Consider the following 72,089-nt stretch of genomic DNA (forward strand, 5'->3'; position numbering starts at 1 on the left):
AGGGACACTTTCTGAGGTATTGTGGTGGCATATCTGAGGTATTTGAGGAAGCACTATTTGTGTTATTGTGGGAGCACTTTATGAGGTACTGAGAGCAATTTCTGAGGAATTGAGGAAGCACTATCTGATGTACTGAGGAAGCACTTTCTGAGGTATTGAGGGAGCACTTTCTGAGGTATTGAGGAAGCACTATCTGATGTACTGAGGAAGCACTTTCTGAGTTACTGAGGCAGCACATTCTGAAGTATTGAGGGAACACTTTTTGAGGTATTGAGGGAAGGACTATCTGAGGTATTGAGGGAGCACTTTATGAGGTATAGAGGGTGCACTATCTGACGTACTGAGGAAGCACTACCTGAGGTACTGAGGGAGTAATTTCTGACATATAGAGTGTGCACTTTCTAAGATATTGAGGGAGCACTTTCTGAGGTATTGAGGGAGCACTTTTTGGGTATTGAGGGAGCACGTTTTGAGGTATTGAGGGAAGGACTATCTGAGGTATTGAGGGAGCACTTTCTGAGGTCTCTCTTGTCATCCCCGGTGTCTCTCGCCCCTGGTCTCTCCTCAAACCCGGTCTCTCTCTCTCTCCCCCGTGCTCTCTAGTCCCCGGTCTCTCACCCCCGCTCTCTCGCCCCCCTCCGGTCTCTCTCACCCCCGCTCTCTCTCTCTTCCCCCGGTCTCTCTTGCCCCTGTTCTCTCATTGCCCCCGGTCTCTCTCTCGCTCCCGGTATCACTTGCCCCCGGCTTCTCCCGTTGCCCCTGGTCTCTCTCCTAGCTCCCGGTCTCTCTCTCTCGCCCCCGGTCTCTCTTATCTCTCCCGGTCTCTCTTTCCCCCAGTCTCTCTTGCCCCTGGCCTCTCTCACCCCCCAGTCTCTCTCGTCGCCGTCACTCTCCACCCCGGTCTCTCTCTCCCCCGGTCTCTCTTGTTGCCCCGGTCTCTCTCGTCAACCCCCTCTCTCTCATCAGGCCCAGTCTCTCGTTGCCCCCGATCTCTTGCCCCCGGTCTCTCTTGTACCCGATCTCTCGCAACCTCCCTGGTCTCGCCCCCGGTCTCTCTCCCCCACCCCCGTCTCTCTCGCCCCGCTCTCTCTCTTCGCCCCTGGTCTCTCTTGCCACTGTTTTCTCTTCGCCCCCGGTCTCTCTTGCCCCTGTTTTCTCTCCCCCCCGGTCTCTCACCCCCCTGGTCTCTTTTGCCCCCAGTCTCTCGTGCACCCAGTCTCTCTCGTCAAGCCCTCTCTCTCATCCCCAGTCTCTCTCGCTCCCGGTCTCTCTCTCTCTCCCCCATTCTCTCTCACCCCCGGTCTCTCTCTCTCTCCCCCGGTCTTTCTCACCCCCCCTCTCTCTCACCCCCGGTCTCTCTCTCTCACCCCCGGTCTCTCTCACCCCCGGTCTCTCTCTCTCACCCCCGGTCTCTCTCACCCCCGGTCTCTCTCTCTCATCCCCGGTCTCTCTCTCTCTCCCCCGGTCTCTCTCACGCCCCCGGTCTCTCTCACCCCCGGTCTCTCACACCCCCGGTCTCTCTCTCTCTCTCCCCCGGTCTGTCTCTCCCCCGGTCTCTCTCACCCCCGGTCTCTCTCTCACCCCCGGTCTCTCTCTCTCTCCCCTGGTCTCTCTCACCCCCGGTCTCTCTCTCTCACCCCCGGTCTCTCTCTCTCTCCCCCGGTCTCTCTCACCCCCGGTCTCTCTCTCTCTCACCCCCGGTCTCTCTCTCTCTCTCCCCCGGTCTCTCTCACCCCCGGTCTCTCTCTCTCTCCCCTGGTCTCTCTCACCCCCCCTCTCTCTCACCCCCGATCTCTCTCTCTCATCCCCCCTCTCTCTCACCCCCGGTCTCTCCCTCTCTCCCCCGGTCTCTCACCCCCCCTCTCTCTCACCTCCGGTCTCTCTCGCTCCCAGTCTCTCTCACCCCCGGTCTCTCTCTCACCCCCGGTCTCTCTCTCTCACCCCCGGTCTCTCTCACCCCCTGTCACTCTCGCACCCCCCCCCCCGGGCTCTCTCGCCCCTGGTCTCTCTCATCATCCCCTCCCTCTTGACCCCAGTCTCTCTCTCACCCCCTTTCCCTCTCGCCCACCCCCGGTCTCTCTTGTCGCCCCCAGTGTCTCTCGCCCCTGGTCTCTCTCGCCCCACCAGGTCTTTCTCGACCCCAGACTCTCTTGTCCCGGTCTCTCTCGTTGCCCCTGGTCTCGTGTCCCCCCGGTCTCTCTCGCCCACCCCGTCTCTCTCTTGCTCCTGGTCTCTCTATCGCCCCCGGTCTGTCTCATCACCCCCAGTCGCTCTTGCCCGTAGTCTCTCTTGTCACCCCTGGCCTCTCGTCGTCCCCGGTCTCTCTCTCGACCCTGGTCTCTCTCTCGCCCCGGTCGCTCTTGCCCGCAGTCTCTCTTGTCACCCCTGGTCTCTCATCGCCCCCGGGCTCTCTCGCCCCTCCCTCTCTCTCATCGTCCCCGGTCTCTCATTGCCCCTGGCCTCTCGTCGTCCCCGGTCTCTCTCTCGTCCCCGGTCTCTCTCTCGCCCCCGGTCTCTCTCATCGCCCCTGGTCTCTCTCTCGCCCCCGGTCTCTCTCATCGCCCCTGGTCTCTCTCTCACCCCCGGTTACGCTCACCCCCGGTCTCTCTCATCGCCCCTGGTCTCTCTCTCACCCCCGGTCTCTCTCATCGCCCCTGGTCTCTCTCTCACCCCCGGTCTCTCTCATCGCCCCTGGTCTCTATCTCGCCCCCGGTCTCTCTCATCACCCCCGGTCTCTCTCATCGCCCCTGGTCTCTCTCTCACCCCCGGTCTCTCTCATCGCCCCTGGTCTCTCTCTCACCCCCGGTCTCTCTCATCGCCCCTGGTCTCTATCTCGCCCCCGGTCTCTCTCATCACCCCTGGTCTCTCTCTCGCCCCCGGTTATGCTCACCCCCGGTCTCTCTCTCCTAGCTCCCAGTCTCTCGTGCCCTCTATCTCTCTCGCCCCTCGCTCTCTCTGGTCCTCCGGTCTCCCTCTCACCTGGTCTCTCTCGCCTCCCCCGGTTGCTGGTCACCCACTCTCTCTCTCGCCCCTGGTTTCTCTTGCCCCAGTATCTCTTTTCACCCCAGTCTCTCTCTCACACCCGGACTCTCTCCCACCCCCGGCCTCTGATGTCGCCCCCGATCTCTCTTATCTCTCCCAGTCTCTCTTGCCCCCGGTCACTCTCGTCGCCGGTCACTCTTGCCTCCCCAGCCCCCCCACCCCCACCCCCCCCCCGGTCTCCCTCGTCTCCCCCGGTCACTCTCGCCCCCGGTCTCCCTCGTCACCCCGGTCTCCCTTGTTGCCCCGACTCTCTCATCCCCAGTCTCTCTCGTTGCCCCCGGTCTGTCTCATCCCTGGTCTGTCTCTCCCCCGGTCACCCTCGTCACCCCTTCTCTCTTGCCCCCGGTCTCTCTCACCTCCGGTCTCTCTCGCCCCTGGTTTCTCTCGTCGTCCCCAGTCTGTCTCACCCCCGGTCTCCATCATCACCCCCGGTCTCTCTCACCTCCGGTCTCTCTCAACCCCCTGTCTCTCTCGCCCCCCCCCGGTCTCTCTCTCTCGTCCCCCCCACCCTGGTCTGTCTCACCCCCATTCTCTCTCGCTGCCCCTGGTGTCTCTCGCTGCCGGTCTTTTGTCGCCCCCGGTCTCTCTCTCGCCCCCAGACTCTCTCGTCGATCTTGGTCTCTCTCGACCACCCTGTCTCTTGTCACCCCCAGTCTCTCTCACCCTCGGTCTCTCATCACCCCAGTCTCTCTCACCCGCGGTCTCTCTTGCCCCCCGATCTCTCATTTGCGCCCAGTCTCTCTCACCCTCCGGTCTCTCTCGCCCCCGGACTCTGTCATCGCCCCCAGCCTCTCTCGCCCCCGATCTCTCTCGCCCCCTCCCTGGTCTCTCTCACTCCCAATCTCTCTTGCCTCCGGTGTCTTTCAGCCCTCCCCGGTCTCTTTTGCTCTCCCCCCCCCCACCCACGATCTCTCTCGCCCCCGGTCTCTCTCAGCCCCTGGTCTCTCTCACCCACAGTCTCTCTTGCCCCCGGTCTGTCTCGTCGCTTCCTGTCTCTCTCGCACCCGACTTCTCTCGCTTATCGGCCTCTCTCGTCCCCGGTCACTCTCACCCCCGGTCACTCTCACCCCCGGTCTTTCTCGCCCACAGTCTCTCTCGTCCCCGGTCTCTCTCACCCCCTGGTCTCTCTCTAGCCCCTGGTCTCTTTCGCTGCCCCCGGTCTCTCTCGCCCCCTGTCTCTCTTTGCCCCCGGTCTCTCTCACCCCCCCGGTCTTTCTTGTCACCCCCTCTCTCTCGCCCCAGGACTGTCTCTCGCCCCCAGTCTCTCTCGCCTCCTGTCTCTCTCTCTCTCTCTCTTGCCCACGGTCTCTCTGACCCCTGGTCTCTCTTGCCCCCGGTCTGTCTCATCGCTCACTGTCTCTCTCGCATCCGGCCTCTCTCGCCCCCTGTCTCTCTCTGTCCCCTCTCTCTCTCTCTCTCTCTTGCCCCCATTCTCTCTAGCCCCCCAGTCTCTCTCTAAACCCGTCTCTTGCTCCCCAGTTTCTCTCTCACCCCCTGGTTACTCTCACCCCCCGCTCTTTCTCACTCCCGGTCTCTCATCACCCCCGGAGTCTCGCCCCTGGTCTCTCTCACCCCCAGTCTCTCTCGCCCCCCAGTCAGTCTCTAGCTCCCGGTCTCTCTCGCCCTCGTCTCTCTTTGCCCCCAGTCTCTCTCTCTTGTCCACGGTTTCTCTCACCCCGAGTCTCTCTCACCCCCCGGTCTCTCTCGTTACCCCCTCTCTCATCCCCGGTCTCTCTCGTTACCCCCTCTCTCACCCCCGGTCTCTCTCGTTACCCCCTCTCTCATCCCCGGTCTCTCTCGTTACCCCCTCTCTCACCCCCGGTCTCTCTCGTTACCCCCTCTCTCACCCCAGGACTCTCTCTCACCCCTGGTCCCTCCCACACTCGGTCTCTCTCGCCCACAGTCTCTCTCGCCCCCGGCCTCTCTCGCCCCCGGCCTCTCTCGCACCCGGCCTCTCTCGCACCCGGCCTCTCTCGCACCCGGCCTCTCTCGATCCCGGGCCTCTCTCGCACCCGGCCTCTCTCGATCCCCGGCCTCTCTCGCACCCGGCCTCTCTCGATCCCCGGCCTCTCTCGCACCCGGCCTCTCTCGATCCCCGGCCTCTCTCGCACCCGGCCTCTCTCACACCCGGCCTCTCTCGCACCCAGCCTCTCTCGCCCCCGGTCTCTCTCGCCCCCGGCCTCTCTCGCCCCCGGCCTCTCTCGCCCCCGGTCTCTCTTGGCCCCGGACTCTCTCTCGCCCCTGGTGTCTCTCACTCCCGGTCTCTCTCTCGCCCCTGTTCTCTCTCACCCCCGGTGTCTCTCGCCCCCGGTCTCTCTCAAGCCCGGTCTCTCTCGCCCCCGGTCTCTCTTGGCCCCGGACTCTCTCTCGTCCCCGGTCTCACTTCACCCCTGATCTCTCTTTCTCGCCCCCGGTGTCTTTCTCGCCCCCGGTCTCACTCTCGTCCCCTGTCTCTCTCACCCCCGATCTCTTTCTCGCCCCCGGTGTCTCTCTCGCCCCCGGTCTCACTCTCGTCCCCTGTCTCTCTCACCCCCGGTCTCTCTTGTCAACCCCTCTCTCTCGCCCCCGGTCTCACTTCACCCCCGATCTCTCTTTCTCGCCCCCGGTGTCTTTCTCGCCCCCGGTCTCACTCTCGTCCCCTGTCTCTCTCGCCCCCGGTCTCCCTTGTTGCCCCCCAGTCTCTCTCGCCCACAGTCTCTCTCACCCCCCGTCTGTCTCATTGCTCCCTGCCTCTCTCGCTCCCCGGTCTCTCTCGCCCCCGGTCTCTCTCTCTCGCTCCTGGTCTCTCTCTCACCCCTGTTCTCTCTCACCCCCGGTGTCTCTCGCCCCTGTTCTCTCTCACCCCCGGTCTCTCTCTCGCCCCTGTTCTCTCTCACCCCCGGTGTCTCTCGTCCCCGTTCTCTCTCACTCCTGGTCTCTCTCTCGCCCCTGTTCCCTCTCACCCCCGGTCTCTGTCGCTCCCGGTCTCTGTCGTCACCCCGTCTCTCTTGGCCCCGGACTCTCTCTCACCCCCGGTCTCTCTCGCCCCTGTTCTCTCTCACCCCCGGTGTCTCTCGCTCCCGGTTTCTCTCACCCCCGGTCTCTCTCACCCCCGGTCTCTCTTGGCCCCGGACTCTCTCTCGCCCCCGGTCTCTCTCGCCCCTGTTCTCTCTCACCCCCGGTGTCTCTCGCTCCCGGTCTCTCTCACCCACGGTCTCTCTCGCCCCCGGTCTCTCTTGGCCCCGGACTCTCTCTCGCCCCCGGTCTCTCTCGCCCCTGTTCTCTCTCTCCCCCGGTGTCTCTCACTCCCGGTCTCTCTCACCCCCGGTCTCTCTCGCCCCTGGTCTCTCTTGGCCCCGGACTCTCTCTCGCCCCCGGTCTCACTTCACCCCTGATCTCTCTTTCTCGCCCCCGGTCTCACTCTCGTCCCCTGTCTCTCTCGCCCCCGGTCTCTCTCGTTGTCCCTGGTCTCTCGTCACCCCCGGGTCTCTCTCCACCCCAATCTCTCTTGCCCCCAGTATCTTTTACCCCCCCCACCCCCGGTCTCTCTCGCCTCCCCTGGTCTCTCTTGCCTGCCCCAGTCTCTCGCCCCTGGTCTCTCTCTCCCGCCCCCGGTTTCTCTCTCTCGCCCCCGGTCTCTCTCACCCCCGGTCTCTTGTCACCCCCGGGTCTCTCTCACCCCCCAGTCTCTCTCGCCCCCGGTCTCTCTCGCTTCCCCGGTCTCGCTCGCCCCCCCCCAGTCTCTCTCACCCCCCCTGGTCTCTCTTGTCGCCCCCCGGTCTCTCGTCACCCACAGTGTCTTGCCCCCGGTCTCTCTAGCCCACAGTCTCTCTCGCCCCCGGTCTGTCTTGTCTCTCACTGTCTCTCTCACACCTGGCCTCTCTCTCTCCCCGGCCTCTCTCGCTCCCGGTCTCTCTCTCGCCCTTGGTCTCTCTTGACCCCACTTTCTCTCGCCCCCGGTCTCTACTGTCGCCCCCAGTCTCTCGTTGCCCCCGATCGCTCGTCATCCCCGGTCTCTCACCCCGGTCACCATCTCGCCACGGTCTCACTCACGCTCCCAGTCTGTCTCGTCGCCCCAGTCTCTCTTGTCAACCCCTCTCTTTCGCCCCCTCGGTTTCTCGTCATTGCCGGTCTCACGCCCGCGGTCTCTCTCGCCCCCGGTCTCTCATCACCCCCGTTCTCTTGCGCCCCGGTTGCTCTCAGCACCCCCTTGTCTCTCGTCACTCCTGGTCTATCTCGCCTCCGGTCTCTCACACCCCCGCTCTCTCAGGCACCCCCCTGTCTCTCTCGTCCCCAGTTTCTCTCACACCCCCGGTCTCCGTTATCACTCCCAGCCTCTCTCATCGCCCTCGGACTCTCTCGCCCCCATTCTCTCACACCCTCCGGTCTCTCACACCCCCGCTCTCTCAGGCACCCCCCTGTCTCTCTCGTCCCCAGTTTCTCTCACACCCCCGGTCTCCCTTATCACTCCCAGCCTCTCTCATCGCCCTCGGACTCTCTCGCCCCCATTCTCTCTACCCCCCGGACTCTCATCGCCCCTGATCTCTCGTCAACCCCGGTCTCTCACTCCTGATCTTTCTCGCGCCCGTTCTCTCTCACCGCCCCCGGTGTCTCTCTCGCCCCCGTCTCTCTTTCGCCACGGTCTCTCTCGTCGCCCCCGGTCTCTCTCGTCGCCCCCGGTCTCTCTCGTCGCCCCCGATCTGTCTCGTCGCCCCCCGTCTCTCTCTTCACCCCCTGTCTCTCTCTTCACCCCATGTCTCTCTCGCTCCCAGTCTCTCTCTCTCTCTCGCCCCCGGTCGCTCTCATTGCTCCCGGTCTCTCTCGTCCCTGATTTCTCTCGCTCCCTGGACTCTCACATCACCCCTGGTCTCTGTCTCTCTCTCTCTCGCACCCCCGGTCTCTCTCGCCCCAAGTCTCTCTCGTCACCCCCGGGTCTTTCGTCACCTCCAGTCTCTCGTCAGCCCCGGTCTCTCTTGGCACCCCCGGGTCTCTTGTCACCCCTGGGCTCTCTCGCCTCTGGTCTCACTCACTCCTGGTCTCTCAGGCGGCCCCCGTCTCCCTCGTCCCCCGGTCTCTCTTGCCCCCGTCTCTTGTCAACCCCCCCGGTCTCTCTCACCCCCGGTCTCTCTCACCCCCGGTGTCATTTACCACCACCACCAACCCCCCCACCACCTGGTCTCTAAACGGCCCCGGTCTCTCATCATCCCCGGTCTCTTGCTCTGGGTCTCTCTCGACCCCGTTCTCTCTCATTGCCCCCGAACTCTTGTCATCCCCCGGTTTCTCTCCTCACTGGTCTCCCTCGTTGCCCCCGGTCTCTCTCGCCCCAGTTTTCTCTCTTTGCCTATGGTCTCTTGTCGCTCCGGTCTCTCTCACACCCCCATCCCCCTACCCCGGTCCCTCTTGCCCCCGGTCTCTCTCACTCCCGGTCTCTCTTGCCCCAAGTCTCTCTTTTTGCCCCCGGTCTCTTGTCACCCCCGATGTCTTGCCCCCTGTCTCCCTTCTCCCTTGATCTCTCTCGTCCCCCGCTCTCTGTCACTCTCTCTCTCGCCCCCGCTCTCTGTCCCCCTCAGTCTCTCTCACCGCCGGTCTCTCTCATCCTTGGTCTCTGTCACCTCTCACCCCCTGGTGTCTCATCGCCCTCAGTCTCTCATCGACCCGCTCTCTCGTCACACACAGTCTCTCAGCCCGGTCTTTCTTGCCCCCGGTCTCTCTCGCCGCCCCTGGTCTTTCTCTTACCCCCGGTCTCTCTCTTGCCCCTCTGTCTCTCTCTCGCATCTCTCCCCGTCTCTCTCTCTCGCCGCCACCCCCGTCTCTCTCTCTCGCCCCCCGTCTCTCTCGTCAAGCCCTCTCTCTCACCCCCAGTCTCTCTCTCGCCCCCTCGTCTCTCTCGCCCCCGGTCTCTTTAGTCCTGGTCTCTCTCGCCCCCGGTCTCTCTCGCCCCCGGTCTCTCTCGCCCCCCTGTCTCTCTCTCACCCCCGGTCTCTCTCGCCCCCGGTCTCTCTCGCCCCCCTGTCTCTCTCTCACCCCCGGTCTCTCACACCACCGGTCTCTCTCGCCCCCTGTCTCTCTCGTCCCCAGTCTCTCTCACCCCCGGTCTCTCTCACCCCCGGTCTCTCTCGCCCCCCTGTCTCTCTCTCACCCCCGGTCTCTCACACCACCGGTCTCTCTCGCCCCCTGTCTCTCTCGCCCCCAATGTCTCTCACCCCCAGTCTCTCGCCCCACGGCCTCTCGCCCCTCAGGTCCCTCTCCCCCCTGGTCTCTCTCGTCGCCCCAGGTTCTCTCGTCGCCGGTCTCTCTGCCCCACTGGTCTCTCGTTGGCCCCGGTCTCTCTCTGCCCCACTGGTCTCTCTCGCCCCCGGTCTCTCTCGCCCCCGGTCTCTCTCGCCCCCGGTCTCTCATCAGTCCTGGTCTCTCGCGCCCCAGTCTCTCTTGGCACCTCCGGGTCTTTCATCACCCCTGGGCTCTCTCGCCTCTGATCTCTCTCGTCCCTCGGTCTCTCTCGCCCCCTGGTCTCTCTCGCTCCAGTCTCTCTCTCAGGCGCCCCTGGTGTCTCTCGCCCCCGGTCTCTTGTCAACCCCCCCCCCCCACCCCGGTCTCTCTCACCCTAGCCTCTCTCCCCCCCCTACCCCGGTCTCTAATCGGCCCCGGTTTCTCATCATCCCCAGTCCCTTGCTCCGGGTCTCTCGCCCACGGTATCTCCCGTCACCCCCGTCTCTCGTCACCCCCGGTCTCTCTCGACCCCGTTCTCTCTCGTTGCCCCCGATCTCTTGTCACCCCCTGTTTCTCTCCTCACTGGTCTCCCTCGTCGCCCCCGGTCTCTCTCGCCCCAGTTCTCTCTCTTTGCCTATGGTCTCTTGTCGCTCCGGTCTGTCTCACACCCCCATCTCCCTACCCCGGTCCCTCTCGCCCCCGGTCCCTCTCGCCCCCGGTCTCTCTCACTCCCGGTCTCTCTTGCCCCAAGTCTCTCTTTTTGCCCCCGGTCTCTTGTCACCCCCGATGTCTTGCCTCCTGTCTCCCTTCTCCCTTGATCTCTCTCGTCCCCCGCTCTCTGTCACCCTCTCTCTCGCCCCCGCTCTCTGTCCCCCTCAGTCTCTCTCACCGCCGGTCTCTCTCATCCTTGGTCTCTGTCACCTCTCACCCCCTGGTGTCTCATCGCCCTCAGTCTCTCATCGACCCGCTCTCTCGTCACACACAGTCTCTCAACCCGGTCTTTCTTGCCCCCGGTCTCTCTCGCCGCCCCTGGTCTTTCTCTTACCCCCGGTCTCTCTCTTGCCCCTCTGTCTCTCTCTCGCACCTCTCCCCATCTCTCTCTCTCTCGCCGCCACCCCCGTCTCTCTCTCTCTCACCCCCAGTCTGTCTTGTCGTCCCGGTCTCTCTTGACAACCCCTCTCTCTCGCCCCCGGTCTCACTTCACCCCCGATCTCTCTTTCTCGCCCCCGGTGTCTTTCTCGCCCCCGGTCTCACTCTCGTCCCCTGTCTCTCTCGCCCCCGGTCTCTCTCGTTGTCCCTGGTCTCTCGTCACCCCCGGGTCTCTCTCCACCCCAATCTCTCTTGCCCCCAGTATCTTTTGCCCCCCCCCACCCCCGGTCTCTCTCGCCTCCCCTGGTCTCTCTTGCCTGCCCCAGTCTCTCGCCCCTGGTCTCTCTCTCTCGCCCCCGGTTTCTCTCTCTCGCCCCCAGTCTCTCTCACCCCCGGTCTCTTGTCACCCCCGGGTCTCTCTCACCCCCCCAGTCTCTCTCGCCCCCGGTCTCTCTCGCTTCCCCGGTCTCGCTCGGCCCCCCCCAGTCTCTCTCACCCCCCCAGTCTCTCTTGTCGCCCCCTGGTCTCTCGTCACCCCCGGTCTCTCTAATCTCCCCCGGTCCCTCTCTTGCTTCCCCTCCCCTTCTCTCTCTCTCTCTCTCGCCCCCCTGTCTCTCTCTCTCTCACCCCCCCCCCTCTGTCTCTCTCTCTCTCGTCCCCGGTCTCTCGCATCACCCCCGTCTCTCTTATCTGCCCCAGTCTCTCTCTCGCACCCCACCCCCCCCACCGCCGGTCTCTCTCTTGCCACTGGTCTCTATCGCCCCCCGGTCTCTCTCTCTCTCGCCACGGTCTCTCCCTTGTCCCCTGTCTGTCTTGTTGCCCCAGTCTCTCTTGTGGACCCCTCTCTCTCGCCCCCGCTCTCTCTCACCCGCGGTCTCTCTCTCGCCCCCCGGTCTGTCTCATCTCCGGTCTGTCTTGCCCCCGGTCTCTCTCGCTGCCCCCGGTCTTTCTTTGCCCTGTCTCTGTCTCTCGCCCCTGGTCTCTCTCGTCAACCCCCCTCTCTCTCGCCCCCAGTCTCTCTCATCATCCCCGGTTTCTCTTATCTCCCCGGGTCTCTCTCGTCCCTGATCTTGATCGTCCCTGGTCTCTCTCTTGCCTCCCCAGTCTCTCACTCCCGCACCCGGTCTGACTTGTCACCGCGGTCTCTCTTGTGAACCCCTCTCTCTCACCCGCGGTCCCCTTTGCCCCCGGTTTCTCTCTCACCCTCAGTCTCTTTCTCGCCCCCGGTCTCTATCGCCCCCAGTCTACCTCGCACTCCCTGTTCTCTCTCTCACGCCCTTGGTCTCTCTCTCACCCTCCTGGTCTCTCTCTCGCCCCCGGTTTCTCTCTGGCCCCCGGTCTCTCTTCGCCCCCAGTCTCTCTCATTAACCCCTCTCTCTCGACCCAGTCTCTCTCTTCATCCCTGGTCTCTCTTATCTCCCCCGGTCTCTGTCTCACCCCTGGTCTCTCTCACTCCCTGTCTCTCATTGCCACTGGTCTCTCAACCCCGTCTCTCATCGCTCTCGGTCTGTCATTGCACCCGGGCTCTGGTCACACCTGATCTCTCTCGCCCCGGTTCCTCTTGCCCCCGGTCTCTCTCTTGCCACGGGTCTCTATCGCCCCGAGTCTCTCTCTCTCTCTCGCTACGGTCTCTCTCTTGCCCCCGTTCTGTCTTGTTGCTCCAGTCTCTCTCGTGAACCCCTCTCTCTCGCCCTTGGTCTCTTCCCCCACCCCACCCCCCCCCCCCCCCCCCCCGGTCGCTCTCTCACCCCCGGTCTCTATCATTCCTGGTCTTTATCGCCCCGGTCTCTCTCTCTCTTGCCACAGTCTCTCTCTCGCACCCGGTTTATCTCATCGCCCCGGTCTCTCTTGTGAACCCCTCTCTCGCCCCAGTCACTCTCACCCCTTGACTCTCTCTCTCTCGTGCCCCCGGTCTCTCTCTCATCCCACCCCACCGGTCTCACTCTTGCCCCTGGTCTCTCTCGCACCCGGTCTCTCTTGCTGCCCTGGGACTCTCTCTTTCTCGCCCCTGGTCTCTCTCTCGTCCCCCAGTCTCTCTCTCGCTCCCTGTCTCTCATCGCCCCCGCTCTCTCATTTCCCCCGGTCTCTCTTGCCCCCCGGTCTTTTTTGTTGCCCCCGGTCTCTCATCGCCCCAGTCTCTCTTGCCCCTGATCTCTCTCGTTGCCCCCGGTCTCTCGTTGCCCCCAGTCTCTCTTCAACCCCAGTCTCTCTTGTACCCGGTCTGTCTTGTCACCCCCTCTCTCTCGCCCCCAGTCTCCTTCTCACCACGGTCTCACTCTCACTCTCGCTCCCGGTCTATCTTGTCACCAACAGTCTCTCTTGTCAACCCTTCTCTCATCACCCCTGGTCTCTCTCTTGTCCCCGGTCTCTCAGGCACCCAGATCTCGTCAACCCCGGTCTCTCTCCCCCGGTATCTCTCGACCCGGTCTTTCTCTCCACCCCCAGCCTCTCTCATCACCCCCAGTCTGTCTTGTCACCCCCAGTCTCTCCCACCCCCACTCTCTCTCATCCCCACCACACCGGTCTCTCACACCCCCGGTCTCTCACACCCCCGGTCTCTCACACCCCCGGTCTCTCTCGCCCCCGGTCTCTCACACCCCCGGTCTCTCACACCCCCGGTCTCTCTCGCCCCCGGTCTCTCTCGCCCCCGGTCTCTCACACCCCCGGTCTCTCACACCCCCGGTCTCTCACACCCCGGTCTCTCTCACCCCCGGTCTCTCTCACCCCCGGTCTCTCACACCCCCGGTCTCTCTCGCCCCCGGTCTCTCACACCCCCGGTCTCTCTCACCCACGGTCTCTCTCACCCCCGGTCTCTCACACCCCCTGTCTCTCACACCCCCTGTCTCTCACACCCCCGGTCTCTCACACCCCCTGTCTCTCACACCCCCGGTCTCTCTCGCCCCCGGTCTCTCACACCCCCTGTCTCTCTCACCCCCGGTCTCTCTCACCCCCTGTCTCTCACACCCCCAGTCTCTCACACCCCCGGTCTCTCACACCAACGGTCTCTCACACCCCCGGTCTCTCACGCCCCCGGTCTCTCACACCCCCTGTCTCTCACACACCCGGTCTCTCACACCCCCTGTCTCTCTCACCCCCGGTCTCTCTCACCCCCGGTATCTCTCACCCCCTGTCTCTCTCACCCCCGGTCTCTCTCACCCCCGGTATCTCTCACCCCCTGTCTCTCACACCCCCGGTCTCTCACACCCCCGGTCTCTCTCGCCCCCGGTCTCTCACGCCCCCGGTCTCTCACGCCCCCGGTCTCTCACACCCCCGGTCTCTCACACCACCGGTCTCTCTCGCCCCCTGTCTCTCACGCCCTTGGTCTCTCTCGCCCCCGGTCTCTCTCACCCCCGATCTCTCACACCCCCGGTCTCTCTCACACCCCCGGTCTCTCACACCCCCGGTCTCTCACGCCCCCGGTCTCTCACGCCCCCGGTCGCTCTCGCCCCCGGTCTCTCTCACCCCCGGTCTCTCACACCCCCGGTATCTCTCACCCCCTGTCTCTCACACCCCCGGTCTCTCACACCCCCGGTCTCTCTCGCCCCCGGTCTCTCTCGCCCCCGGTCTCTCTCGCCCCCGGTCTCTCACACCCCCGGTCTCTCACACCCCCGGTCTCTCACGCCCTTGGTCTCTCACGTCCCCGGTCTCTCACGCCCCCGGTCTCTCACGCCCCCGGTCTCTCACACCCCCGGTCTCTCACACCACCGGTCTCTCTCTCGCCCCCGGTCTCTCACACCCCCGGTCTCTCTCACCCCCCCTCTCTCACACCCCCGGTCTCTCACACCCCCGGTCTCTCACACCACCGGTCTCTCACACACCCGGTCTCTCACACCCCCGGTCTCTCACACCCCCGGTCTCTCTCTCGCCCCCAGTCTCTCACACCCCCGGTCTCTCACACCAACGGTCTCTCACACCCCCGGTCTCTCTCTCGCCCCCGGTCTCTCACACACCCGGTCTCTCACACCCCCGGTCTCTCACACCCCCGGTCTCTCTCTCGCCCCCGGTCTCTCACACCAACGGTCTCTCACGCCCCCGGTCTCTCTCACACCCCCGGTCTCTCACACCCCCGGTCTCTCACACCACCGGTCTCTCACGCCCCCGGTCTCTCTCACACCCCCGGTCTCTCACACCCCCGGTCTCTCACGCCCCCGGTCTCTCACGCCCCCTGTCTCTCACACCCCCGGTCTCTCACACCCTAGGTCTCTCACACCCCCTGTCTCTCACACCCCCGGTCTCTCACACCCTAGGTCTCTCACACCCCCGGTCTCTCTCTCACTCCCGGTCTCTCACACCCCCCGGTCTCTCACACCCCCTGTCTCTCACACCCCCGGTCTCTCACGCCCCCGGTCTCTCACACCCCCTGTCTCTAACTCTCCCCGGTCTCTCTCACCCCCCGGTCTCTGACTCTCCCCGGTCTCTCTCACCCCCTGGTCTCTAACTCTCCCCGGTCTCTCTCACCCCCGGTCTCTGACTCTCCCCGGTCTCTCTCACCCCCGGTCTCTGACTCTCCCCGGTCTCTCTCACCCCCTGGTCTCTGACTCTCCCCAGTCTCTCTCACCACCCCGTCTCTAACTCTCCCCGGTCTCTCTCGCCCCCAGTCTCTAACTCTCCACAGTCTCTCTCACCCCCTGGTCTCTGACTCTCCCCAGTCTCTCTCACCCCCTGGTCTCTAATTCTCCGCAGTCTCTCTCACCCCCTGGTCTCTAACTCTCCCCGGTCTCTCTCGCCCTCAGTCTCTGACTCTCCCCAGTCTCTCTCACCCCTTGGTCTCTAACTCTCCGCAGTCTCTCTCGCCCTCAGTCTCTGACTCTCCCCAGTCTCTCTCACCCCCTGGTCTCTAACTCTCCGCAGTCTCTCTCGCCCTCAGTCTCTAACTCTCCCCAGTCTCTCTCTCCCCTCCGGTCTCTAACTCTCCCCAGTCTCTCACACCACCCCGTCTCTAACTCTCCCCAGTCTCTCTCGCCCTCAGTCTCTAACTCTCCGCAGTCTCTCTCACCCCCCGGTCTCTAACTCTCCCCAATCTCTCTCACCCCTCGGTCTCTAACTCTCCGCAGTCTCTCTCACCCCCTGGTCTCTAACTCTCCCCGGTCTCTCTCACCCCCTGGTCTCTAACTCTCCCCGGTCTCTCTCTCACCCTCCGGTCTCTAACTCTCCCCGGTCTCTCTCACCCCCTGGTCTCTAACTCTCCCCGGTCTCTCTCGCCCCCCGTCTCTAATTCTCCCCGGTCTCTCTCGCCCTCAGTCTCTAACTCTCCCCGGTCTCTCTTGCCCCCGGTCTCTAACTCTCCCCAATCTCTCTCACCCCCCGGTCTCTAACTCTCCCCGGTCTCTCTCGCCCTCGGTCTCTAACTCTCCCCGGTCTCTCTCACCCCCCGGTCTCTAACTCTCCCCAATCTCTCTCACCCCCCGGTCTCTAACTCTCCCCAGTCTCTCTCACCCCCTGGTCTCTAACTCTCCCCGGTCTCTCTCACCCCCCGGTCTCTAACTCTCCCTGGTCTCTCTCACCCCCCGGTCTCTAACTCTCCCCAGTCTCTCTCACCCCCTGGTCTCTAACTCTTCCCGGTCTCTCTCACCCCCCGGTCTCTAACTCTCCCCGGTCTCTCTCGCCCCCCGTCTCTAATTCTCCCCGGTCTCTCTCGCCCTCAGTCTCTAACTCTCCCCGGTCTCTCTCGCCCCCGGTCTCTAACTCTCCCCAATCTCTCTCACCCCCCTGTCTCTAACTCTCCCCAGTCTCTCTCACCCCCGGTCTCTAACTCTCCCCAGTCTCTCTCGCCCCCGGTCTCTAACTCTCCCCGGTCTCTCTCACCCCCCGGTCTCTAACTCTCCCCAATCTCTCTCACCCCCCGGTCTCTAACTCTCCCCAATCTCTCTCACCCCTCGGTCTCTACCTCTCCCCAGTCTCTCTCACCCCCTGGTCTCTAACTCTCCCCGGTCTCTCTCACCCCCCGGTCTCTAACTCTCCCCGGTCTCTCTCACCCCCCGTTCTCTAACTCTCCCCAGTCTCTCTCACCCCCTGGTCTCTAACTCTCCCCGGTCTCTCTTGCCCCCGGTCTCTAACTCTCCCCAATCTCTCTCACCCCCTGGTCTCTAACTCTCCCCGGTCTCTCACACCCCCTGTCTCTAACTCTCCCCGGTCTTTCTCACCCCCCGGTCTCTAACTCTCCCCGGTCTCTCTCACCCCCTGGTCACTAACTCTCCCCAATCTCTCTCACCCCCTGGTCTCTAACTCTCCCCGGTCTCTGTCGCCCCCGGTCTCTAACTCTCCCCAATCTCTCTCACCCCCTGGTCTCTAACTCTCCCCAGTCTCTCTCACCCCCCGGTCTCTAACTCTCCCCAATCTCTCTCACCCCCTGGTCTCTAACTCTCCCCAATCTCTCTCGCCCCCTGGTCTCTAACTCTCCCCGGTCTCTGTCGCCCCCGGTCTCTAACTCTCCCCGGTCTCTCTCGCCCCCCGTCTCTAACTCTCCCCAGTCTCTCTCGCCCCTCGTCTCTAACTCTCCCCAGTCTCTCTCACCCCCCCGGTCTCTAACTCTCCCCGGTCTCTCTCGCCCCTCGTCTCTAACTCTCCCCAGTCTCTCTCGCCCCTCGTCTCTAACTCTCCCCGGTCTCTCTCGCCCCCTGGTCTCTATCTCTCCCCAGTCTCTCTCTCGCCCCCTGGTCTCTAACTCTCCCCGGTCTCTCATCACCCCGGTCTCTAACTCTCCCCAGTCTCTCTCTCGCCCCCGGTCTCTAACTCTCCCCGGTCTCTCTCGCCCCCGGTCTCTAACTCTCCCCAGTCTCTCTCGCCCCTCGTCTCTAACTCTCCCCAGTCTCTCTCACCCCCTGGTCTCTAACTCTCCCCGATCTCTCTCACCCCCTGGTCTCTAACTCTCCCCGATCTCTCTCACCCCCCGGTCTCTAACTCTCCCCAGTCTCTCTCACCCCCTGGTCTCTAACTCTCCCCGATCTCTCTCACCCCCTGGTCTCTAACTCTCCCCGATCTCTCTCACCCCCTGGTCTCTAACTCTCCCCAGTCTCTCATCGCCCCGGTCTCTCTCACATCTGGTTTCTCATCTCTCCGGATCTCTCTCTCCCCTCGATCTCTCTCACCCCCTGGGTCTCTCTTGTCCCTGTTCTCTCTCGACCCTGGTCTCTCTTGACCCCGGACTCTCTCACCCTCCCCCCTACCGTCTCTATCACCCCCCTCCACCCCGGTCTCTCTCGCCCCTGTTCTCTCTCGCCCCCGGACTCTCTCACCCTCCCCCCACCACCATCTCTCTCACCGCACCCCCCCACCCCCCACCCCCAGTCTCTCTTGCCTCTGTTCTCTCTTGCACCCGGTCTCTCTCTCACCCTTCGGTTCCTCTCGCCCCAGTCTCTCTCATTGCCCCGTGGTCTCTCTCGCCCCCCTGCGTCACTCACCCCTGATCTCTCTCACCCTCCCTGGCCTCTCGTTGCACCCCCCCCCCATCTCTCTCTTGCCTCTGTTCTCGCTCGCCCCCCCCTGGTCTCTCTCGACGCCCGGTCTCTCTCGCCCTCGGTCACTCATCCCCCCTCGTCTCTCTCTCCCCTCGGTCTATCGCCCCGGTCTCTCTCACCCCCCGGTCTCTCTCGCCCCCCTCAGTCTCTCTCACCCCCCGATCTCTCTCGTCAACCCCGGTATCCCTCATCACCCCCGGTCTCTCTCTCCACCAGTCTCTCGTCATTCCTGGTCTCATTCACGCCCAGTCTCACTTGCCTCCAGTCTCTCTTGCCCCCGGTCTCTCACGTCAACCCCTCTCTCTCGCCCTCCCCCGGTCTCTCTCTCACCCCCGGTCTCTCTCTCGCCCCCGGTCTCTCTCTCGCCCCCGGTCTCTCTCTCGCCCCTGGTCTCTCTTGCCCCCTGGTCTCTCTTGCCCCCTGGTCTCTCTTGCCCCCTGGTCTCTCTTGTTTCCCCCGGTCTCTCTCTCTCTGCCCCGTTCTCTCTCGTCGCGCCCAGTTTCTCGTTGCCCCAGGTTTCTCTCGTCCCCGGTCTCTCTCGCCCCGGTCTGTCTTGCCCCTGGTCTGTCTCGTCGGCTCCTGTCTCACTTGCCCCCGGTCTCTATCACACCCTGTCTCTCTCTCGCCCCCGGTCTCTCTCTCGCCCCCGTCTCTCTCACCTCCCCCCCCCCGCGTCTGTCTCACCCCACCCCCCTCGCGCTCTCGCCCCCCCCCCCCCCCCACTGCATCTCTCGCCAGCCCCGGTCTCTCTCACCCCCTTCTCTCTCTCATCACCCCTGGTCTCTCTCGTCACCTCCAGTCTCTCATCACCCCCTCCGTCTCACCCCTGGTTGCTCTCACCCCGCTAGTCTCTCATGTTCCTGGTTTCTCTCGTCACCCCCGGTCTGTCTCGCCCCCGGTCTCACATGTCCCCGGTTTCTCTCGTCGCCCCCAATCTCTCTCTCGTCCCCCTCTGTCTCGCCCCCCCTCACTCAGTCGGCCCCCTCTCTCTCTCGCACCCCCTAACTCTCTTGCCCCCCCTCCCGCGGCCCCTTTTCTTTCGCACCCCCCCTTGCCCCCCTCTCTCTCTCACCGCCTCTCTCTCTCTCACTGCCTCTCTCTCTCGTCACCCCCTCTCTCTCACCCTCGGTCTCTCTCGCCCCCACCCCCACCCCCGGTCTCTCACGGCCCTGGTTTCTCTTGTCGCCCCGGTCTCTCTCTTGTCCCCAGTCTCTTTCATCACCTCCAGTCTCTCATCGCCCCCCTCTCTCTCTCACCCCTCTGTCTCTCTCGCCCCCCTCTCTCTCGCCCCCTCTCTCTCGCCCCCCCTCCTCGAACCCCTGTCTCTCTTGCCTCCTCTCTCTCACCCCCCCCTCTCTCGGCCTCCCCTCTATCGGCTCTCCTCTCTCTCGCACCCCCCGTTTCTCCCACCCCTTTAGTCCGTCCCCCTCTCTCTCTCGCCCACCTCCTCTCTCTCTCTTGCCCCTCTCTCTCACCCCCCTGTCTCTCGTCCCCCCCACCCTGTGTCTCCCTGCTCTTTCACATTCTCTCGAATCACTGTCGCCTCATCTCCCTTTCTCTCCTCCCTCTCTCTCTCATTCTCGCCTCTGTCTCTCTCTCTTTCTCTTGCTGCCATCTCCCTCCCTGTCTTGCCCCCTCTGTTTGCCCCTCTCTCGTTCCCTCTCTTAACTCCATCCCTATCTCCTCTCTCTCTCTCTCTCTCTCTCAGGGAGGGAGAGAGGGAAGAGGGGAGGCAGGTGGAGAAACCGGGGTTGGGGGTGTGGTGTGATAGAGACGGGGGAATGAGTGAGAGTGAAAAGGAGAGCTGATGAGAAGGAAAGAGTATGCAGAGATAGAGAGGGAGAGCAATGAGGAGAAAGGGTAGGGGAGAGGAAATGGGGAGTCCAGGTTGGAGTGGGGGGACAGAGGGAGTTAAACCCAGCTCCTGGGCTCAGGGCGCGGTGCCCTCCCCTTCCCTGAGAACCAGGACTTGGGGCTGAGCCTGTCTCTCTCCAGCTCAGCTTCTCCAACACAAAGACACCCAACAACATCGGTCACTCTGCTGCTCGGCACGCTTTAATCAACATTTTTATTGGTTACAAATGGAAGTGATGGATACAGTCAGTGGGATGGTGCCTTTTCTCATGGCCCCTGAGTTGTGAGAAACATTGAAATGTTTCCCTGTAACCCCCCTGGGGGATAAGGATGGACAAACCAGCGCTACCCTCAGTCTGTTACCAAAGCGACAGGCTGCTCCATCGCTGAAACACTGAACTGAAATGAGAAAATCCCGGATGGATTGATTAATGAGGGAATTTGATGGATGGATGAATTTGGGTGACGGGATATTTCAGCACATTCTTCAGCTGGTGCCTGAACTTAGTCTGGGTCACGGCATAAATCGCGGTGTTTGTGCAGCAACTGAGGAGCTGCAGCATGAAGCCCAATTCCTGCACAAAGGGATGGAGATACACAGACCGATACCCAATATACCACATCCGGTTCCATATAGAATACAGCATGAACATTGACCATAACAGGATGAAATTGGCCGAGATCACAAACAGTAAAATGATGGATTTTTTTCGGTTTCTCATTTCAGTGTCAGACTGAGCGTCCCCATTGGTGTGAGCGCGGAGTCTCCTGCGGGCTCTGCTGGTCACTAAAATGTGTCTGACGGTGAGAACATTGAGCAGCAGAATCAGGAGAAATGGGACACACGGGGTTAGAATGTGGTGGATGAACTCGATTGTGACCCAGACACTGGAGGATCGAACAGCGACTGTTACATCACAAAACCAGGGGGCGTTCCCCAGCCAATACCGAGCCTTGAGCATAAAATACCAGGGAATGTTCTTTAAACAGCTCAGCACAGTCACTGCTCCCAGAACCACAGCCGCCGTTTTCTCACTGCAATATTTACTTTTCAGCTTCTGGCAACAAATGGCCACAAACCGATCAAAGGTGAAAGTGACGGTGAACCAGACAGAGCAGTCAGTGGCTGCATAAAGCAGGACGGCGTGGATATTACACACGGGGACGGAGTCCCTCAGGAAATAAAACTGTTCCCGATAAACAATGGGAATGTGTCTCAGGATCAGGTCGAGGATAATGACCAGGAGATCCGCCGCTGCCATTGCCCCCAGGTAACGTCTGACACATGGAGACAATCCACAATCTTTATAAAGCAGGACGTAGATGGTCACTACGTTAACTGTGAGGAAGGAAAACAAACCCATTATCCATCAGCCTGGAGGCAAAGGGACCCGTTTGATCGGGGACCCAGTGAGATTTTCAAATCTGTCCCTGTATTCAGGGATTTATTAAAATAATTGGAGCTGGAATAACGAATGGGAAGGTCGGAATTACTGACAAAAATGTGACATAAACCACAAGAAACCCTCCCTCCCCAAACACACAGAGACACATCCATAAGGACAGGTGGTTTCTAGAACATTCCCACACACTCGATCACTCGAGAGCAGACACAGGTCACTCCTTCCCAGTTCCTAATACGGAGAGTGGAAACGTTGCTGTCCTGAAGGATTCTCTCCCAGTTTCCTGAAGACAATCGGAGTTTGGGAATTCCTGTATTTCGGTCTAAATTGTGGTCGATCCTGCGTCGTGGAGAAATGTAAACGCAGGGAAAACGTATTCACCCCTTTAACTGCCTGAGGGGCCTTCGGAACAGTGTCTCCTTCTCCCTGGAACGGGATCTCTTCCCTCGGGATCTTATCGTTTGTTCAATTCACTGACGTCCGGCCGTTCACAAACAATGTCAGGGACAGAACGTTCCGGGGAATGTCAGTTATAGAATGTCAGGGACAGAACGTTCCGGGGAATGTCAGTTATAGAATGTCAGGGACAGAACGTTCCAGGGAATGTCAGTTATAGAATGTCAGGGACAGAACGTTCCGGGTAATGTCAGTTATAGAATGTTGGGGACAGGACGTTCCGGGGAATGTCAGTTATAGAATGTCAGGGACAGAACGTTCCGGGGAATGACAGTTGTAGAATGTCGGAGACAGAACGTTCCGGGGAATGTCAGTTATAGAATGTCAGGGACAGAACGTTCTGGAGAATGTCAGTTATAGAATGTCAGGGACAGAACGTTCCGGGTAATGTCAGTTATAGAATGTTGGGGACAGGACGTTCCGGGGAATGTCAGTTATAGAATGTCAGGGACAGAACGTTCCGGGGAATGACAGTTATAGAATGTCAGGGACAGAACGTTCCGGGGAATGTCAGTTATAGAGTGTCAGGGACAGAACGTTCCGGGGAATGTCAGTTATAGAATGTCAGGGACAGAACGTTCCGGGGAATGTCAGTTATAGAGTGTCAGGGACAGAACGTTCCGGGGAATGTCAGTTATAGAATGTCAGGGACAGAACGTTCCGGGGAATGACAGTTATAGAATGTCGGGGACAGACCATTCCGGGGAACCCCTTGACCTGTCCATAACCTTTCCCCCCTATCCACCCCACCAACATGATGTACTGTGCCTGGACACTATGTAACATTAATGGGGTGAGAGACGGAGGGTCCAATCACAGGAATGGGAACTAAAGGCATTGCCAGAAAAGCTGAGATATTTCGATATACCACATTCTCAATCCACCTCCCAGAACCAGCCCAGACACCATCAACCCCGGGGAGATATCTGTTCACCGTGGAACACTGTACAGACCAGGCCAGTTTACTGCTCAGTATAACACAGCAATCTGTCCAGATTCATCCATTGCACTGCTCAATACAATCCAGCAATATGGCCAGGGTGAAGCAATGTGCAGATTCAGCCATTACACTGGGACAATACAATCCAGCAATCTGTCCAGTGTGGGACACTGCACAGACCACAGTAGTGCATTGATCTATAAACCCAGACCATATATCTGTTCCGCACTGGGAGCTGTGCAGACCACAGCAATGCATTGATCTATAACCCCGGACTAGATATCTGTGCAGCACAGGGAGCTGTGCAGACCACAGCAGGGCACTAATGTGTGAACCTGAAACAAATATCCATCCAGCAGAAGGAGCTACCGAATCCATATAATTGCATTATCTATAAACCTCAACTAGATAGCGATCTGTGCAGTGATCACCCGGGAATTAATCTGTCACCCAGGAGCAGTTACCCTCCCAGCATGGAGGGCTGTGTAGCCCACCCCAGTGCATTGATCTGTAATTCAGGAGCAGTTACCCACCCAGCATGTCGGACTGTGTACACCACCCCAGTGCATCGATCTGTAAACCAGGAGCAGTTACCCTCCCAGCATGCAGGACTATGTACCCCACCCCAGTACATTGATCTGTAACCCAGGAGCAGTTACCCTCCCAGCATATAGGACTGTGTACCCCAACCCAGTGCATTGATCTGTAAACCAGGAGCAGTTACCCTCCCAGCATGTAGGACTGTGTACCCCACCCCAGTACATTCATCTGTAAACCAGAAGCAGTTACCCTCCCAGTATGTAGGACTGTGTAAACCACCCCAGTGCATCGATTTGTAACCCAGGAGCAGTTATCCTCCCAGCATATAGGACTGTGTACCCCACCCCAGTGCATTGATCTGTCAACCAGGAGCATTTACCCTCCCAGCATGTAGGACTGTGTACCCCACCCCAGTGCATTGATCTGTAACCCAGGAGCAGTTACCCTCCCAGCATGTAGGACTGTGTACACCACCCCAGTACATTGATCTGTAACCCAGGAGCAGTTACCCTCCCAGCATGTAGGACTGTGTACACCACCCAGGTCCATTGATCTGTAACCCAGGAGCAGTTACCCTCCCAGCATGTAGGTCTGTGTACACCACCCCAGTGCATTGATCTGTAACCCAGGAGCATTTACCTTCCCATTATGTAGGACTGTGTACCCCACCCCTGCGCGTTGCTCAGTAACACTGTGTTAGACCCCTGCCCAGTGTGGGGAAACTTGCAGCCCGGGATGGAAGTGACAGGATGTGCCGCTCCCACCCATTTACAGCTCCATAATCTCCTTTGTGCCGTGATAAGGGGTTGCTATGGGTGCGAACATCACTGCCAGAGAGAGATGGCGGGGGAATCAGTTTAAATATCACCACATGGGAGGGGTTTGGGGTATAGACAGAGAGGGGGAGACTGAGAGACAGTGTCATGGAAGGATGTGTTCCCAGGTTTCAGAATGCTGAAATGGAGACACTTCGATAGCATCCTGTAACAAGAGCCTGTCTTCCCAGGAAAGATGGGAAAAAGGGATATTGGTGTGAGGTGAAATGATGGAGAGTTTTGTATGAACATTTGTTCTACAGCTTTGTAAATGGGACTGGTTTCAACAGAGTCCAATATTCATTGGACAGATTCTGACAATAATTTCTCTCAGTGCCATTTTAATTGACTGGGACAGAGGGATCAACCGCAACAGACTGAGCTAGTTTTCTTATGCTATCTTATCATACTCACCTCATTAATTACCCACACCACCCCATAGTGTCCCTCTCATTCAATACCAGCCAGATGATCTCACCCATCATGACTGGAGGTGCACACCATCGTCCGGATGCCCCTGGATATTCCATGATCTCTGGCACTAGTGCCATGTTTAAAAGCCCAAATGGGCACACGGTTGAGCTTTCTCAGTTTGGAGCTGCCCTATACAGTTTACCCCGAGTATGGCAGATAAGTGATTTACACTAGGGTTTGTTGACAGGGGCACGGAGGGCCTGGTGCATGGGCTAGTACAGACGGGAACCATTTTCTTCCCAGAGGGGGCCACACCACCAGACCCACTGAGCATGTTCTGAGCTCCCCACCCAGCTCAGTGCAGTATCTGCGGTCTGAAGAAATGTCCAGCAATACAGGACAAGCATCAATAACCTTCCCCACTCTGTCAGGATAAGGGTCACTGTATTCTCTCTGCTCCCTCACATTCACTATATATCTGTTATAGCATCTTCCCCACTGCCGCGCGCTTTCTCTCTCTCCCTCTCTCCTGCTGTCTGTCTGTCTGTCTCTCTCTCTCTCTCTCTCTCCCTCTCTCCTGCTCTCTCTCTCTCTCTCCCTCTCCTTCTCCCTCTTCATCTCTCTCACTTCCTTCCTCCACTTTACCCCTCACGTTAATAACACTGCATGGGAACAACACTGTGGTCTGATTCTATCATACCCCTCCCCATGTCCCCCACCTATACCAGCACTAACAGCAGGGTCACATACTCCCACCCTCCCTCCCTTTCTCCCATTGCAGGAGAAACAGCCTGGAATAGGACAGAAAGGGCCAAGCCGGGTGGTGGAGTGTCCAATATCCGTTCCCTCCCCCCCTCCTCCCCCTGCCACATGGGGAGGACCCTGGTAGGAGTCGGAGAGGACCGGGACTCCTCGTGTGGAGATTCTGAAACATCCACGTCCCAGCGACCGAGTCAGGAGCAATGTTCAGTGAAGGGCAATTCTCACTTTAAACCCACTGGCAGCTCCGATTCCCCTCGGCACAACTTAGAAGCTGTGGCCCTGATGCCATCTCCCTTTTGTCTCGAGCTGGTACAAATGGAATCCCCTTGGTCTCGGTGGGCAGGAGGGTGGGCTCACAACACATCGTCACCACCTCCCAGGAAGGGAGCACGGAGACTCCCTCCTACACCTCCCCCTGGAAACAGCTCAGATACTGAAACTAATCTGTGATCGTTACTGCTCTCCCCACTTGTCCTGATATCTTCAACAATCTGTGCTCATATACACCCAGCGCCCTCTGCTCCTGCACCCCCTTTATAACGGTAAGGCCTGTTTTAAACTGTCTTTCATTGTCCTTCCTACCAAAGTGTATCACCTCAAACTGCTCTGCATTGATCCCCACCTGCCTTACACCTGAAAACTACACCAACGTGTCACTGTCATGTTAGAGTTCCACAATGACCTCCATAGACTTCAGAGTTCTTCCAGGTTCGGTGCCATCTACAAACATTGAGATTGTTATAGTGTCACAGTCCCCATGAAAAAACTGAAATCCTGCCCCACATACATGAGTCTGAGCAAGTGAAATACTGATATATTCCCACGGACAGAGTCGAAAAATGACATGCTGTCAATGGAACAACAACAGTCCTGACACACGCCAGACGGAGCGAATGAAATATTGACAAACCACAGAGCAAGAGAAATCCGGTTAGGTCCCACTTATCGATATTCATCAGGGTATAATGTGATGAAGTTGAAAGGGTGTACTATAACTGTAAGAGAGAGGGAATGCTGTTCTGAACTGAGAGCTTACAAGCACCTGTGATACGAGAGGATGGCAGACCCAGAAACAGTATATTGCTATAGAGCTGGAGTCGGGTAATAAGCAGTTTAGAGAAAGGGGGTCCCAGAGTTGTGAATAGTTGATGTCAAATGTTCACTTTCAGAGTGAAAAAATAAATTGATGTTTTTATTTAAACATTGGAATTTGGGAGTTCTCTGTCACTCATATTTTAACAGTTTACGAGGCGAATTGAGCATTTCTTTATGTTTCATTTAAGTTACCAGATGAGCTTCACGCCGTGCCCTAACCATCCCCGTGTGTGTATCTGTGTATATCTGTGTGGGGCAGGTCTGGCAGTCTCTGTGGTGCTTAAAGTGATGCAATGCCACCATCTGCTGGCCTCCCCACGCCACTGCACAGGCATTGGCAGAGGGTGAAAACCAACAGGGATTCACTCGGGGTGGGGGGAGACGGCAGCTGCTCACAGCACCATCCAAACTGATGTCTTATCCATGTACTGATCTAAATGTCCTTTAAACGTTGTAACTGTCCCTACTTTCACCACTTCCTCTGGAAGTTCATTCCACACACAAGCCAGAGTCTGTCTAACATAATTACCTCTCATGACTTTCGTAAATCTTTTTTCCTCACACCTTAAAAATCCCTCAGTTTTGAATCCCCAACGCTCGAGAAAAGACATCAGTCCTTCAGCTTCTCTGTACCCCTCATTATTTTATAAACCTCTTGTAAAGTTACTGCTTAATCTCATATTCTTCAGTGAAAAAAGTCCCAGCCGATCCAGCCTCTCCTTAGAGCTCACACCCTCCTTTCCCAGCAACATCCAGGTTAATCTCTTCTCAATCCTCTCCAGCATAATAATATCAATGTCAGTAATATCAAAGTGAATAGTCAAGGTATTTTCTAAGGGTACGGGGAGTCCAAAACTAGAGGACATAGGCTAAAGGTGAGACGGGAAACATTTATTAGTGACATAAGGGGCAGCTGTTTCACCCAGAGGGTGGTGTGCCTATGGAATGAGCAGGCAGGGTGACCAGACTGGACACAGTATTCCAGAAGAGGTCTCACAAATGTCCTGTACAATCACAACATGACAACCCAATTCCGATACTCAAAGGTCTGTCCTATGAAGACATGTGTGTTAAACACCTTCTTAACCACACTATCTATATGAGATGCAAATTTTAAAGAATTAAACCTGACGGCCTAGGTTTCTGTACTACAGCACTGCCAAAGGCTCTACTTTTAATTGTATAGGTCCTGCTGTTGTTTGATTGACCAAACCCAATACCTCGCATTAATCCAAACTAAACTCCATCCGCCACCCCCCAGCCCAGTGTGTGATATTACTGTCACCTCACCCTCCCCCTTCAATTTTAAAATGCCCATCCATCTCCAGGAGGCTGACACACTCTGACCTTGATTTTCACAAAGACCCTGAGCTTGGGTTGCCTTGTGTGGTTAGGGGGAGGTGGGACAGATTGCAGACACAGTCACTGGGGAGGAGAGGCTGGAGAGTAATCAGCGGCCTGGTGTCATTTCATGGTTTTAGGAAAAGGGGAGTCACACGTGAGAGTTGGGTAAGAGTGATCGGTGTTTTGGGGTCAGAAATTAAGCTCTCCCTTCGTCTCTGGTGATCAGTAATAAATATCTATTTGAGACCCTTCATTGGGCAGAGTGTGTCTGCAGGATTTCTTTCCTTAATATTGCAGACTACAGATAATAGCAATTAAAGATGCTCATAGTTAATTTCGATAGCGCAGCACGTACACTCAATATCCTACAGTTGAGACAAATATCTTGCATTTGTTTAACAATACAAAGTGTTTTGTGTAGTTCAGTAATGGCAACCTGATTATAATAAATCCACACTGAGCTAAAAGTGGGCACTAAAATATGACCCAAAATCTGGGTATGGTAGTGTGGTGGGTAGTGTCCCTGCCTCTGAGCCAGAGCTCTGGATTTGATTCCAATTCCTGAACTTGTGTGGTAGTGTTCCTAGCTCTGGGCTAGAAGGCCTGGACTCAAGTCCTGCCTGTTGCAGAGGTATGTCCCAGCATGTCAGGACAGTCTGATGAACAAACACACAGGAGAATAATGTTACAGCTTTATGGGTATTGCTGAGTGATGCTAGTGTCCCTGCCTCCGGGCACAAAGGTCTAGGTGTAAATCCCACAGAAGTGTTTCAGGATACATCTGAACAAACTGATTAAAATGGATTTAGAATTGTGACTTGATGGAGAAGGAAGAGGTGTCAGTATTGCATTTCAGAATTTAGTCCCAGGATGACTGAAAGTACAGCCATTCGTGTTGATTGGAGTCACATTTTGCAGCAAAGGTTTATAAAATCAAAATGGCCATGGATAGGGTGAGTCGTTAGGGGTTTTCCAGCAGGTTAGGGACATCCAAAACTAGAGGGCTTTGGTGAAAAGTGAGAGGGGAAAGGTTTTGAGGAGGCCTAAAGGGCACCATTTCACAAATATTGGTGGTTTGCGTATGGAATGAGCTGCCAGAGGAAGTGGTGGTGGCTGGTACAACTACAGCATCTGGGTACTGACAGACCTGGTGAGCTTTTCCAGCAATTTCTGTATTTCTTTTCAAAATGCATTCAGTTTAACGCAGGTATACTGAATAAATTTAACTTTTTTTTTTAAATGATGTAGGGACATGTAAACATATATCAAATTGACCGAGACCATTTTCTGCTCAGGTTATGGCTCTGTGTATGACAGCAGCAAAGATGCACCTACATGGAACAGGGAATGTGATGGATACATAGTTTGGACAATGTACAAGGAGACCTCACATGGTCCAGTTTGGGAGAGGATGACATTACTATGTGATTCAACTCAGAGAGGGAGAAAATGTAATCTGCCTAAGAAGGAGTGGCTTATTGCACTCTCTCTCCTTCATTGTTCCTCATCACAGCAATGTGTTCGAGCTAAAAAAAAACTCTACAGTCATCGTTGCCGTTCTTATTTTTATGGAATCCCTACAGTGTTGAAACAGGCCCTTCGACCCAACAAGTCCATACCAACCTTCCCAACCCATTTCCATATATTTACCCCTGACTATTGCACATAACCTAGAAATCCCTGAACACTACGGACAATTTAGCATGACCAATCCACCGAACCTACACAGTTTGTTGTAGGAAACTGGATCACCCATTAGGAGCTCACACAGACAAGGGGAGAATGTGCAAACTCCACACAGACAGTCACCCAAGGCTGGAATCGACCCCAAGTCCCTGGTGCTGTAAGGCAGCAGTGCTAACCACCGTGCTACCCTTTGGATGATCCCGAACCAGAATTCACTGGAATCTACTCACTGCATAAAGCAAAGGGAATTCAGTCAGATCCAAACTCTCCCAGGATGAAATCCCATTGCTAGCAGCTTGTGTGAGTACAATATCTTCAGAAGCAGAATAATGTTTTGGACAATCTCACAATTTTTCCTTTGTCATGAGTTCCAATAATATTTGGACAAAGTTCTTTCAAGTTAAAATTGCAGAGATTGTGTGTGTGTGTGTGTGTGTGTGTGTGTGTGTGTGTGTGTGTGTGTGTGTGTGTGTGTGTGTGTGTGTGTGTGTGTGTGTGTGTCGGTGCGTGTGTGTGTCAGTGTGTGTGTGTCTGTGTGTGTCTGTGTGTGTGTGTCTGTGTGTGTGTATATGTGTGTGTGTGTCAGTGTGTGTGTGTGTCAGTGTGTGTGTGTCAGTGTGTCAGTGTGTGTGTGTATGTGTGTGTGTGTCTGTGTGTGTGTGTGTGTGTGTGTTTTTAGAAAGGGAAATATTGATTATATTATTTCAATACTCAAACAGTTTGCCATTCATCTTTCCATCATAGTTTGAGTAACATTGCTCTGGATCATAAACGTGTTGTTTTAGCAGATTAAAGAAACTAGCCTAACTTGTTCCTAAAACTAACCCTGACTCAGTCTGAGACCGATATCATCGGCCATATCACCAACCTGGTCACATTTAACATTTGTTGTGAGCAGTGGAGGAGTGGGACTAGAAAAGGAAACAGTGACCCCAAAAAGCCGGGGATCGATAGACCAGTGAGCCTGATGTCAGTGGTGGGTAAGTTGTTGGGGGGATTCTGAGGAATACCATTTACATACATTTGGGAAGCCAAGGGCTGATCGGGGTCGACAACGTAGTTTTCTGCATGGGAAATCATGTCTCATTAATTTGGTTGAGTTTTTTGAAGAGATGACAAAGAAGATTGATGAAGGCAATTTGGTAGACATTGTCTAAATGGACTTCAGCAAGGTGTTCTTTTAAAGAACAAAGACCAAAGAAAATTTACAGCCCAGGAACAGGCCCTTCACCCTCCAAGCCTGAGCCGATCCAAATGTACTGTCTAAATCAGTCGTTCCATTCCTAAGCATCTGTCTTCCTCTGCTTCCCACCTCCTCATGCATCTGTCCAGTCGCATCTTAAATGAATCTACCGTGCCTGCCTCTACCACCTCTGCTCGCAACGCGTTCCAAATGCCCACTACCCGCTGTGTGAAGTACTTACCGCGTGTATCCCCCTTAAACTTTCCTCTTCTCACTTTGAAAGCACGACCTCTCGTTATTGAATCCTTCAACGTGGGAAAAAGGTTGTCTCTATTCACCCTGGCTACACCCTTCATGATTTTGCAAATCTTAATCAGGTCCCCCTTCAATCTCCTTTTATCTAGTGAAAATAAACCTAACCTACTCAGCCTGTCTTCATAGCTAGTATTTCATTCTGATTGGTAGACAGATTAGTAAATTTCAGTGACATAAGATACAGAAGGATCTAGTCACAAATGGCTTGAAGGAAGAGGGAAATTTTTCAGACTGGCAGCTTGTGAGCAGTAGTGTGCTGTAAGAATCAGGACTGAGTTCACTGTATTTTATCATTTATGTAAAGGATTTAGATGTGAATATAGGGGCAATAGTTAGTAAGTATACAGATGACATCAGAATGGTGATGTAGTAGATTATCTCAGAGTACAACAAGACCGCAATTAGATGGGACAAAGATGCAAGTAGTAACAGATGAAGTTTTATTTAGAGAAAAATGAAGCTTTGCATTTTGGGAAGGCAAATCAGGGCAGACATTATATACTTCATGGTCAGGTCCTGGGGAGTGTTGTGAAACAAAGGGGCATAGGGCTGCAGGTGCATTGTTCCTTGAAAGTGGAAACGCGGTAGAGAGTGTGGTGCAGAACACATTTGGCACATTTGCCTTAATCAATCAGAGTATTGAGTATCGGAGTTGTGGTGGTATGTTGTATCTGTACAGAACGTTGGTGAGGCCACTTTAAGAATACTGCGTACAACTCGGTTTTCTGCAGAAATGACTTACACGGATGTTCCAGGACTGGAGGTTTGAGCTTTAGGGAGAGGTTGATTAGGTTGAGGTGTTTCCCCTTGGAGTGTCAGAGGCTGGGGGGTGACATTAAAGAGGTTGATAAAACCATCAGGGGCATGGGTATTCTGAACAGCCACGTACTGCTCTCCAGGGTAGGGGAGTCCAGAACAAGAGGGCATAGTTTGAAGGCGAGGGGGATTGATTTAGAAGGGATCTATAGGTAAATGATTCACACAGATAGTGGTGTGTGTACAGAAAGTGCTGTCAGAGGAAGTGCTGAAGGCGGTTACAATCGCACATTTAAAAAAGTAGGGATATTTACCAAATGCTGGCAAATGGGACTGATATATGATCGGAGTGAACAGATTGGACTAAAGGGTCTGCTTTCATTCTGCATGACTCTCTGATTCTATAAGAGGGATGATGAAAAATTCTGTAAGGTCCTTTCAAGTCGGACTTCTCTTCTCTGGAAGTATATCATGCCTCTGTGTCACATTGATTGAAAGCTGCATTAGTGAAATATTTGACAAAGTTGTGAGTCACGGATAATGGGATATAGACAGGAAAGTGGGGCTGAGGCCCCAATCTGATCAGCCACAATCTTACTGCCTGGTGGAGAAGGCTCAAAGTATCTAATGACCCACTCCTGCTCCTCAGTCCCATGTTCCTGTGTGCCATTCAGCCCCTCATACCTGCTAGACAGAAACAGTTGGAGGACGCTTACTCCTATAACCTGGTGCACAGAAACAGAGGAGACCATTCAGTCCCTCAAGATGGTCACCAGAAATGCAACCCCAAGAACTTGAAACATACTCATGGGAGGACAAGGCAGCCATGAGTGATAATGCATCAAACCAAAAGAGGAAACATACAATGTGGTGAAGATGATTGCGAATCCAGAGAATTCATTGGCTCTGAGACTGCATAACGCTGGCATCACTGACACTACAGAGCCCTTAATCATGGTCAGGTAAAGAAACAGAGGAAACACATTCACTTTAAGCACAGAAGATTGGTATTTCTCAAGGAAAAAGATTTAGGTGAATTAAACATTTGAATTAAGATCAGTTAAATGCTTTTGCGGAATCTGTCAGATTGGAAGCAAGACCCGGGAAGACAGATCCTCAGCAGAATGAGAGTATGAAAATAAAGTATTTCCACATCAGAAACCAGGTTAGGTCACTGAGTGCAGGGCTGATGGGTGAATGGGTCTCAGTGAGAATTGGGGAACAGACAGCAAAAGTGCATTGCAGATATTGCAGCTCGAAACTGCGTATTCACGTAGTGCTGTAGACCACAGAAGCAGGAGAAGCAGATCTGCATTCAACCACAACCTGTAACTTTTTGCCAGGGTAACACCTCAGTCTGTCATTGCCATCAACACCATCTATGGCTCAGTGACGAGTGTGGGCGAAGATGTCAGGGTCAGAATCACGTGAACTTTACCTCATGCTAACTCATTAAAGCTACCAGACTTGACCAACAGATCTGTTCGAAGCAAACTACTTCGAGGTCTGAAAGGATGAAACCGGACAGAACACCCGGCCTCAGCATCAATGTCAGAAAAGGGAATGGGAACACAGTCCTGTCGACCCTGCAGAAACCTCCTTCCTAACACCTGAGAGCTTGTGACAGCATTTACAGAGCTTTCCCACAGACTGCACAGAAACATCGGGAATGGAAAACACATTTAGCCTCCTCATTCTAGTTCATAGAAAAAATCTCCTCAATGCACTTACCCCACACGATATACATATCCGTTAATGTGAGTAACCTTGGGAAGCTATAAAATAGGCGGTGCAGTAGTACGTTTGGTCCATCAAGTTTGCTAACCAATTCAATATAATGATGGTTGGCCCTTCATTTCCACACCGTACTCCTGCTCTCCCACCATCCCTTTACTGTCTCTAAATCCTTATTTATAATCAGTGTCTCGGTTTCCAGGTGCGAGAGAATTCCCCAGGTTCCCGAGTCAGTGAGAGCAGACATTTATTATCATCTCAATGCAGAGTGACTGCCTGTACCTAATACTGAGGTCCCTTGTTTTAGAAGTCCCAGCCAGGGGAATTATCATCCCTGCTTCCAATCTGACTAACCCTGTCAGAGTTTTGTATAGTTCACTGAGATCTCCACTCATTTTCCTAAACCCCATGGAATACTGGCCCAGTCACCCCAAACTCTGCTCCCACCGCAAGCCTGTCATCCCAGAGATCAGTCTGGTCATCCTTCACTGCTCTCCATCAATGTCAGGTTTGTCCTCTATTAGGTAAGAAGACAAAAACCGTCCACAATAATGCACAATGTTCAAGATGATATCTCACCAAGGCCGTATACAGTTGCAGTAAGACACCCTTTCTCCTGGACTCGCACCCCCCTGAAATTAAGGTCCACACACCATTTATGTTCCTCACTGCTTTCTGTTTCTGCAATATTACTTTCAACGACTGGTGTACAGGGAGATGCAGATCCTTTTCAGTGTTGCAGCTCCCCACTTGGTGGGTCTGTGTACACTGGGCAGCATGCCAATGCCATGGCCAGTATTGACTTCTGGTTACAGAACTCACTGCGCTGCAGGGACCTCAGAGGTTTATGCAGAAGGAAACAACAAAAAGAAGCATACGCACCTTTGTAGATCAACATGTTTCAACCAATCCCTTTCAAATGGTAGGCTGCCAATTTATCGTTTCCACCAAAGAGCACACCGTCACCTCTATACACATTGTTTCCCATCTGTCACGTATTTACCCATTCACTCCACTTGTCTTAGTCTTCTCGGTGCTTTTTTATAACCTCCTCACCCGCTCACAATCCCACACCCGTTAGTGCTGTCAGCAGGCTGGGATATATTGTATCTGATTCCAGCAACCAAATGTTTAAAGGGCATTGTGGACAGCTGGGCCCCAAGCACTGATTCCTGCGACACCTCAACAACCTTCCTCTGTTAATTTCTATTCATTTATTTCATGAATCTGGGTGTCACTGGCTGGGCCAGCATTTATTGCTTGACCCTAATTGCCCTTGCGAAGGTGGTGGTGAGCTGCCTTGTTGTACGCTGCAGTCCACCTGCTGTGGTTGACCTCCAATGCCATTAGGGAGGGAATCCCAGGATTCTGATCCAGTGACTGTGAAGGAGCGGTGATATATTTCCAAGTCAGGATGGTGAATGGCTTGGAGAGAACCTGACGATGATGGTATTCCCATCCATCTGCAGCCTTTGTCCTTCTAGATAGATGTGGTCGTGAGTTGGGAAGATGGTCTCTGAGGATCTTTGGTGAACCGTTTCATTGCAGCATGTAGATAGTAAAACACTGCTGCTGCTGCTGCTGAGCGTCAATGGTGGAGCATTGTGGGTGAAGGGACAGTCAAACTGGCTGCTTTGTCCTGGATGGTATCAAGCTTCTTGAGTGTTGTTGGGGCTGCACTCTTCCAGGCAAATTGGGAGTCTCCTATTACACTTCTGATTTATGCATTGTAGATGATGGACAGACGTTTGGACGTCAGGATGTGAGTTACTCGCCGCAGTATTCTTAGCTTCTAATCTGCTGTTATAGTTCCTGTGTTCATGTGGCGAGACCAGTGAGTTTCTGAGACATGATTACCCACCAGGACTTTGATACTGGGGATTCAGTGATAGTAACACCATTGAATGTCAAGGGGCAGGTTAGATTGTATTTTATTGGTGATGGTCACGGTCTGGCATTCGTGTGGCCTGAATATTACTTGACACTTGTCAGCCTGGATACTCTCCAGATCTTGTCGCGTTTGAACATGGACTGCTTCAGTATCTGAGGAGCCACAAATGTTGTAGAACATTGTACAATCATTGGCGAACATCCCCACTGCTGACCTTAAAATGGAGGGAAGGTCATTGATGAAGCAGCCCTGAAGAAGTTTTCGGTCACTGCTCGAGGGATTCCTACAGATTTGGAGCTGAGTTGATTGACCTTCATCAACCATGACCACCTTCCTACGTGTCAGGTATGAATCTAACCAGCAGGGATTTGGCCTCTGATACCCATTGGTTCCAGTGTAGCTAAGGCCCCTTGATACCACACAGGGTCGAATGAAGCCTTGACTTAAAGGGCTGTAACTCTCACCCCACCTCTGGAATTCAGCTCTTTTGTCCATGTTTGAACCACGGTAATGAGGTCAGGAGCTGAGTGGCCCTGGTGGAGCCCAAACTGGGCGTCATTGACCCGGTTATTGCTGAGCAGGTGCTGCTTAAAAGCACTGAGACCTTCCACCACTTTACTGATGATCGAGAGGAGACTGATGGGGTGGTATTTGGCCGGATTGGATTTGTTCTGCTTTTTACATACAGGAGCAATGATTACTTGGGGTAATTTTCCACGTAATCAGGAAAAGCCATTGTTGTAACTGTATTGAAATAGTTTGGCTAGGGGAGTGGCAAGTTATGGAGCACAAGTTGTCAGTAGTATTGACATAATGGTGTCAGATTATGCACCTTTTGGAGTATCCAGTATCTGCAATTCTTTCTGGATATCGAGTGGACTCAATCGAATTGGCTGATGACTGGTAACTGAATTGCTGAGGACCACTGAAGGAGGCTGAAATGGATCATCCACTCAGCATTTCTGACTGAAGATTGTTGCGAATGCATCAGTCTTATCTGATACACTGAAGTGCTGGGCTCTTCCATCATGGAGGAAGGGGTTATTTGTGGAATCGCTTCCTCCAGTGAATTGTTCAATTGTCCCCAACGTTTCTCGGCTAGATGTGGAACAACTGCAGAGCTTAGACCTGATCCTTTGCTTGTGGGATCACTTAGCTGTGTCTATCACTTACTGCTTATGCTGTTTGGCGCACAAGTAGTCCTGATCGGTGGCTTCACCAGGCTGACACCCCATTATCAGGTATGCCTGGTGCAGCTCCTGCCATCCTGCAAACTCCACTGAACCAATGTTGATCCTCTAGATTGATGGCAATTGTTGTGAGGGGGATATGCGGGAGGCCATGAGGTTATGCGGGAGTACAACTTGGCTGCTATTGATGACTCATGACACCTTATGGACATGCAGATTTGAGCTGCTAGATCTGTTCAAAGTCTGCCCTGTTTAGCAACGTGATAGTACCACCCAAAATGGTGGAGGTTATTCTCAATGTGCAGGTGTGATTTTGTCTCCACAATGACTATGCGGTGGTCTCTCTTACTGATAATGTCATGGACAGATACTTCTGTAACTGGCAGATTAGTAAGGCTGTGTTCAAGTATGTATTTTCCTCTTGTTGGTCCCTTTCCCACCTGCTGCAGAACCAGTCGAGCAGTTCTATCCTTTGGTGCCTGGCCAGCTCGATCAGTAATGTTGTCGCTGAGATACTCTTGGTGGCGAACATTGAAATCCCCCACCCAGAGTAGATCTTGCGTCCGTGCTACCCTCAGTGCTTCCTCCAAGTGTTGGTCAGCATGGAGGAGTACTGATTCATCAGTTGAGAGAGGCTGGTACATGGTAATCAGCAGGAGGTTTCCTTTCCCATGTGCAAAGTAATGCCATGAGACTTCATGGGATACGGAGTCACTGTTGAGGACTCCAAGAGCAATTCCCTTCCAACTGTATCCCACTGTGCCGCCACTTCTGCTGTGTCCGTCCTGCTGATGAGACAGGAGATATTCGGGGTAGGTAATGGGTTGTCTGCGATATAGTCATACTCACAGAATCATACCTTACAGACAATGTCAGGCTGTTGCTTGACGAGTCTGTTTATTTCTATTCACCGTTTCCTGCCAGCTATCCCATTCTGGAAACATAGCCATATATTAGCCCCCAATCCACTCAGATTTGATTTCGCAAATTGGGCTTGGAGCTTTACCAAAAATCCACATGTTTTACATCCATTGCTTCTCTTTCATTTGTCTCCCAGTCTGTTTCTCCAACATCATTCCCATTTCATAAATCTATGTTAGTGTTGCCTATGACCAATACTTTCAGCCCCAATAATTTCCCCTAAACCATTTCCTTACTATGTTCTATGTTCAATGTACTCTATCATTTTCCCACACCCGACTCGGTTTTCCTTGTATTGTTTGAAAGTTCTGTGAAGACAGAACTGAAGTAGTGGCTTCATAGTTCTGCCATTTCCCTGTTTCCCAATCTCTATTCTCTGGTTTCAAACTGTCGGGAAACTGCACTTGTTTTCTCATATTTCTCACATTGACAGAATTTAACCAGCTATTACAGTTCACTCTTTTAACCCTTTGAATGTACTCTTCAGAAAGCCATCAATTCCTGCCTTAGACTGCTCAATAATTGACCTTACACACCATACACTCACAGGAGCATAGACTCTGTGCTAACAGAAATACAGCACAATCTATATCAGTCCCACTTTCCTACACCAGGCCCATAGCCTGGAATGTTCTGACACTTCCAATTGTTCGCCAAGTACTTTTTACTGATTGTGAGGTTACCCGTGATAATCCCCCTTCTTAGTAAGTAATCCCAGAACCCCACATCCTCGAGGTGAAAAAATATTTAAATCCTCTCTGAACCTCAAACTTTTCACTTTAAAAGTGTGCTCATTTGTTCTTGATCCTCTGACTAAAAGGAACAGCGGCTCTCTATCCACCCTGTCCATGTCCCTCATAATCTATTTTCTCCTGAATCACGGACCCCTCAGCTTTCTCTGCTCCAAAGTAAACAACCTGAGCTTATCCAGCCTCTCTCCATAGCTGATATGCTCCATCCCAGGGAACATCCTGGTCAATATCCTCTGCACCCTCTCCAGTACAATCACATCCTTCCTAGAATGTTGCTCCCAGAGCTACATACAGTATTCCATTTTGTCCGAACCAAAGCCCTGTATTGCTCTTATAATCTACATCCTGATTAGGAAATGCTACACCCTAGGTCCAATTCTTAACTAGTCCATTAACCTGTCCAGTCACATTCAGGCATGTGTGGAGAAACACACCCTGAGTTTCCCAGTGTGCTGCCATTCATTGAGTCCTCCCCTGTCTGGTTCCTTCTCCCAAAGTGCATCACCTCATATTTATCAGGGTTACATTCCATCTGCCATTGATCTGCCCATCTGACCAATCATCTGCATCTTCCTGTAACTTAAGGCCTTCCTCCTCACTGCGAACCAACCGGTCAATCTTTATGTCAAACATACACTTACTTATCACACCTCCCCCACTCTAAACCTAGCCCCCTCCACATTCACATCTGTTTTTATGAATAACACAAACAATTAGGGACACAGCACTGATCCCTGTGGTACACCAGGGGACACTTGTCTCCAGTCGCTCAAACAGCCTTCTCCCACCACCCTCTGCCTGCTGCCACTAAGACAATTCTCCTTGTAACCTGTCAAGATATCCTTCATATTGTGAGATTTTACATTATTTCTCAGTATCCCAGCTGGAAATTTGTCAAAGGCCATCCTACAAAACTAAACAATCGACCTCCTCAAACTAATTCAATCAAATCCATTAGATGCGACTCCCTTCTGATAAAGTCATGATGATTATCCCTGATCAAACCTTGTGACTCTGATTGGAGTTCGATTTTCTCCTTCCCTATTTTATCCAGTAGTTTCCTTAACAGTGATCTAATATTCACTCGTCTATAGTTCCCTGGTCTATCTCTCCCACCCTTACTGTGAAGTGGAATCGTATTAGCAGTCCTCCAGTTCTCTGGCACCTCCCCTATGGTCAGATTCCATTTAAAATATTCAATCAGGGTCACTCCTCCCTTGACCCCAACAGCCGCCTGTGATACAACTCTTTCAGACATGGAGATTGGTCCAAATTTATACAGAACAAAGCCTCAAATCCCTACTCGTATTTCACATCAATCTGTTCAAGAGTTGTCCAGTCCATCTTCTTGAATTCTGTACCTGCATCCTCCTTCTCCCAAGTGAAATAGATGTGAAGGTCTCATGTTACATTCCATAAATGTTCTCCAGTTTGACACACAGATTGCCCCTTTGGTTTCTAATGGACACTAACTGTTTGCTGATTATTCTGTTCGACTTGTCCGTGTAGAATATCGTTGGATTCTCCCAGATCTCGCCTACTTGTACTTCCTCATGTCCCTCTGCTATTCAGTCCTTTCGATATTTCTAAGATTCACTACAATCACCTCTCATGTTTCGAAACTTGTGATTACAGGCTGAGTTACCCCGTCAGACAACCTTGACAACTTAGGGGTTAATTTGGAGAATACCTTTTGAAGTTCCTCTGTAGTCAATATATTCTTTCTTAGATTGGGACTCCGAACGATATACAATATTCTACGTTTAGTCTCACCAACGCTCGATGCAACTGGAGCACGACATCCTCTATCTTCCAAATACATTCACATGAATGTAAACCTAATTTTTACTTTCCCATTTGCATATGTTCTTCCTAATACCTCTCGGTTTAACTTTTCTTATGAGCTCAGTGTATGAGTTCTTTAAAAAAAGCTCATGAATATCCAACTATACATTATCCATTGGTTCTTCATTGCCTATGTCCACAAGAATCATCTTCAAACCATTCCAAAAAAATGTTTGCCACTTCTGGTTTTCCGTTCATCGGTGCATTCTCACACTCCCCAGTTATGTTTTTACCTTCTAAATATCTAGTAGCATGTTCTTTGTAATCGAGTCCAAGAGATACCTGACTGCGGATGACAGGTTAACTGGTCTGCAGTTTACCATTCTCCAAATTCATCCTTTCTTAAACTGTTGGACATTATTTCTAACCTTTGCCTTATCCAGATTGGCTAAATGCCTTTCGGGAATGTGTCGGAAAATAAAGTGAAAATCCGCGATGCAATCAACATGTCTATTGCTGCTTCCTCTGAAATTCTTGTATGAAGTACATCTAGTCTGTCAGATTTATAAATACTCAATCCAGCTTTCTTTTCAAAGATGACCTCATCACTGATAAGAATGATCTTAGACGTTACTTACACAAGTCCCATGGTCACTTGATATTTCTGGGAGAATTTATGGACATTCTTCCATGGAGATAGACACAAAGACACTGTTCCTTTTCCCTGCGATCTCTCTGTAATCTGCAATAAATTATCGTGAACGCTCCCCAATTGTTCCACATTTGGCCTTGTTTTTATTATTTTTTCCATACATTGATAGACGCTTTTTAGCTGTCTTCATGTTTTTCTTCCGTTTGCATGCTTTTTCTCTTTCTGATTTTGGTAATTCTTTGCTGGGTCCTTCATTTCTCTGAATCCACTGGCTTATTGCAACATTTGGCATTTTTCTAAGCTGCCTCCTTTCATCTAATAGGTGGATGAAGGTGGGGTTGAAAGTGATAGTCGGAGAGGAGGGTGGACCAGATTGATAGGAAGGAAGGTGGACACATAGGAACATTCAAAAGGGCGGTGTTGACTTGGAAGGTTGGAGTAGGATAAGGTGGGATTAGGGGAAATAGGGAAATGGCGAAATCAACCCTGTGGTTGGAGGTTCCCAAGGCAGAAGAGGAGGCTTTCTTATTCCAGGCTTCTGGTGGCTCGGGTTTGGCGATGGAGCAGGCCCAGGACTCTCATGTCCTTGGCAGAGTGGGAAGGGGAGTTAAAGTGCTCAGCCACTAGGCGATGGTGTCTTTCAATGTGGTTGTCCCAGAGATGTTCCCTGAAATGGTCTACAAGTTGACCTCCTGCCTCGCCAATGAAGAGAAGACCACATTGTCTTTAATGGATGCAGTAGATGAGGCGTTCTGTCTCCCTTCATCACCTATCACTTTCAACCCCACCTTCATCTACCTATCGTAATCCCAGCTACCTCCCCCCTGCCACACCCCCTTCTCATTTATCTCTCAGCCCCTAGGCCCAAAAGCTTCTTTCCTGATGAAAGGTTTATGCCCGAAACATCATTTTATCTGCTCTTAGTATGCTGCCTGACTATGCTTTTCCAGCACCACACTCTTCAACTCTGATCTCCAGCATCTGTAGTCCCCACTTTCTCCTCACACCTTCATGGTCTGCATGACTCAGATTTCAAATGGTTACTTCAAATACAACAAAAACTGTCGTGTACTCAAACAGCATAAAACAAAACCAATACATTGTGGTCACTGTTCCCAAAATGCCCTTTCCAGCAAAATTTTCAATTAGCTCTTCTCATCACTCAACACCAATTCCTAAATAACCTGATCTCGAGCTCAGTGCTCAACATAATGTTCATGTAAACCATCTCATGAAATCCATTTTCCCAGCATTAGCATTCAATTGGGTTAACACAGTTTAGATATAATGTAAGCAGTATATTATTACTGCAGTACCCACAAATGTGTATATCTCATTTCCTGTTTTATAACATGTCCAGCATTTGTATTGCAGCTTTCACTTTGAGATATAACTCCCATCAATGTTTGCTCCATCTTACTAGATTCTGTGGAATCTGAGCGATGTGGGCTCTGGAGAGATTAATGGTAGAGATCATCTCGCCACATCATTCATCATCTTCTCCAACTTTAATTTCTCCAGAGCTCCTGTTATGCTGATTGAGTGGAGAAGGACAATGATCTTCCAACAATGCTCTATATTCGCCCAGAGAGCTGAGACAGCTCTAACCTGGGTGGGAACCTTACAGCAGGCCGATAAAGCATTGCTGCTGCTGTACAGGGTCTTAGTGAGATCACATCTGGAGTAGTGTGTACAGATTTAATCTCTTCAGTGAAGAAATGATGTTGTTATATTGGAAGCAGCTCACAGATGGTTCCCTCAACTGATTCCTGCAATGAAGGTGCTAGCTTATAACGAAAGGATGATCAGGTTGACCCAGTAGCCATTGGAGTTTACAAAAAATAAGGATGACCTTATTTCAACATGGATGACAGATGTAGTCAACGAGTGAAGCGAATTACACAGATAGTGGAGGAATCCATTCCGTTCTCCAACCTGTTACACAGGAACAACAGGAGGATATTCAAGCCTTCGACCCTGTTACACCAAAACAGCTTGAGGCTATTCAGCCCCTGGAGCCTGATATACATTTACAGAAGGAGGCCAATCAGCCATTCAACCCTGTAACATGAGGCCATGCTGCACCAGTATCCTGTTAAACAGCAACAGGATCAGTCCATTCAGCCTCCTCAAGTCTGTAACATAGGAACTGGAAGAGGTCACACAACGACTGGAGATTGTTACACTGGGATAACAGGAGGCCATTCAGACCCACCGAGCCTATTGCAAGGGAATTGGATAAGGATAAAAACTATCTGAGGCTTCTTTAATGAGAAAGCAAGAAGTAATTTCGACACGTGTCTGTTGTATGGGAACAAGAGAAGACCAATCAATCCCTCGGAACCATCTCCCGGATACATGAGGAGACCGTTCAATATTTCCATGGAGAAGTATGAGAAGACCCATCAGCCCATCAAAATATTAGGGAGCAACAGTAAGATTTCATAATCTCCCAATCCTCTAAAGGATCAACAGGTGCAGATCATTCTGGCCTTGGAGACGACAACATAGGAACACGAGAAAGACATCAGCCCATCAAGTTTGTACACCAGCAGGATGGTGAGTCCATTCAGCCACACATGACTCTTACACAGCAACTGGAGCAGATCTCTTAAAAACGTTTGCCCATCAAACAGGAATTCAAAGAAAACGTAAAGGCTTTCGAAAGGGAAGAACTTATAATAATGGTATACATTAGGGACTAAAGTGTAACAATAAACTATTGTAATTTAAGGCTAATTGTTAGAGTCCATTGTTCAGGACATTTGCAAATTTAAACCACAATCTATCAGATTCAACATGGTTTTACAAAGGACAATCAAGTTTGAAGTGTTTGCTTGAGTTATTTGAAGATGTCACAAAAAAGGTGGATCGTGGGAGGTGGAACATATCTGGTCTTCCTGAAGGCATTGGATGTGTCGCTTCTCCAAAGAGTAAGTGGTAATATCAGACAACATGGGTTTAGGAGTAATTTATTAGCTTGGATGGAGGATTGGTTATCCAACAAAATGGAGTCAGATGGAATAAATGTGTCATTTTATTTTGGCAAATGCAATGTGTGGGGTGCCATTGATTTCAGCACTCATGCCTCAACCATTTGCATTGATTGGATTACTGTACTCGGTTGACGGGAGAGAACATACAATGCCACATTTTCAGATGACTCTCACATCGGTGGGAAATTACTTTGGAATGATGATGCAAGAGATTTTAAAACTATATGGATAGGTTGCGTGAATCGGCCAATATTTAGCAAGGAAAATTAATGGGAATAAATATGGGGCTATTCAAGTTGGCCAGGATAATAGAAAGACAAATTATTATCTAAATGGAGAGAAAGTTCAAAGTGTTTATGTGCAGAGGGATCTGGGTGTCTGCTTGCATATCACAGAAAACCTGCCTGTGGGTACTGCAAGTAATGAGAAATGCAAGCATAATTTCAGTGTTTATTTATAAAAGGATAGAGTAGAAAGGTAGGGAGTGTTGCTGTAGCTATGCAAGGCATTAGTGAGGCTGCAACTGGAGCATAGTTTGGGTTTCCTGCAGAATGAGGTATGTCCATTGGAGGCAATTCAGAAGAGCTTCATTAGATTGATTCCGTATTTGAAGTGTTTGCCTTATGAAGAGAAATTGAGCAGGTTAGGCCTATACTCTAGAGCTTATAAGAATGAAAGGAGATCTCATTGAGGTCTGTAATATTCTAAAAGTAATTGAATGTGTAGATATGGAGTGGATTTTTTTTTCATCTGGCGCAATCTACAACAAGAGACTAGAGTTTTAGGATGGAGAGATGGCAGGAAAGTGGAACAGAGGCCGTGTTGACATCAGTGTCATCGAGGGGTTGGATTCCTCACAGATACTCCTTGTTATTTTTCAACCCTTCGACAGTGTTTCACAGGAATGGGGGAGGACTGGGTATCATACAGGAGCAGGCACTCAGGATAAATCAGTCTCAATCAGTTAGACAGAACGTAAACAGTAGGGTCACACATTGACCAGCGCTGGGTTCTCAACTATTTACAATCTATATTAATGATCAGGTGGACGGAACAGATATACAGATGCTGAGTTTGGTGATGTCGCTGTGGTAAGCAAGAAAATAAATTATTAAGAGAGGGTGGAGAGTCTGCAAATAGATTCAGAAATGTAAAGGCAAGAGACAATAGTTTAGCAGGTGGAATTTAACATGATATAACCTGTCATTTCATTTACAGGAATAATAGAAAGCAATATGTTACTGAAATGGAGAGGGATTACAGGACTTAATGAAACTGTGTACTGGGGGGTTCACTCAGATCCGTTCAGATAGGGGAGGTTTTGCTCCATCCCTGATCGTCTACTCCCAGACACCCCAAGTGACCCCATTGCTCTCCGTACACATGGAATACTTTGATCTGGTTGATTGATGGTGGGGATGGTGTTTTGAAACGTGCATCAAGGGGACGGCCTTTATCCAAGATATATTCATTCCTTTCTACGTGGAGACCCGATGACGATGGGAATGGCTGACTGCTTCTGAATGAAGAGACCATGACTGCTGCCAGGACAGTGGGTATTCACCACATGATGTACTGTGATGGGCACGCTGTGACATTAATGGAATGAGAGAGAGCTCCTTCAGTTCCTCTACCTCTCCCCATTGACATGGGTACTTTGCAGATGCCATAGACACCATCGGGAATCCCACTATGCAGTATAGATACACCCGGCAGCTCCCTGCTGTGGGAGAAACAATCTATTTACCTCATCCACCATATATATCCTACATCACCGAATGGTAACATTGATGTTGAGATACTGGGAGATGATGGATATGTCACCTAGTCCTGCGGGGAAAGTTCTGGATCATAAAAGCTGAATGAAACTGTGACCCTAACAGCCACTGACAGCACCATCCTCCCCCTGGTGTGAAGCTGCAGGTCGTGTTGAAGGAGGTGACACCGCTCTGTGACCAGCCCCTTGTTCAGTCAGGGTCCCTCATACTTTGATCCTGGGTTAAGTGGAGTTTTGGAAATTATTCCTGGAAAACCCGGGGTGGATACAGCAGATCCCTTTCCCCACACACACGCACTCCGTGGTTTCAGAGCTTCCCCTGTCTGCAGCCTCTGCTCCATTTGTTGTTCATGTTGCAGGCTCAGATGCTGTAGCTGCAGTCCCCATGCTCCATCCAGAGTTGGGTCACCAAATCCTCAGGTCTCCCTGAATGTCTGAGGCAGCTCACAGCACATCCTCCAGCAAAACATCCCCTGCCCCTCCACTAAATTTTCAATTGCAGAAGCCAGTCAGAAGCCCCTCGCTACGAGTGTTTTCGACCAGACCAGATTCCCTCAAAATATTTTAAGAAGGCTTTTTAAACCCAAACCTTTCCTTATTTTGAATATCGATGTGAAGTGTGTGTTCCAGTTATGTTGTGACTAGTCAAACCACTCGACATTGAGCAAAATATAATCTATTCAAATGCTTTAGTTAAAATACAATCAAAGAAAATAACGTTTTGGGATAGCTTATATGTTGGAACCCTTCACAAACAATAGATACCGTACCTTCTTGGTTTACACCGCTTGGCACAAAGATATATTCAAATACAGATCCTTACCGCAGTTTTCCAATCCAGGGGGAAACAATATCAACAGAGATCTCAGAGAGAAAAGCAGCTGGGGATCATGTATTGAAACTTACAACCCTTCTGGGATCCCCAAACAGCTCTGAATGTTGAAGCTAAAAAGAAAATGAGGAAATCTGGTCTGGGAGAGCTGGCCACTGCCCTTCCATTGTTACCACCGTTTTAATGAAACCTAAAATCTCAGTTATTTATTTAAACTGTTTTCAGACAGCAGTTCTGCACCTCTGCCTTTAACACCTCTCTTCAAAAAAACCCAAAGAAAATAACCTTTTTACAGTGATAGTATCCTCACAACTCCATCTTTAATAAAATAATCTATCAATACACAAAGGAGGATTCATTTTAGACCTCCTAATCTTCCTCTATTAGTAGACTGAAATGCATATATATTACATTGACTCTGAGCATACAAATATTCGCATCTATTTCGATTTCAGTCATTTTACTCCTGCCACAGAATGCCTTTGTCTTTCTTCATCCAAGTCTCCACACTTAGGTTTTATCGCCCTGTCGCCTGTATAGTTTCAAACTGAATGGCAGCAATAATAAGCTCAATCGAAACAGACTGGTATTTTTCTCCCTAAACTTCTCCAAAAACTTTAAGGGGTTATGATCAGTGATAAAGATTTGTCTCAGGTATGTTATTAGCAATGTAAATGTGAAATGTTGTAACGCCAACACCAAGCTCAAGGCCTCCTTCCCCATTGTGGAATAAATCTGTTGATGTTTCCATTAGAGACTCCAATCACACGTTACATAATGGAGCATTCTCATCTCTCCAATAGTCCCTCTGAATGGCATAGCTCCTCATGTCTCAGCATAAAATAATTACATGCTTCTGTACCTCTTAATGCTCTAACCTCTTTACCTGCTACTCCTGGTCTATGCCAGTAAACCTTAACAAGACCTCGCACATTCTTCTCCATCTCTCACAGAAACCAAACTTTGATTTCTGAACTCAATCATCATCAGCAGCCATTTCAGCTTCTAATCTTGCCGTTTTAACTCTGCTCTTCCACACGAGTTTTCACGACTGTAGGAAGTGAATGGTTGAACTTCTCCAAAATAAGAATCCTTCTAAGAGTGTCATAGGTTTGCTCTGTTTTTAATACCCTTACCACCTTTCAAAATTACTTTGTTTGATCCTTTCAAACTCAATGTGCGTTTAACCAGGGACCCTCTTTGAGATTCCTGTAACGCTGTCTGTCAGTGTCTGGCCCAAGCTCATATACACTTCAGATGGCTTTCTTCACCACTCCATACCGGCCAGATACCTCCTCCGATAGGGATGCAAATACCTATCAGCTTTGGATCAAATCAATCCACATGGTCACTGGTGTCTGCATTTGTTTAGCCACTTTCTCAAATGAAATTCAAAAGGCTTCCCCATCCTTCTCATCAAATTTAGAGAATGCCTGGATGCATTTAAACAGAACCTCGTTAGGCCATTGGTTACAATAGGGTTGCTCAACCGTACTATCCTCCTCATCCCACCGACATTCTACCTTCATCTCCGCCTTCTATATCAACTTTCCTCTCTAATTGCTACCGTTTTAAGTTGAAACTCTCTGCTTTTCTTCTGTCCTTTTCTCTCTTTCCTCTTCGTTTCCCTTTCTTTTATTTCTACTTTTCATCATAATTCAAACTCTTTCAATTCCTTCTCAGGTTCAAAGACCATCATTTCAAATTCAATTCCGGCCATTTCCAAAGAGTTTGATGGTGGTTCCACGAAACGTAATTGCCGATCTATAGCTGTAATTATCTCTCATTTTCTCACAGACAATCGCAACCCTAACTCCAGGTTGTCTGTCAATTCCTAAAGCTTTACCATCATTACCATTTGTAAAACCGCCAACTTCACTTTTACACACCCAGAGAACTCTTAATGACTGAATCTTTTCACACAAAATACTGTTTAAACCAACCGAATTCAACATCCAGAAAAAAGACACTATCAACTACCATACACGACCTTTGAACCCAATAGCCTCCTGGTGCATACGCTCCAATGTCTGCATGAGCTTATTCTGGATGATTTGGTTTCCTCCCATAATCCAAAGATGTGCATGTCAGGTGTATTGGCCATGATAAATTGTTCATAGTTTTCAGGGATGTGTGAGTTAGTTGCCTTCGTTGGGGTAAATGTGTAATAATAGGGAAAGGGAATAGGTCTGGGTAGGTTACTCCTCGGAGGGTCAGTGTGGACTTGTTGGGGAGAATGGCCTGTTTGCAAATTCTAGACCCAATTTTGTATTATCGATTCAGAACCAGACAAGAGTCCATATTTTGCTATCGTCGAACCAGACCGCCTCAAACTAGTTTAAGAAGGTAGGTTGGATGCCAACCTTTCCTTATTTTAAAGGTAGACGTGAGTTGGGTGTTCCAGATGTCAAACTATTCAAACCACTCACCATTAAGCAAAATACAATATATTTAAACACTCTAATGAAAATCCAATTAGAAATGAAGATGAATTTAGAATAATTTTTCTATTGGCAATCTTAACCGAATAATGGATACAGTACTTTCTACTAATGAACTGTTCCAATATATCAACATCCCATAAACACACCCCTTGGCAAAAAGGAACATTCAGACATGCATTCTTGCATACAGTTCTCCAATCCAGGAGGAAACACCATCAAGTGAGGTTCCAGAGAGAATAGCAGCTGTGGATAATTTTCTGAAACTTACAACCCTTCTGGGACCCCAAGCACTTGGTGATTGTTATAGCTACAATATATAAAAAAACTAGAAATCCTGGTCTGTGCCAGCTGGCCATTGTTACTGCTATTTATTTAAAAAACCCTAAAAGCCCCATAAGTTATTTACTTGAGCCGTTTTCAGTAGGAAGTTTTGCCTTTAAGGTCTCTTACTAAAAAAAGGGAGAAAATAACCTCTTATTTAAAAAGTGACAGCACTGTCAGGAAATTTATATGCGTGGTCCTTTACTCAGTGGGCTTCCTTTTGTTACTAATCGCATGGTCACCTGAGAGCGACAGCCACAGGTACACACCAAGTTACAAGGATGTTTCTCATAACTTCTGAAACACGTCTGTCCATGGACCATCACATGGGACATACCAGGAAGTGAACAACAGCTTGACACACCCCATTTCATTATTTCTGAGCTACACAATGCCAGCACTCGATACACCAGGGAGGCCAAAACCCAAGACTAGGGAAAGAAAGAAAGGGACAAGAGATTCACATTAAAGACAGAAACAGACAGTTAATTAACTGAAAAGATGTTGTGGAAATATGTGGAAAACGTCAGGGCAGTGGGACTAACTGGCGAAGTGAGATCTTCGAGAGTAAAATTCCAGGAATGAGAACATTGAATAAAGACATTGTCAGATCAGCTGAAATGGTTTGTTACATCAAGTTCTCAATCTGCTTCACAGAACACCACAAACAACATAAACTGGGACAAGATGACAGCCCAGCATGGAGAGCTGTGCAAACCATGCTAGTGTGTTCCTCAGTAAACTGCACTATCTGCTCAGCATGAGAGTATTGCAAATTTTACTATCATATGCTAACTATACTATACTCGCAACAGATTTACTGCTTACAGTGGGAAGGTTTGCTCTCTCTGCGTTTGTGTGTGTGTGTTCATCAGAGACTGAGAGAGTGTGTGTGTGTGTGCGCGCGCAATTGGCGTGGTTGAATGCAAAACTCATTCTTTGAGAAAGAACGCACATGGAGGAAATTATTTTAAATACGAACAACAGGCAAGCTTTTTGTTAATCAGTAGAGAGAACGAGGGAAGTTTCATGGACAGATGAGCTAAAGTGTTTGAGAATGTTAAAATAAAGGCATTGCCAAACACAATAGCAATATACATCGGCGTGCACATGAATGACAGATGGATGGGAGTTTGGCGTGAGGTTGAATCAGATTTGCTTCAGCAGGTTTGAAGCCTGGAGTGTCAGCAGGAGATTATTGGCTTCATTAAGACTGTATTTCATAGCTCAAGGTTCAAACAACAGATCGAAAAAACCAGTGAGATATATACTGGAGTGGTGAGTATTTCAAGTTAAAAATGTTCAGGGTATGGTGTCAAGAATCAGCTCATAGTCAAAGGGATCTCTCACAGTTGTGACTTGTCTGCTTCAGCTGCAGATATTGGCCAGGAATGGGATGGAACCAGTGGAAGGAAGTGGAGTTTGTAACCAGAGCAGTAGAAAGTGACCTCCATGCTCTTAACAGTAAAGGCAATGAGACAATGCATTGTGGTTATCCCCTGAAACTGAATAGTTCAACATAGAGACCCGTGAGTAACACTGCCAGAGCAGAGAGGGAGACAGTAATTGAACACGTTCATTAATGTAGTTAGTAGTGGTCTGTAGAGTGAATATCTGGATTGAGAGATTCAACAGGAACAATAACAGTGGCAAGATGTGTAGACTGTATGAAAGAACAATAATACAGTCATAACTGGTTTATAGAAAACAAAATCTGGATAGTGACACTCACCAGGAACACCAACGATAGCCAGGAAGGGATAATAAAAGTATTGAATAATGAGAAGAGTGTAATAGATCTGCGATGATAATGACAACCAATCAAATGTAGAAAGATACCAAACATAATCGGATAAGCTCCTGTATATTGTTGGAATATTCCAGTCTAATGTTCTCAGATTCTGATCCATTGTTGGAATATTTCAGTCTAATGTTCTCTGATTCTGATCCAATGTTGGAATATTCCAGTCTAATGTTCTCAGATTCTGATCTCTCCTCCCCCTTTCTCTGGATCTGCTGATCCCTGTCAGTGCTGTCAGTGATGCTCCCGCTCATGTTATGGGTTGACACATTGAACGGAGCCCATTTATCATTAAAAGGTAGAAACCCTCCACTGGGATAATTAGAATCCATGGAGATTGTCATTAATCGCAGTCATTGAACAAATAGACTCAGTTAACTAATTCAATACATCACTTTTCATTTACTGGTTTTGGACGGAATGGATAAGGTTGCTGAGGGATGGACCATAAATCTTTCAATATTTTTAATCTTTTTTTCCCTTGTATATGAGAGTATTAACAGAACTATGCAGGGGTCTATGTAGGTTCCATTCTGTTTATGAAAATAGGCAGTTATAAAATAACAGATCTGCTGCGTAAAAAAAAAAACGTCGGGTGGGCAAGTTTCTAGATACCTGAAACAAAGTACGGTACTCATTGACCAGTGTGAGGCTACTCCTGGTTTTAATACCCTGTTTTCAAATCCTTTCATAACCTTGAGACACAGCATTGAGACTGCTGCTCAGTAACAGGCCAAAGCAATTCTGTCCCTATGGGCCCCTTACAGAGGGATAGGAGAAGGCCATTCAGCCCACATTAACCTGTTGCTACTTGAAAAGGTGGAAAGTTGGAATATTGGCACAGTTTGTCAACAGAATCATTCAAAACAAAGAGATTTGTCGCTGCAGCTGTATGAGGTGTCACTGAGAGGGCACCTGGAGTACATTGTATTGTTTGTATTTCTGTAACTGAGAAGGAATGGGTCTCTATTAGATACAGTTTACCGGCTGCTCGTAATCCACGGGTTGCTGTGTCTCGGATCTGTTACACAAGGACAGGAGGAGGCCATGCAGCTCTCGAGTGTGTTATAGAAGAACTGGAGGAGGCCATTAAGCCTCTTGAGTCTATTACAGAGGGATAGCATTTCCAGTGTATTACAGAGGGACAGGAGGAGCCTATTCAGTCTCTCGAGCCCGTTATAGAGGCACAGAAAGTGTTTATTTAACTTTCAAGTCTGTTACGCATAAATATTAGTTTTAAATTAGTTGTGGAATCGGAAATACCTGATGTAAACATTAAAGTTCTAACTTTGAACAAGGCCAATTTTGAAAGTGTTAGGCGAGCCCTGTGAAAGGCTGATTGGAATACCCTATTCACAGGTAAAGGGATGGTTGGGAAATGCAAGGCCATCAAAACGTGGTTTCAGAGAGTCCAGAGCCAACGTGTTCCCATTAGTGAGAGGGGCAAGGCTGATGAGTGCAGGGAGTGCTGGATGGCTAGATATATTGATGCTCTGGTCAAGGTAAGGAAGGAGGCATATGTCAGGTAAACAGAGCTGAGATCAAGTGAATCCTGAGAGGTGTATAAGAGCAGCAAGTGTATCGTCAATCGGGAAATCGGGCCAGAAAAATGTGGACAAGAGATGGCTTTAGAAATTGGGTTAAAGAGGCATTGAAGAAATTCTACAAATCCGTTAATGGCAAAAGATTAACTAGGCAGAGAATAGGGTCCCTTAAAGATCAGTAAGGCTACCTATTTATGGAACCACAACAGATTTGAGGGATACTAAACAAGTATTTCTCCTCAGTATTTAATGTGGAGGAGGTTACAAGAGCGAGAGAATGAAGAAATATGCAATGATACCTTGAAAAGTGTCTATAATACAAGGAGGTGTTGGACATTTTAAAACACCTAAAGGTGAACTAATCCCTGGGACCTGATCAGTTGTATCCCAGATGTTTGTGGGAAGCTGGGAAATAGATTGCTTATGCATTTTGCTGATATATCTGTAACATTGATTTTCACAGATGAGGTGTCAAAAGACTGGAGGGCTGCTAACATAGTGCAATTATTTAAGAAAGTAAAGAAAAAACAGGTAACTATAGATCGGTGAGCATGACGTCAATGGTGATTAATATGTTGGAGGGGATTTCGAGGAAAAAGATCGATATGTATTTGGAAAGACAAGGACTGAAGAGGGCTTTGTACAATTGAGATTACGTCTCACTGACTCGGTGGAATTTTTTGAGGATGTGATGATGATGATTGATGAAGGCAGGACAGTGGATGTTGTCTTCATGGAATTCAGTAAGAAACCCAAAATGTTCTACATGGTAGAGTGGTTAGCAAGGTTAGACTGCCTGGAATCCAGGGAGAACTCGCCATTTAGGTCCAAACTTTTCTTGAATATTGGAGACAGGACGTGACAGTGACATTTGTTCATTAAACTTGGAGACCTGTGACCAGTGGCGTGCCGCAAAGATCAATAGTGGATCCACTGCCTTTTGTCACTGATACAAATCATTTACATTTGAGTATATGAAGTATGGTCAGTAAGGTTGTAGATAATAACAAATTTGTTGGTGTCGTCGACAGTGAAGAATGATCTCTCAGACCACAATGGGACTTTGTTTAGGTGAACCGAGGAGTGGCAGATTGAGTTTATTTTAGTTAAATGTGAGGTGTAGCATTTTGGCAAGACATATCAAGGCAAGACATATAGGTAGGGTCCTGTCGAAAGCTGCCAATCAAGGAGAATTCCATAGAAGTTATCGAATCCCTCAGTGAGGAAATAGGCTTTTCGGCCCATCGAGTCCACACCGACCCTCTAAACACTATCCCACCAGACAAACCCCTACCCTATCCCTCTGAGCCTGCATTTCCCATAGCTAATCCACCTCGCCTGCACATCCCTGGGTACTTTACTCAATTTAGCATGGCCGATCTACCCTTATCTGTATATCTTTATACTGTCGGAGGAAAACATAACATCCGGAGGAAACTCGTACAGACACGGGGAGAATGTGCAAACTCCACACAGGCATTCATTCAAGGATGTAGTTAAACCCAGATCGCTGCGCTCTGAAGCAGCAATGCTAGTCACTGAGCTACTGTGTCACCTTGTGGGGCAGGTTCTCCGTTCCTTGGAATTGCTGTCACAGGTAGAGAGCGCACTTGGCGCTGAAGGCACTTGGTGATCTTCCCTTTATTGGTGTGTGCTTTGTGTCTAAACATTTTCACGACACGTTGCATCTGTCCAGGACATTGGTTTGGCCACTTTTGTAATATTGCCTTTAACTCCAGTTTCCCTGCTGTCGGAAAGATGTTGTCAAACTTGAAAGGGTACAGAAGAGATTGAAAAGAATGTTGCAGATGTTGGAGGGTTAGAGCCACAGGGAGAGTTTGAATAGGCTGGGACTATTTTCAAGTGTTGAGGCTGAGGGGCGACCTTAAAGAGGTTTATAAAACCATGAGGGGAATAGATAAGGTAAACAGTCAATGTCTTTTCCCAGGATAGGCGAGTCCAAAATTAGAAGACAAAGGTTTAAGGTTAGAGGGGAAAGATTAAAAAGGGACATGAGGGACAACATTTTCACACAGAGACTGCTGTGTGTATGAATTGAACAGACAAAAGAGGTGGTGGAGGCAGGTACACTTACACCATTTAAAAGGCATTTGGATGGATACATGCATGGGAGGTATTTAGAAGGAGATGGGCCAAGTGCTGGCAAGGGGGACGAGATTTATTTAGGATATTTGGTTGGCATAGACGACCGGACTGAAGGATCGTTTTCTGTACTGTACATCTCTGAGACTCTATTGCCTTTTGAGTGTATAATACAGGAACAGGAGGAGGCTACTCAGCTTCTGAATTCTGTCAGTCAGATTGTTTGCTCAATTACTGAGTGCAAAATACAAAAATACATCATTCAGATTGTGATGGTGATTTCCAGAATCAGGAGAATTGCTTTTAGTCAACAGAAGCTGTAAGGAATGTGAAGAGGCTATTCAGTCCCTCAGTTCCATTCCACAGGAGCAGGAGGTGAGCACAGAGCTATTGGAGCCTGTTACACAGGAACAGGAGGAGGACATCCATTTTCACAGACTTGGGATCAGGAAGCAGTCATTCAACTGTTCGAAACTGGGCCACAGGGAAATCTGGAGGCTAGTGAGGCCCCAGGATCCTGTTACGCAGGAACAGGAGGAGGGGCCTCCCTTCCCACCAGTATGGAACATTGGGAGAGAAGAGGAGTTGGCTTGGAACAAACATAAATACATGAAAAAATTGCTTTCGTGATCCAATCAATCCTGCCCCACCATTCACTAAGACCACGGTTGATCTGATTGTGATTTCCTCATTCCAATTTACGGAGACTGTACTCTCTGCAGCCTCTGCTCCATTTGTTGGTCATGTTGCAGACTCAGATGCTGCAACAACAGTCACCATCACTCATCCAGAGGGTCGGGTCTAATCGGATGAGTCAGGATTTGAAGGGTCCAATAACAAGAATGAAAACATAAAATAAATGTATAGCCAGATGTTTAGTTCTCTCACATTCGCAATCCAACTCACCTAAACAGCCCATCCATAATGCATTCGGGATGGAGCACTGTGTAGATATGGCTAGTGTACTGCTGAATGCAACCCAACAATATCCAGAACGGAACTCTGTGCAGCCCACACCAATACTTGATCGATATTCCTGGGATAAATGTCCAGCGTGGGGAGATGTGCAGACCTCACTGGTTTATTCATATATAAACACAGGTTGTTCCAGTTTTCGGTAACACTGTGTTAGATCACTGCCCAGTGTGGGGAAACTTGCTGGAAGTGACAGGATGTGCAGCCCCCATCCAGTTACAGCGCTATATCTCCACTGTACCTTGACAATTTTTGCTGCAGATGTGAAAATCATTGCATGGGAGAGATGTAAACGGGAACAGTTGAAACACCAATAGTTCTGATTAAGGCGAGTATCCCACAAGTATTTAAAGATGAAATAACTGAGATATTATCCGATGAGGTTCTGTGACTGGTACAAGGAAGTAAGAGGGGGTTAGTTGCCTCCAAATCATCAATGGGAATTAGAGGAACAAATATGCAGGGAAACTGGTGAGAGTAGCAGGAGCATTAGGATTGTCATAATAGGTGATTTAAATTTTCCTAACATAGACTGGGACATCCAGATGGTTAAGAACTTCGATGGAACGTAATTTCTTAAGTTTGTTCAAGAAAGTTTCCCAAGCGGTATATAAAGGGTCCTACATGGGAAGGGACAAACTCGACCTACTTTTGTGAAATAGGTGACAGTGGTAAAGTGGGGGAGTATTTTGGGAAAAGTGACTGGCGTTGTATTAATTTTAAAATAGTTGTGGGAGGGACAAAATTGGTCCACATATTCAAGTTCTAAATTGGGGCAAGGCATATTTTGTTGGAATTAGACAGAGGATTGCAGGGGTTAATTGGAGTAGTTTGTTTTCAGGTAAAAGGATATTGGGCACGAGGGAGGGCTGTAAAAGTGAGATAGCGCGAGTTCAAGGTTTACATGTTCTTATGAGGGTGAAGAGAAAGTGAGGGTGGAAGAGAAAACCCTGGATGACAAGAGATATTGAGGCTCTTACCAGCAAAAATGAGGCGTGGCTCAGGTACAGGCAGCTGGAATTAAGGGAATCCCTGGAGGTACACTGAGGATACAGGAGTTTACTGAAGAAGGAAATCAGGAAGGCGAAAAAGGAGTATGAGATAGCCTTGGCTGAGACGATTAGAGTGAACCCAAATTCACTATAGTAAAGAAAAAGAACAACTAGAGAGAGAATAGGACGCCTTAAAAACCAAAATAGGCACGCATGTGTAAAACTACAAGAGATGGTTGAGGTCCTCAATTTCCCCTCTGTGTTTACCATGAAGAAAGACATGAAGTCCTGTGACCTTTGGGAGGTTAATTGTCATATCTTGGTACTGTCGAAATCACAGTAGAGGTGCTGCTGGACATATTAGAATGCACAAAGTCAGATAAATCTCTTGGTCCTGACCAGATATATCCAAGAGCACTGCAAGAGGTGAGAGAAGACAGGGGCCAAGGTCCTGGAAGACTGGGCGGTAACAAATATAGTGCCCTTCTTCAAGAAGGGCTGCAAATAATTGTCTGGGAAATACAGAACAGTAAGCTTCACATCTGTTTGCAGTAAACTACTTGAGAAGGTTCTGAGGTACAAGATATGCATGCATTTGGAAAGACAGAGTTTGACTTGGAGCAGTCAGCGTGGCAGATCATGCCTTACAAATTTTATTAGGGTTTTTTGAGGAAGTGACCAGAAAAGTTGTCGAGGGCAGGGTGGTCAACGTAATCTATATGGATTTCAGCAAGGCCTTTAGTAAGATTCCACATGAAAGGCCGCTCTAGAAGGTTAGATCACACAGACTCTAAGGTAAGCTGGCAATTTGGCGACGCAATTGGTTTGACATTATAAGGCAAATGGCTATGGTGGAGGTAATGCTTGTCGGACTGGAGGCCTTTGACTCGTGGAGTGCCTCAGGGGTCGGTACTGTCCCCATTGCTGTGTGTTATCTAGATCAATGATTTAGACGAGAGTGCACAATGCAGGTTAGTAAGTTTGCAGATGGCACTAAAATAGGAGGTATCGCTTACAGTGAGGAACATTATCAGAAATTGCAGCACTACCTTGATCAGCTGGGGAAGTGGGCTGAGAAATAGCAAATGGAGTTTAATATAGATAAATACAACATCTTTCATTTTGGAAAGTCAAATTCAGGTGGGAGTTTAATGGTGAATGAGAGGGCCTTAAGGAGTGTAGTGGAACAAAAGGATGTTGGAAATCAGGTGCATGGTTATCTGAATTTGAGTCGCAGATACACAGGACAGTGAAGAAGGCTGTTGGCACACTGGCCTACATCAGGGCATTGGCGTCCTCCATCGCAGGACCGTAGCAACACGACGCCTGGAGGAAGAGCGCCTCATCTTCCACCTAGGAACTTTCCAACCACAAGGGATGAATGCAGATTCCTCCAGCTTCTTCATTTCCCCTCCCCCCAACTTTTCTCAGTCGCTCAGACTCAGCACCGCCTTCTTGAGCTGCAATCTTCTTCCCGACCTCTCCGCCCCACCCCCATCCGGCCTATCACCTTCACTTTAACCTCCTTCCACCTATGGTATTCCCAACGCCCCTCCCCTAAGTCCCTTCTCCCTACCTTTTATCTTAGCCTGCTTGGCACACCCTCCTCATTGCTGAAGAAGGGCATATGCCCGAAACGTCGATTCTCCTGCTCCTTTGATGCTGCCTGACCTGCTGCGCTTTTCCAGCAATACATTTTTAAGCTAATATTTAAATTTGTTGGGAGCAGTGGAAGAGTTGGATAAAAATGAAACAGTGACACCCTCCAACCTCAGTCAGAGCAGGAATTTGGAGAAATTCACCAAGTGGGAATTTATTCCAGTGGGAATTCTCTTTCCCGGAAGTTTGGGATGGCTGAATCTTTATATTATATCGAGGCTGGCTTCGATATAATATAAAATGATTTTCCACAAACAGATGAATCAGGGATAATAGTGCATCGGGAGCAAAGTGCAGCTGGGAACACAATGAAATGAACCACAACCTTATTTACTGGTGGAGTAGTGTCAATGGGCAGAATGGCCCACTCATGTCCCTCAGCGCCATGTTCTGATGTTACGTTCAACCCTTCAGACTTGCTCACAAAGGCACATCGAGGCCACTCCGATGGTGAGGTGTAGTTTCGGAAAACTACTTGGAAAATCCAGGCTGGGTCAGGAACCGACTCCAACCCCCAAGCTCTCTTTCCAGGCTTCCCCTCTCTGTAACATCTGCTCCCGATGTGGGTCATGTTACAGACCTAGATACGCTGGGTATACAGCCCCCATACCCCACCTACGGTTAACCTAAACAAATCATCTGCTGTCACTGAATGCAACATTGTGCAATACGACTTCCAGGAAAATAACCTGTTAGTTTCCAATAGAGTAACATGTGAAATTAATAAATAGGAACGGAAGTAGGTCATTCGCCCCCTCAAGCTAGCCCTGTCATAAAATAAGAACATGGCTGATCTACTCCAGGGCTCAACTCCAAATTCATGCTGACTCCTGTATCTCTCCACATTTCTCTGGGTTAGGGAATTCCAGATATTCACTACCTTCTGAGAGAAGACATCACTTTGTATCTCAGATTGAAATCGATGTTCCTTATTCGGTATCTTTATCCTCGAGTTCGGCACTCTGCCCAGGAATGGGAGCAACTTCTCAACATCTACCTTCTCAAGCCCGCTTTGTATCTTATATATTTCAGCAGTATCCCTCTTCATTCATTTAAACTCCAATGAATAATCACGTCACCATTATAGAGATTCTGAATAACTCAACCCTTTCATCTCTGGAAGCCGGTTAATGATCCAACCGCATTACTTGCTGCATCAGCATGCTGACGTTATGTTTCATACTCAGGAAGACTCCAATCACTTTGTACTCCTCCTTTTTTGGAAGTCCTCTCCATTAAATAACAGCCAGCCTTTTGGTTCTCAGTGTCTTCCACAAACTTGGATGTATATTGCACTCAGCACCCTCCTTCAGGCTGTCAGTATAGATTGTAAATAACTGATGCCATCGGACTGATATGTGTGGTGATCCAGCAAATACACCTTTATCATAAAGATCCATTAATCCTGACTCACTGATTTCTATGCGTTAACCAGTCATCATTGCATGTTAATACATTATCCGTCATCCTACGAGCTTCCGGCTTGAGTAAGATCTTTTATTTTGTAATACCCTGCGGAAAAACTCTGAAAAGCCTCTTGTCTACCAGATCCCCTTTATCAAGTCCGCTTGTTATATTTCCAGGCATCTGCATAAATCCTTGCATGATCTTACAGGGCAAAATATAATTTCCCTTTTACAAACCCTCACTGACACTGCGTGAGGCTTTTCTTAATGTCCATGCTGGCCAGGTTTTCCAAACGAAACTAGCTCCATCTGCTTTCATTTGGCCCATAGGCCTCCAAATGTTTCCCATTCGTATGTTTGTCCAAATGAGTTTTAAATGTTATAGCTATATTGGCATCTACCACTCTTCCTCTGAAAGCTCATTCTATACCCGTACCACTCTGTATAAAAACACTGCCACTGCGTCCCTTTTAAATCTTCCCCCTTTCACCTTAAACCTATGCCTCCTATGGTTGAACTCTCCCCTCCTGTGGAAAAGCCCTTGGCTATTCACCCGATCCATACTTCTCATGATTTCATAAACTTCTATAATGTCAGCCCACAACCTTCTACACTCCATCTGATACTAACTTCAAGAACAAACATTTAAAGACAAGTGCTGCAAATTTGAAACTATATTAAACATGACAGTAAAACAATACACAACCAAAACTTCATACTATTATTTGTTTTTCTCCATATTACAATACTGAGGCAGCATGAAACGCTTATTTAGTGCCAATAACAAGTCACGCACCTGAATTTATTTGTCTAATGGGGGTGATGATCTCGACAATGAAAACGTAACTATGGTCAGATCTATATAATACCATACAGTCAACATTCCCCCTCCTGGCCTCCCAAAGACCTTGTGTGCTTGTGTCTTCCTTATCTTGCACTCAATAGAGATAACCCCTTTCCCCATCGCATCTTAATTTAAACCCGTTTCACAGAATCTTCTTTTATCTTTTGCCACACCCTCTTTCCCCTGTCACCCATTCCCTAACTCTGGTTAGGGATTTAAAGCACATTTTCCAATCATTTCGAGTTCTGAAGAAGTGTCACACTAGACTTGAAACACTAATCCTGTTTCTCTGTCCCTGCAGATGCTGACAGACCTGCTGAGTTTCTCCAGAAATGAATAGCGGCACAGAACATATTTTCAATTAAAAAATAACGATCGATACTGGAAATAAAAATACCAAAAATTGCTGGAGAAACAGAGAGCTTTGTAGAAGGTTCAATGGACCTGTAAGTTTATATCTGCATTCACTCCAGAAGATGCTGCAACATCTTCAGCAATTTCTGTTTTTGAACAATTTCCAACGACGAACGTCAAAGATGCTCAAACATCCTGTCCAACATGGAGCGCCGTACACTGGGAACGGAACGATAACACATGGTGACAAGTTCCTTAACTCTGGAACTGCATAAGGCTGGCATCACTGACACTGCAGTGGTCTGAATCATGGTCAGGGAGAAAAACAGAAGGAAACACATTCACTTCAAATACAGAAGATGGCATTACTGAAAGGAAAAGATTTAGATTCGTACTTTAAATTGATTGAGTTAAAGTAACAAATTGGAGGCGTGACACCAAGCAAAGAATTTCAGCAGAATGAGAATATGAAAATGGAAGTGTTACCGCATCAGAAAACAGAGTAGCTCACTGAATACAGGGCTGTTGGGTGAATTGGTCTTGGTGTGAACTGGGGGACAGTCAGTAGAATTGAATTGTAGATATTGCATATTAAACTGGGTTATAATTTGATGCTGTAGGTCACAGCAGCAACAGCAGAAGCAGAATTGTATTCAATGACAATCTGTAACCTTTCCCTCAGGATAATCCCTCAGTCCACCATTACCCTCAAGCCGATGTATAGTTCAGTGACGAGTGTGGGTGAACATGCCAGGGTCAGTACCATGTGGACTTTTACCTGATGACAACCCATTAAAGCTACCGCAATTGGCTGGTTACTCTCGAAACAGCAGAACTAGCATCTTGTACAGACGCAGAAATTACACCACGAGTAACAAATCAGATCGAAGCACTGTCATCCTGCCAAATCCAAGCATAAATGTCGATGGACCATTAAACAACGTACTGGAGGAGAGGACTCCACAAATATGCCCATCCTAAATAATGGAACAGTCCTGTACATCAGTGTAAAAGTCAAGTATGTGGTGTCTGCACTATCCTCAGCCAGACGTGTTGAGTGGATGTTCCAACTTACCCTATCATGATGCCCACAGAATCACAGATGGCAGTCTTCAACCATTTCGATCCGCTGCACGTGACATGAAGAAACCGCTGAACACAGTAGATACAACAAAGGCAATGGGCCCTGACCCCATTCCTGCAATGGGACTGAAGACTTGTGCTGCACAATAAGCCGTGTCACTGGGGAAGCTGTTTCATTCCAGCTCCAACTCTGACATCTCCCTGGCAATGTGGAAAATTACTCAGCTATGTCCAGTTTCCTAAGAAGGGAATAAATACAATCTGACCAATTACCACCCCATCAGTCCCATTACGACAGTCAAATTGGTGGGAGTTCTATATGACAGAGCTGTCAAGTAGCACAGAAATAACCTGCTCAGTGTGGTTTCAGATAGGTCTCCATGTGGAGATGCTGCTGTTGTGGAATTGTCATTGGATTACTAATACAGACCAGGCTCATGCTCGGTCAGCTGGTGGAAGATAAAAACAATTATTAACATATCAAGATCTAAAATCTGGTGTCAGTAATAGTGATCTTGTGTCCAATGTTGATTGTAAACATCGATTTCCTTCCCCAATGTACTTTCAGGAAGTGAATCTTCCGTGTTTTCCTGGTCTGGCCTAAAAGTGACACCAGACGCACAGACATGTGATAAACTCTTCAATAGTCCATGAAACGGCCAAGCAAGGCACTCAATTGTATCAACTGCTCCGAACTCTTAAAGGATATTCCCGGAGAGAACACCTGGCTCCAACTTTGGTGTCGGAAAAGGGAACGGGAAACATCGTCCTGTTGACCCTGCAGAGATCTCCTTCCTAACGTCTGACGGTTTGTGACAACATTTACTGAGCTTTCCCACAAACTGTACAGGAACTTCGGGAAATGAATACGTCACACAACACATCGAGCTTTCTCTGTGCAAGTTAATGGTCGAACATCTCCTTAATGCAGTTTTACCCATACAATATTCATATCCATTAATATGTTTAAATATTGTGAAATATAAAGTGAGAACTGCTGTAGTCCCTTCAGCCCATCAATCTTGCTCCTCCATTCTTATACAGGCAGTTCTCAGATAAAGCGTGCTGATTAAATATAATTTGGCTGCAATGTGATTCATGAACCTTTTTCCATAAAGTGAATTCCCGTTCATTGTGACGCAATTCCTTGCCGGGAACCAACTGAACAGCAAAACCCAGCCTCAGGATCGTCTGTCTGCAAAATGTACCATCAATGTGTTCAGCTAAAACAGGAATGTAATCCGCTCGGGAAGCCTTGAAACTGAGCCTGAAACGGGGAATTGTATTATCCACTTAGAAAGAACTTTATTTCAAACTGTGGGGAGATTCTTGAGGAGAACTGGAATCTCCCCATCGACATGACGTGGTCAGTCAGCCTCACGCGCTTTCTGGTGAAGAGTGTGGTGAAAGGGACACTGCTGTAGTCAGTGACCTGTATTTTGAAAGTGTTACATTTACAACACTGTTTTATTACCATATGGGACTTAAAGATTTATTTAGACTTTGCTAGTATGTGTGTTAGACTAAATTAAATTTTTGGCTTTACTAATATTTTTGGGGGTTCGCCCCTTACCCTCTTTTTCCCATAGACCCCATTATTAATATTGCACGATTTTACACAATACGGTGTTGCACAGGAACACAGCTACTGAGTTATTGGAGAACAACCTGGATTGATAGCTGATCTTCTAACTTCACACGATACTCCGCTCTCTCCCAATCCTTTTAATTTCCAGAAATCCTTATTTATATTCAGTGCCTAGGTTTCCACAGCCCAAGCTGGGAGAGAGTACTCCTGGTTCGGCAGTCACTGAGTGAAGACATTTATTCTCATCTCAATGCAAAGTGGCCTGTCTGTACTTAATGCTGTGGCCCCTTGTTTCAGGCGTCCAAGCCAACTTCCAATCTGTCTCGCCCTGTCAGAGTTTTATATATTTCACCCTGATCACCACTCATTTTCCTAAATCCCATGGAATACAGGTCCAGATGCCTAAAACTCTGCTCCCATAAGCCTGTCATCCCAGAGATCAGTCTGGTCATCCTTCACTGCTCTCCCTCAATGTCAGGTTTGTCCTTTATTGGGTAAGGAGACCAAAACTGCACACAATACTGTACAATGTTCGAGATGGGGTCTCACTAAGGCCCTGTACAGCTGCAGTAGGGTACTCTTACTCCTGCACTCACTTCCCCTGAAATGAAGGTGAATACATCATTTATCTGTCTAAATGTTTACTGCTCCTACAATATTGCTTTAGTGACTGGTGTACAAGGTGATCATGATTCTTTTCAATGTTACAGCTCCCCACTTGCTGGGTCTATATACACTGGTCAGCGTGTCAATGCCATTCCCAGTATTGACTTCTGGCTTCAGATTCACTGTCACATGTACTCAGAGGGCTGCACAGAAATAAACGAAAATGCAGCTTAAGTTCCTTTATAGAACAACATGTTTCAAACATTCCCTTTTCAAATTATAGGCTGCCAAATTAATTGTTCCCATCAAAGTACACAACATCTCATCTCTGCCATTACTCTCCATCTGCCACGTATTTACCCAGGAATTTCACTTGTCTCAGTCACTTTGGAGTTTTTTTATATCTTCCTCACAACTCACATGCTGACATCATTTAGTGCTGTCAGCAGACTTGGGAATATTGCATTTGAGCCCGTCAACCAAATATATGATATGTATTGGGAATAGCTGGGGCCCAAGACACGATCCTTGCTATATCCTCCTAGACTTCCATTTTTAAAAAAAATGTTGTTATATTCCTGTGCACTGTTTCCTGCCAGCTCTCCCATTCTAAAACCATGACCATACGTTAGACCGAGTCCCTCAGGATTCGAATTCGCACAATAGGCTTGGGGCTTTATCAAAAATCTTTCTGAGATTCCCCTCGTATTACATTGCTACCTTCTCCATAATGTTGCTAAAAGCCACTTTAACAAATATGATTCCCATTTCATAAATCTCTGTTGACTTTGTCTATGGCCATTAATTTCATTCCGATACTTTCTCTAAACTGTTTAGTTGCTAATTTCATTCTATTCCCTTTTTCTAACCAGACTAAAGATCCCTAGTATTGCTAGGAAGTTTTCTTTTTTATTTTGTTTTCCTCTGTGAAGGCATAACTGAAACTTTTGTTCCATAGTTCTACCATTACCTAGTCCTCAATTATCTGACATCAAACTGTAAGAAAGCTGCACATTTCTTTCTCTTAATTTTGCCATTAACATATTTTCCGAAAATATCACAAGTTCTGTCTTATAAACTTTGTTAAGACATTCTTCAGAAATCTATCAAATCCCATTTTAAGGTACTCACTGATTGGCCTTCTACTGCCATACAATCACAGAAGCAAAGACTCTGTACTATCAGAAATACAGCATGGTCTACATAAGGCCCACTTTCCGACACAATACGCCTAGCTGTGAATCTTAAGGCATTTCAAGTGCACAACCGCGTATCTTTTAATAGTTTTGACTTTGCCATGATATCTCCCCTCTCAAGAAGTGTACTTCAGACCCCAATACACACTGGCTGAAAAGCAATCCTCAAATCCTCACTAAACCGCAAACCCTTCACTTTAAAAGTGTGCCCCCTTGACTAAAAGGAACAACTGCTGCCCATCCACCCTGTCCTTGCTCCTCGTAATCCTATCCTTCAGAATCACGTCCCCCTCAGCCTCCTCTCCTCCAAACTAAACAACTCAAGCTTATCCAGCCTCTCTCCATAGCTGATATGCTCCATTCCAGGGAACATTCTGGTGAATCCCCTCTGCAAACCCTCCCATGCAGTCACATCCTTCCTGTAATATGTTCCCCGGAACTATACACAGTATTCCATCTTGGCCTCACCAAAGTTCCGCATAGCTCTTATAATCTGCGCCTCAATGTTTACAGTCCCTTATACTTTCCCAAATTGTGTATGGCCCTGTCCATTCACATTCAGGAATATGTGGAGAAGCACCCTCTGATCTTCCTAGTGTGCTGCCATTCATTGAGTCCTCCCCCGTCTGGTTCCTTCTCCCAAAGTGTATCACCTCCTATTTATCAGGGTTACATTCCATCTGCCGTTGATCTTTCCAGATGACCATTCCATCTGTATCTTCCCCTAACTGAAGGCCTTCCTCCTCAATGCCAGCCAACAGCCAATCTGCGTATCAAACACAAACTTACTTCTCACACTCCCCACCCCTCATCCATATTCACAGCGACATCATTTATGATTACCACAAATATTAAAGTTGAAAATCATACAACATCAGGTTTGAGTCCAACAGGTTTGTTCGGAGGCACTAGCTTTCGAAGCGCTACTTCTTCATCAGGTGATTGTGCGCTTTGATGAAGAAGCAGCACTTCGAAAGCTATTGCCGCTGAATAAACCTGTTGGACTTTAACCTGATGTTATGAGATTTACAGCATTGTCCACCTAGTCCAACATCAGCACCTCCGAATCACAAACGATAAGAGATACAGCACTGATCCCTGTGGTATACCATTGGACACTGGCCTCCAATCACACAAGCAGTCAGCCACCACCTTGTGTCTCCTACCACTAAACTTCATTTGGATGCAATTTGGCAAGTCACTAATGAGACCTACCTGTTCCCTGGTTATTGTGTTCCGCTGGACACACTTGGAGAATATCTGGGAATTCTCCCTAATCTTGCCCTGCCAGCAGGTTTCCATGCCCCTGTGTTAGTTTGTCCCCTATGCGTGCAGAACTTCCTCCTTATTGCAGTCTTAAATGGTCTGTCATTTATCCTGCCATTATTTCCCTTCAATGTGGATTAGGCAGCCGGAGAAACATCCTGCTAATTTCCAACTTGTCACATGTTTTGTGAATTTTATGCATTTCACAGTGACCCATCTCTAATTCTTTGAAACTCTAGAGAACACAGGCCCAGTTTCATTATCACGCAATCTCGCCAACTGAGGGATTAATCTGGGGAATGTCCATTGAACTTTCTCTGTGGTCGGCATATTCTTTCTCAGATTTGGTGACCAAAACTGTACTCAAAATTCCAGGTACAGTACTCACCAACACGCTGTTAAACTGCTTCAAAATGTCTTTACATCTATATTCTGACTCCCTTAAAGCAAGGTAATCCAAACTTTAACTTACCACTTGCATATATTCCTCCAAATGCCTTTCACATTCATTGCATTTATGAACTCTTTGTGTGAGTTCTTATAGAAAGCCTTCTGACAATCTAAAATATGCCAATTGCAATGGTTCCCCATTATCTATGCTGTTAGAATCAACTTCAAACAATTCCACAGTTTGTCAAGTATGATTGCCCTTTCAGAAATGCACACTGATTCTCTCCAATGTTGCTGTTAATTTCTAAATAACGAATATCACATCCTATATGATAGAGTCCAACAGTTCCCCACAAATGTCAAGTTAATTGGTCTGTAGTTCTCCATACTATCTCTTCTTCCCTTTGTAGATGCTTGGGTCACTACCGTACATCTATAGTGCTTGGATTACGTTTACTAATGTCCATTTATCTACAATGGCTTCCAGACGATGCAGAATGCATTGGGTAATAGAACACAGTCATCGACAGTGCAACTAATACTTCTATTAGTGGTTTATTTCTGAAGATTTTGGTCTGAACTACATCTGGTTTGTCATGGTTAACAATGCTCAATCCAGCTGCATGTTCAAGTAGAGCCTTGTTACTGATATAAATTGTCTTTATGTCTTTTAATCCATAAGTCCTATATAAAGACTTCGAATTTCTGGGTGATTTTCTGGATCTTCCTCACGAAGACAGATGCAAAGTAACTGGTTATTTGCTTGGCCATTTGCCTGTTATCCATAATAAGCTCGTCTCTCCTGATTGCAGATTTCCACATTTGACTATGCTTTTCTCTTTCCTTTGAAATATAGAACATAGATTTATGCAGTCTTTGTGTTCCTGGTTGTTTGTATGCATGTTCCCTTTTTGATTTCCTTACCCGTTTCATGGCCCTCCTTTACTGGATCGTAAATTTCTGAGAATTCTCAGGATTCCACAATGTCTGGAATTCTTCTGAAATCACTTCCAGTGATTCATGTAATCTTTAATTTATTATGCTAATCATTGTTAACTCACTTTCTCACGCTTCGGTGTTTTACCTGAAATAAATAAAGATATTTTTCAGACTTTGCAGTATTTCTATAAATCTCCTGGTACTGACCAGATATATTCAGGAACACTGCAGGAGGACAGGAAAGAAATAGCGGGGGCCCTGGTTGGTACTTTTGCATCAGCGGTAGCCAACGGGTGAAGTCCTGGAGGACTGGAAGGTAGTGAATGCTGTGCCATTATTCACGAAGGGCTACACATAAAAACCGGGGAACTATAGACCAGTAAACCTAAAATCTGTAGCAGGTAAGTTACTTGAGAAGATTCTGAGGGAGAAGATATACATGCATTTGGAAAGACAGGGCCTTGTGAATGGGGGATTATGACTCACACATTTGCTAGAGTGCTTTGATGAAGTGACCAGTAACTTTGGTAAGGGCATGGTTGTATATATAGTCTATATGGATTGCAGTAAGGCCTTCAATAAGGTTCCCCATGGTACGCTGCTGTGGAAGGTTAGATCATATGGAATTGAGGGGGAGCTGGCAAATTAGGTCGAAAATTGGATTGATGATAGGAGGAAGAGTGTAATCGTGGAAGGATGCTTGTCGGACTGGAGGCCTGTGATGAGTGGAATGCCTCAGGGGTCGGTGCTGCGACCATATATTCATATATTACACATATCTATGATTTAGATGAGAATGTACAGGCATGATTTGTAAGTTTCAAGGTGACACTAAAACAGGTGGTATCGTGGACAGTGAGGAAGGTTATCAGAAATCTCAGAAATTACAGCAGTACCTTGATCAGGTGGGGAAGTGGGCCGAGAAATGGCAAATGGAAATTAATTCCGATAAGTGCAAGTTCTTGCATTTTAGAAAATCAAATCAAGGCAGGAGTTTCATGGTGACTGGCAGGGCCTTAAGGATTGCAGTGGAACAGAGTGACCTTGGAATTCAGGTGCACGGTTTTCAGTAAGTGGAGTCCTAGGTAGACAAGGCACTGAAGAAGGCTTTTGACTCACTGGCCTTCATCAGTTAGAGCACTGAGTATCAAAATTAGGGAGTTATGTTGCAGTTATACAAGATGTTGGCGAGTCCATACTTGTAGCGTCATGTTCAGTTTTGTTCACTTTGCTCGAGGAAGGATGTTATTAAACTGGAAAGAGTGCAGAAGAAATTTACAAGGATGTTGCCAAGACTCAATGGTCTGAGTTATAGTGAGAGGTTGGGCAAGCTCGGAGTTTGTCCTTTAGACTGTATGAGACTGAGGGTGATCTGATAGTAGTGTATAAGGTCATGGGAGGCATGGATAGAGTCAATGCACTCAGTCGTTTATTCCCCAGGATTGGGCAATCACGGACTAGAGGGCATTAATTTAAGGTCAGAGGGGAAAGAGTAAAAGGGAACCTGAGGGGAAATTTCTTTTACACACAGGGTGGTATGCATATGGGATGAGCTGACAGCAGAAGTGGTTGAGGCGTGTACGTTAAAAAATTATAAAATACATTTGGACAAATACACAGGTCAGAAAGGATTAGAAGGATACAGGGAAATGGCAGGGAAATGGGGTTAGTGTGAATGGACATTTTGTTCAGAATGGACCAGTTTGGGCCGAATGGCCTGTCTCCATGCTGTAAGAGTATATGGGTCTAACAACCATTGTTCTCTTACTGAATGTTATATTGTACTTTCCCAATTCACTGGAGCGAACTTGACACTCTAACCTCTGGGCTTCCATGATGTTTGACAAGAATGTTCAAACATTCCACATTGAATGCAGACGCCATGTAAAATATAACATATTAATGTCACAATTCCTCCAAAGCTGCTTCAGAGCAAGGTTAGTAATTAGTCCTTCTGACCACACAATAGACAATAGACAATAGGTGCAGGAGTAGGCCATTCTGCCCTTCGAGCCTGCACCACCATTCAATATGATCATGGCTGATCATCCTTAATCAGTATCACACAACACCAAATCCGAAATAATCTGCTCCCTAGTTTGGTTCACAACTTACTTTTCAACCTACCTGATATGCATTATAGGAATTTATTTTTCACAACATTAGCAGTCACTTTGTTAACTCAGTTTCAATGCAACTTGACACCATCCATTATTACTGCAGAACCCACGAGTATTTGTTACTCGTTCACAAAATGAGGGCTTAGCTGGATAACCAGCATTTCCTGGCCATGCCAGACGGCAGTTAAGAGTCAACAGCGTTGCCTTGGATCTGGAGTGACATGCAGGCCAGACCAGATAAGAACAGCCGTTTCCTTCCCTAAAGGACATTTGTGAACCAGATGAGTTTTTCCAACAATCAGGAATGGATTCCCGATCATCATCAACCCTTGATTCCAGATATTTATTGAATTCAAATTCCACAATCTGCCATGGCAGGATTTGAGACCATGTCCCCAGAACATTACCTGGGTCTCAGAGTTAAGAGCCCAGCGATAATATCAGTATGTCATAGCTTCCCTTTGAGTATAGTTGCATATATAATTTCCAGAGCATATGATGCAAAATATTTGCGCGACAGTTTTGGTTCAGATATATTACACACGTTTGTTTCTCCTTGCTATTTGTAAGACCCACCCAAACTCATTCTGTGGAATCTGAGGGACAGAGCCTGTGTCGTTATTAGTGATAGACTTGGATAAGACATTCGGGGAGGCTCACCTCGATGCTGAGATGATCTGAAGACAGGTCAAGCAATATAGGACAAGCATCAATATCCACCCCACTCTGTCAGGATAAGTTTCACCGTTTATTCTCACTGCTCCCTCACACTCACTGTATGTCTCTTATAGCACCTCCCCTCGACCAAGACTCACACTCCAAATAAGGCTCAAGTACAACCACTCTCACTGTTGATTTCAGCACCTTCCCTCCCCCACATTTTCTGCCCCTGATGCAATAGCCCCGCACACTAATAGCACTATATGGATACAACACTATGGACAGACTCCCTCCGCCCACCTCACCATGTCACACCTCACCTAGTCCAGCACTAACAGCAGGACCATCCACTCCCACCCTCACTCATTCCTTCCCTTTCTCCCATTCCAGGAGAAACAGCCTGGAATAGGACAGAACGGTCCACGCCGGGTGATGGAGTGCCAGATATCCGTACCCTCATATCCCTACCCTGATATGTGGGGAGGATCCTGGAGAGAGCCGGAGAGGGCCAAGAGGCCTTGGGTGGAGATTCTGAAACATCCACGTCCCACCAACCTAATAAGGAGCGTGTTTAGTAAAGAGCAATTCTCAAATCAAACCGACTGTTAGTTCCAACCTCATCTCTCTCACTCGGAGAAGAACAGATATCCCTTTGCACAGAGATGCAGGCATTGAAATACACAGACTATTGGTAAATACCCCAATATACTAACATACACAATTCATGCAAGGAGATAAGCATGCACACACGGAGAAGCACACAAAGACATAAACAGTCACACACAAATGGACACAAACACAGATAGAAACACACAGGCTGATACAAAGACAGACAGACTTAGTCACACAAATAGAAAAATAGCAAGTACATGGGCACACACACTTAAATACACATTAAGACACCGACACGAGTGCCATTAAGATAAATAAATATTTTTTTTGATTTATAAGGAGATGAAGGATTCTGGGAGAAGGTAGAAGAATGATGTTGAGGAACATATTAGAAATGACTGAATGGTATATCAGACTCGATGGACCAAATGGTCTAATTCTGCTCCTTTTTGTAATGCTCGTCTGGTGTTATGCTATCACGTATTCTCTTCCTGAGACACCAACAGCAACATATTTGATTGGAAACAGTCAGTGGTATGTGGGAAAAGATTGGAGGGCAGAATGGTTAATGTCTATTCTTAGTTATTGTACCACTATATCCGAAAAGGGGCAGTGGTTTGATATGAGGTTAACACAGTTTTTAAAAAATGTGTCCTACAATGAAAGAAGGATGTCCCTTTCCCTTTACTGTTGTGCTATCTGTGGTGTCCTCATCCTCAGGGAGCAGTGAAGACTCGGTTAATTTAGGTATTTTAGTTTGAGCTTGACTGATCTTTGCTGGACAGGAGAGTCAATGTTTATTGGGTACAGACAGGAAACGGATGGTCAGACACACTCGGATCAGCCATGAGCGTTCTGAATAGTGCCACCAAATGGCCAACTGCTGCCCCTTTCCAATGTGTTGTGCCGTCTATCCACCCTCCCGGCCGTTACAGGAATATACTGCTGTCCCTATCCCATGTGTTGTTCCCTCAATCCACTCATCGTTGCTGTTACAGAGATATACTGCTGCCCCTACCTCATGAGTTGTTCCCTCAATCCACTCATCGTTGCTGTTACAGAGATATACTGCTGCCCCTACCTCATGAGTTGTTCCCTCAATCCACTCATCGTTGCTGTTACAGAGATATACTGCTGTCCCTACCTCATGAGTTGTTCCCTCAATCCACCCCTCAAAGCAGTTACAGAGATATACTGCTGACCCAACCCCAATCCACCCCTCAGTGCGATTACACGGTAGAGGACCATCCCATTCAGCCAGACTGGATCGTTACAATGAGATGGGAGAAGACCATTCTGCCCCTCTAAGGAATTAC

The sequence above is a fragment of the Chiloscyllium punctatum genome, chromosome 31 (assembly GCF_047496795.1).
Source record: "Chiloscyllium punctatum isolate Juve2018m chromosome 31, sChiPun1.3, whole genome shotgun sequence".
In the NCBI taxonomy this organism is placed as follows: Eukaryota; Metazoa; Chordata; class Chondrichthyes; order Orectolobiformes; family Hemiscylliidae; genus Chiloscyllium; species Chiloscyllium punctatum.